This window comes from Ammospiza nelsoni, chromosome 10 (genome assembly GCF_027579445.1).
Source record: "Ammospiza nelsoni isolate bAmmNel1 chromosome 10, bAmmNel1.pri, whole genome shotgun sequence".
Classification (NCBI taxonomy): domain Eukaryota; kingdom Metazoa; phylum Chordata; class Aves; order Passeriformes; family Passerellidae; genus Ammospiza; species Ammospiza nelsoni.
In genome coordinates this window covers 7,286,109-7,358,197 of record NC_080642.1, presented here as the reverse complement: position 1 = coordinate 7,358,197, position 72,089 = coordinate 7,286,109, and the positions used below count along the sequence as shown (strand labels likewise).

General features: G+C 41.1%; 2 protein-coding genes across 3 annotated transcripts; one reads left to right on the top strand and one right to left on the bottom strand.

Annotated features, from left to right (window-relative positions):
* The first annotated feature begins 22,860 nt into the window (after positions 1–22,860).
* Positions 22,861–26,843, top strand: DNAJC19 (DnaJ heat shock protein family (Hsp40) member C19). Its single transcript, XM_059479663.1, has 6 exons — positions 22,861–22,973; positions 23,358–23,409; positions 23,676–23,749; positions 24,071–24,150; positions 24,840–24,910; positions 26,138–26,843. Exons 1-6 carry the CDS (start codon positions 22,971–22,973, stop codon positions 26,206–26,208), a joined length of 351 nt encoding a protein of 116 aa, XP_059335646.1. The 5' UTR covers positions 22,861–22,970; the 3' UTR covers positions 26,209–26,843.
* Positions 26,844–28,084: 1,241 nt separating this feature from the next.
* FXR1 (FMR1 autosomal homolog 1) lies at positions 28,085–60,580 on the bottom strand. 2 transcript variants are annotated; one of them, XM_059478954.1, is made up of 17 exons: positions 60,403–60,580; positions 51,078–51,130; positions 46,937–47,030; positions 46,657–46,728; positions 44,344–44,492; positions 43,811–43,904; positions 42,243–42,359; positions 41,972–42,142; positions 38,729–38,807; positions 37,490–37,599; positions 36,765–36,851; positions 35,861–36,068; positions 34,074–34,277; positions 33,192–33,392; positions 32,364–32,444; positions 29,955–30,046; positions 28,085–29,104 (listed from the first exon to the last, which is right to left on the bottom strand). In XM_059478954.1, the coding sequence occupies exons 1-17, from the start codon at positions 60,451–60,453 to the stop codon at positions 28,934–28,936; spliced, it is 2,034 nt and encodes a 677-aa protein (XP_059334937.1). In that variant the 5' UTR covers positions 60,454–60,580; the 3' UTR covers positions 28,085–28,933. The 2 variants fall into 2 exon arrangements, with proteins under 2 accessions (XP_059334937.1, XP_059334938.1); XM_059478955.1 differs by lacking the exon at positions 32,364–32,444.
* Positions 60,581–72,089: the final 11,509 nt, after the last annotated feature.

Below are 72,089 nucleotides of genomic sequence, written 5' to 3'. Positions count from 1 at the left end.
AATAATTCTAATTTCAATCTGTGTACCCATTTAGTGCTATTTTTTTATCCCTGTGGTGTTATCAACAAATATTGCAGTTATCAGCTATTATCAGCTGTGGTGACTTCTGATGTAATAAAAGATACCTTTGGAGGGCTGAAGTCACCAAACTAATTAAACAGGACACTGAAGTTGGCAGCTAAGCTGGGCATTAGTTCCAGCTCTTGAGCAGGGAGCAGAGTTTATTACTACACTTCTGAGAAATCAGCCCAATTCATCACCTTATATCAGTGCAGTGCTCCTCACTGACACAGTGTTTTGCAATGCAGGAAAAAAAAATTTTTGCTGTGAAATGTCAAAGTGAAATGGAGTTATGGCTTCAGGAGGATAGGACTGGGCACTGACTGTTTTCCATTGAACAAGCACACACCTTTTCCCAGGGCACGGAGCCTTTCACTTTAACAAGCTCTGGATTGTCAGCACACGGAATTTGGCCACTTCTCCCAAAATCAGACCAGAATGTTTTTGGTGACATTGAAAGCTCACCAGTGCGTAGCAGCAGCTTTGGCATTCCTGCTTTCCCAAACTGTTGTCCCAAAGGAGCTGGAGCAGGTAACAAACCTGAACCAGAAACAGGAAATAGCACTCTCCTCACTGATTTCAAAGAGCAGCACTGACTTTATTAAATGGATAAGAGTATTCATATGCCTTACTTGTTCAGATGAATAGAATGAAGGTGTTTGAATGCCCTTCAGAAAATGATACAGAAAAGAAAATCTCACACAGGTATGAAAACATTAAACACACACTTCCACTGGGGGAGAAAAGAAGACAGGACATTCTGAGTTCATTTAAATGAATGACAATACTCTCCTGGACCTTTAATGGGAGCAAGATTTTATCAGAGATAAGAACCAAAGAGGCAGACTGAGCTAGGGTAAGAAAGAGGGAAGTTATTTCTGAGAGTAATGACTTAAAATAGACTTCATCCAGTCTTGCTGAGACTAAACAAGTGTCTTTCATGATACAAGAGAGAGCAGAGAGGGAATTCACTGAGAGTGCCTCTGGGACAGTGCATGTCACCACAGACTGTTTAACCCACTCTAAGCCCACACAATTCCCCAGAACCCAGTAGGAGATTCTGTGGAAGATCTTCAAGGTGATCCCTCCAAGCCTCCCAAAACCTGAAACCAATTCCTTCACCACCAAGGCAGGGGGTCTCTCAACATGTAGCCTTGGAGCACAAGAAAGATGTGCAGACTCTGGGAACAAAGTGCATTTTTCCTTCATGTGGTAAGCAGGAACAGAAGTATTTCTGTTCTAACTTGGCTGTATAAACCCAAACATCTCAATATTAAGATGCCATATTCACCAAATTTGGTAGGTAACACCATTTGACCAGGCAAAATATCCAGATCACAAATCAAGTTGTTAAAGGACTAAGAAAAAAGGGAGCATTAAAAAAAGTTTGCAAATGCCAAAACAGAACCAGTAGATTTGCAAGCAAAGAAGCAAGGTAATTATCAAATATTTTAAACAAAATAAACAAATTAGCATTCCAAAAGCTGTAATATTGTTCAAACCTTCTGATAAAGTTAAGTAGAGGTGAAATAATAGACAACAAGGTCTCAGTCTTACATGTTTCTGCCATGGGTAAGGCTAAGATAATTATCAAGCAGTTTTAATACAACGTACTTAAAGCTTTAGGTTTTTTCACCTGTATGTAATGGCTAACATGGGTAATTGTAAACAGGAATTCTTAGTTTTAAAATTCCCAAAGTTAATTTAGCTAAAGGGTGTATTTCTTGGGAAGTATGATGAAAATAACATTTAAAATCTTTCTGTAACTATAGGTTTAACAGTTTACAGATCCTTTGGAAATTTCTTAGATTACCAAAGCAAACATAATCCTTATGAAGAAAAAAGAAAACAGAACAAACAAATAAACAAAACAAAACCCAAAACAAAGAAAAACCCACAAAAGAATTCCATTAAGCTTGCAGAATCCTTCCAGTGTTGTCCTACATCACACATGAAAACACTTTTTTTCCTTCCTACTGGCACCAGCCAAAGAATGGCAAGAGGGTCTGCAAAAGAAATTGCAAGGTTTGCTTTCCTTTTCTTTTATAGTGTTTTTTATTTATTAATATTTTAAAAAATAAATTCAGAACAGAACTTCTATCCTTAGTATTCCTGTGGATCTTCAGCATCTTCCAAACATTTTCACAGCATGTATTAAAGAAATAACACATATTGGGATGGTTGTATTTATAGCAGAGTTTCAGTCATTATCATTCAGCTCTAATTCCTCCACAAAGATATTTCTTTGAACAATTTCATCATTAATGAACATTAATGAATTCAAAAGATTTTGCTTTTTTATAAGTTGTGACTGGAGCAGCAGTTTGACATCAGAATAATGAATTTAACCATCTTTCTGATTACCATGCCAAATTTTACATCCCCTGGGCACCTGAGGTAATGTCTGTTCTTATCCCATAATCTATAAAGCTTCAGCTATTTCTCTTATTATCTTTTCAAGAGAAAGGTTTTGATCTCCAGTAGATTTGTGCACTATAAAAGAGGCCTGTTTCCCTTGCATGAAGAATTCAAGGGTTAAGAACAGGCAAAGAAATGTTTGATCTGAAGATCTTACACACAAGTTTGTTTTAAATTTTTTCAAGTATTTAAAACTTTTAAGGTATTTGGGAGTAGCATGCCTATTTATAATTATAGGCATGGTGTCTCTATCTCAAGCATAGAGACAGAGAAAATAAAATCATAGGTGATAGAATATGCTGAGTGGGAAGGGACCCACAAGGATCAGTGACTCCAATTCCTGGCCCTGCACAGACACCCGAAAAATCAGAACCTGTGCTCCTTGAGCCCTGTCAGGCTCAGGGCTGTGACCACTCCCCTGGGGATACTGTTCCAATGCCCACCACTGGGTGGGCAGGAATCAAATCCAATGCCCACTCTCTGGGTGAAGAGCATTTTAAGAACCTTTTCCTTGTGTCCAACCTAAACCTCCCCTTAACTTAACTCCATGCCATTTCCACAAGTCCTGACACCAGAGAGGAGACTGGTACCTGCCCCTCCACTCCCCTTGTGAGGAAGCTGCAGAGCCTGGTGAGATCTGAGCTCAGTCTCTTCTCCAGGTTGAACAGACCAAGTGCACTCAGCCACTCCTCATGCAGCTTCAGCTCTTTCAAAGACATTGGGATTTTTTTTTTTTTTCCTGGCCTCCTTTCAGTATCACCATGATGATACCTCCTGCCATCATCAGCTATAATCATAATTCCAAGGCCATACCTCATTCCTCTGTATCCCAGTTTTCAAAATAAGCATTACATTAGAGAAACAATTCCTTTTCAGTTTAGGGAAGGAGAGAGCAGCACCACCTGTACAGAGTTTGGGTGGTGAGAATAGCAGGGGCTGCCTGGGCACTGCTGGTTCCCACCAGCAACAACCAGTCCCAAAAATGCATTGAAGAACAGGCAGAACACTGCCTGGAGAGGTTTTCCTCCCACCACTGAGGGAGAAAAGGTAGAGAAACAGCCCTGTCAGTGGACATGTCAGTGATAACTGAGGAGGAAGCAGTGCTGTGGGACTCCTTTGCCACCCTGGGGACACAGGGTTGTCCCCTTGCAGATGGCATGGGATCAGACACCCACATATAGTGCCTAAACAGCATTCCCAGGCAGGGTCAGGCTGTACCTTTGGACAGTTTTAATAGGATAATAAATTCAAAGGTTTTTGCCATTTTCTGTCAGTGACAAAACCACCAGATAGCTTGATGTCACAACAGATAATTTAGCCAGCTCCCGATCAATCATTTGTAAGAGTTGATATTCACTGGGAATTACAATGTGCTTGTCAGAGACCTCTGGTAATTTTACTGTGCTGTCAAAAAGGTGTCTTGGATGGGAAACTACTCAGGTAAAATTGCATTTGGCAAATGTATTAAATCAGGGTTGCCAAGAAAACTTGGCACCATTGGATTCCTGGTGGGGAAGGGGGGCTGTGGTCCCTTCCTGACAGCTCCACTCTGCTGCTCCTTCCCTCCCCACAGCTCTCCCTGCCCCAGCCTGGGTCCTTCCCCACACTGCAGCCCTCCCAGGACAGCTCTTCATGGGGGCTGCAGTTCTCCAGGATAAATTAGGTCCAGAACACACCCTCCATGGGCCACACAGCCCACTCAGAACACCAGACTGCTGGATATTCCCTGGATGTACCTCAGAAGCCTTGAACAGAAAAATTTAATATCTATCTTTAGCTGCTGCTAAAAAGCAAGGTCCTTTATTTTCTGCCATCCTTCTCCACTACTCTGAGACAAGATTTTACAACATAGAGAGCTAGTAGATTATGGTCTGAAGTAAATCCCACAAAAGAACAGTGTGGAAGAGTACAAAGACAGCTTGCCAGGGCATTTATCTCTTCTACTTAAGCCTAGAAACACAGAATAAGTATATATATATATATATATATATATATATATATATATAGCCTCCCAAAAGGCTGATAATAGCAATAGGCAATCCCAGTGGCTTGGGATGCTGCCTGTAGAGAGTGTGCTCCTGTTCTGAAATCACAGAGGGAAGGGAAAGGTCCTTTTGCTCACTGTGTTGGGAGTCACTTGAGATTCTTTAAAAAGGAACACAGCAACAGAACCTGGCAGTCTCACATGCACCAGGTACAGGAATTGATGGATGAACCCTCAGCACACAGCATTGCCTTAAAAAACAGATCTCAGAATGGTTCAGCACAGCAAGTGAGGACAGGTCAGGAAAAATAGCAGGACCATTGCTGAAAAATGGGAAGAAATCAGAAAAATGTATGTCCCCACTCAAGCATGGCTCCCTTTAATGTGTAGATATAGTTGGGGCAATTAGTATTTGGACAAAACTATGTTATAAATGGCATTACACACCTTGCATAATAAATGATCACAGCAAATATGGGGTTTTTTATCTATGCAAAAACATAACCTCAAGAATATGTATTTCATTATCTAGCTAGAAGTTTAGGCACTGTACTTTGGAGATATACTAGGAACAAATCGGATTTAATAGGAAAAAATATTCAAATGTTATTTGTTGAACACACGGGAAGCTTCAATAAATCATTTGAACTGCTTTTAATTATAAAATTTAAGAAGATGCCAGTACACTTAATCAGCAGGGTCCAGTGAATACACAGAATTCCTTGGCCTGAGCCCTATCCACACTTCTCTCCATAAATCCCTTCTTGCCTCAGATAAGAATAATATAGATCCACAAAATTATTTTAGGTACACAACTCTTTGGTTATCATATCTGGGATTTGAAATGAGATTTGAATCCCAAGTTTCTGAAATATAGAGAGATAGAGGGATTAATCTTTTATCTAAATATATTCCTAAAAAAGAAATAAGCATTTGTTACCATTATGAGGTATGATTATGGCCTGCATCTTATTTTCTAGTTCAGCATGTCACTAAAAATAAAGGGCCAAAAGTTCTGCCTTCTGAATTTGGAAACAGTTTGTTGTATGTGATTTATACCAGCCCCCTCATTACAGAAAACCTTTTCACCATGTGATTGTGTGTATAAAAACAATTATGGAAATCTGAATTCTCAGTGTTTTCTTTAGATGGGCTGATGGGCTGTGAAAGGTGCTGGAGTGACAGCTCTTCTGAGAGAGCAGCAATGGAGTTTTTGTTTGCACCTTGCCAGGTGTGTAATTTATCCCTGACCCTGAGAAGTGCCCATTTCATCCCTGGGCTTGCGTGGGAAGAGTTCCTGTGTGGGGCTGACCCTCCCTGTCCCCCAGCACTGTCAGCAAGGCAACATTTGCTACAGCTGCAGGCTCACCTTTTCTCTTATTGGACAGAAAGCAAAAACCTCTAAAAGTTAAGGTAATTAAAGAACTTTCTGCAAGAAATTCCTGATCATTCAAGCGTGCTGTACTTTCGCACTGTTTGCATAAGAGGCAATGAGATATGTTCTTCACAGATGAAATTTTTTTCTTGTTATTTTTAAGGTATGGGACATTTGGATTTGTTTTCCCTTTCAGAAATAATATAAGGTACCATTCTGGTGTTTGATACAATATTTGGAGGAAAAGATCTCTACCCCAAGTCACCTTTGTTTTGCTGCCCAATTAAAAAAGTATTAATTATGGAAGGAGAAAAACAGGCTGGAGCAGATACAAACAAATTACATATACATTTGATGAAAAGATTACTCTTGTTCAACAACAATGCACAGTTCTTACCTTAGAAAAACAATTTCAGTATTAAGAACAACAGAATCTGTATTTACCATAAGGGAGGTTTATCAAGACAAAACAATTGGGATCCAGTCTTAAAATTCTCATCTGATGGTAACCGTGACACAAGAAATAAGCATGAAATATTTCTGCATATCTTCAATCTTCTAATTCTCAAGAGATAAGGGTGAAGAAGGCAAATAATTTCACACATGAGTGATAAAATTAGGAGATGAAAGGGAAACAAGAAGCAAGACAAAAGGAGGCAGAAAAGTTTGATTTTTTAAAACCCTAAGTTAAATTTAAATGATATGTATAATCTGGAAGACACAAACACTGTGATTCTAAATTTATCATGTGAAGTGCCTACACACCCTTTAAAAACCTGTACTTAAAGACTTTTGAAGTGACATTTTTTAATATAGATGGGCATGGCCAAAACCCAAGTAAAGGTTTTCTAGGTGCCATTTCTTAGCTGTAGGTGAAATTCATACTCTGTGACTGCAAAACAAAGAGCAGGCAAAGCTGGTTCTAGGAAATCTCAATGGGAATTTTAGTCAGTTCTGTTGTGGAAAATGTACTGAATAATGGTATTTGATATTCAGTGTCTCCTGCAAACTGACAGTGTTGGAATTTCCCTTCCTTGAAGCATGTATTTGATATCTGGCCTTCTTTTTGTCCCCTTGCTCATTTATATGTGTGTGGTTTTCCTTTTAACCCCCCACCCTTTTTTAATTTAAATAAAACTCTGGGGGAAAAAGAAGCAACAGAAGATCACAGGATGTGAAGATGCCATTCTGGGAACTAGCAAGCAGCCTCAACAGTGAAAGAAGCCAAGTGATCTTTCAAGTGGGCTATTACTGTAGTTGTGGAAGCAGAATAATGAAACTGAACAGAATAATTGGCCTAAATATCTGGTTAGAGGGCTGATACAGAGAAAAGAGCATGAAAGGCTCCACTAAAACCACAGAAAGGTGGGTGTTCCTGCAATCAGCACAGGAAAAAAGCATTGAAGAAGTCTGTAAACTAAAGAAGAGGGGGAGGGGAACCACTGGAAAGAAATCCAAGCAGAGGAGGGGGAAGGGGGGGAAAATGCCCACTAAATCTGAAAGTCTAGAGGAAAAGAAAGCAGTTGATTGTATGTGCTGACATTCCAAGGATGGCAGTTGGGAAACAGCAATCAGAGCAGCAGTGTCAGAGGTACACACTGTAAGAGCAATATGGGTGACTCCTGAGATGTACATGGGAACAATTTTATGTATTATTTTAAACAAAGACACAACCTATAAATATATATATATACATACACACACATATATATAGGAACTTCAACTATTACTTCAAAGAGAAAAGAGACAAGCATCCTCTCTTAACTAGTCATTTCCATCAGCTGAAGGTTTATCATATAACTTCTGAATAGTCAGTAAAATCAGATATTATGGTCATCCACATCAACACTTACATCAGAAAACATCTGAGGATGTAACCATGCTCTATATCTGTATATCAGAGATTCTTGCAGTGATAGAGGTGAAAGATTAGGGTACCAGCACTTTCCACACTCTTCCTCTGAGCTCCTGACAGTCACTCTGTAAGTGACCATTAACAGCCCAACCCCAAATGTTCAATTCTGATCACAGAAACACAAAATGCAGCTGATATTCTTGTTAATGAATGATTATTAAAATGACAGCACCAATAGATGAGAATTACATCTCATTTTCAAAGCTCTTCATTTACTTTTTTCCACTCACATAATCAGCTGACCCCAAATTATCCCTCCCACTTTTACAGAATCTTTAAGTCTTCTATGACTCAGATGCCTTCTTTGCACCTTCTTCCTTTTCAAGCTACTTGCTTGTACCTCTGCTTCACTGGCTCCATAATTACAAATCTGATCAAATATTTCTTATACTTTCTAATATTTTTCTCAGCTTTTCTAGCGAGAAGATTATTTTGCTGACCATTCTGCACAGCTCTCTTTCCTGTTTTACTTATACTATGTTTGGAAACCCAGTATGTTAAAAAAGGCTGTGAAGACCAATGTGTGCTGTGTATGCACAAATGGGATGTGTAAATTATGGGGATTGCTGACAAAAGAGCAAGATTACAGGGGAATCACTGGGAGTTGTAGGGAAGCATTAAGGTACTTAAGACCACAAGTCTCCACTAGACCTCAACAGGGTTTGTATTCCTAAAACTGTTTGGTTTTAAATACTACAGCTAGTAATAAACAAATAGCACTTCATTATACTACAGCCTTACTCAAAATTCATCATTAAGGTTCAAGAACTTGGAGTAAAATAGAATCACAAGAAAATATTCACAACAGAAATGTGGGTAAGTTACACTAAAAAATAAACAGAAGTAACTGAGGCTTCTGAATATACTGATGTTCATAATTAATTAAAGACAAACCCAAACAATTCTCTCTGACCATATAGTAACACTGTTGTCCTATTTTCCCTTTTATCTTCTTTTCATAACATAGTTGTGGTGTTGCTTTTACATAAAGACAATTATGGTTTGTAGCTTTGTTTTGTTTTGCTTTTAAGACTGCTCTAAGAAGTTTGAAGACATGAAATAGACATGAGTGGTATTTTAGACTTAAAAAAAACCCATAAAGCAGAATTGCATAACTCTCTATAATCACAGTGAACAATTAGTCACTAAGTAAAAGGATATATACAGTACTATATTCAATAATATTATCTCTTATAAATACACAAGATGATCAAAAATCTACATGAGTTTCCTAGTAAACAATTTAAGTATATTTTACTGGGCTTTTCCCTGTTCATGTTACTCTAAAACATTTCACTAACTTCTATTCATTTTCAGCTAAGACTTCAGTGCAATGCTTTCACATAACAGAAATTTTTTCTTTTCAAAGCCTCTATGGGAAACCTTAACCCTGACTGCACCTATGTTTCCATCTGGAGTGTGCCAAGTTTCAGGGATTTGGCAGACTTGCATACACAAGAGTTGACTAGCTCTGTAATTAATTTTATGTGCATGAAAGCATAAATGCATATTGGGTACACATTTCATCATCTGGTTCTTTCCTTTAATGAAGAGAGAGGAAGTGTCGGAAGGAAGTGTCGGAAGGAAGTGTCGGAAGGAAGTGTCGGAAGGAAGGAAGGAAGGAAGTGTCGGAAGGAAGTGTCGGAAGGAAGTGTCGGAAGGAAGTGTCGGAAGGAAGGAAGGAAGGAAGGAAGGAAGTGTCGGAAGGAAGGAAGGAAGGAAGGAAGGAAGGAAGGAAGGAAGGAAGGAAGGAAGGAAGGAAGGAAGGAAGGAAGGAAGGAAGGAAGGAAGTGTCGGAAGGAAGTGTCGGAAGGAAGGAAGGAAGGAAGTGTCGGAAGGAAGTGTCGGAAGGAAGTGTCGGAAGGAAGGAAGGAAGGAAGGAAGGAAGGAAGGAAGGAAGGAAGGAAGGAAGGAAGGAAGTGTCGGAAGGAAGTGTCGGAAGGAAGGAAGGAAGTGTTGGAAGGAAGGAAGTGTCGGAAGGAAGTGTCGGAAGGAAGTGTCGGAAGGAAGGAAGGAAGGAAGTGTCGGAAGGAAGTGTCGGAAGGAAGTGTCGGAAGGAAGGAAGGAAGTGTCGGAAGGAAGGAAGTGTCGGAAGGAAGGAAGTGTCGGAAGGAAGTGTCGGAAGGAAGGAAGGAAGGAAGGAAGGAAGGAAGGAAGGAAGGAAGGAAGGAAGGAAGTGTCGGAAGGAAGTGTCGGAAGGAAGTGTCGGAAGGAAGTGTCGGAAGGAAGGAAGGAAGGAAGGAAGGAAGGAAGGAAGGAAGGAAGGAAGGAAGGAAGGAAGGAAGGAAGGAAGGAAGGAAGGAAGGAAGGAAGGAAGGAAGGAAGGAAGGAAGGAAGGAAGTGTCGGAAGGAAGGAAGGAAGTGTCGGAAGGAAGGAAGTGTCGGAAGGAAGTGTCGGAAGGAAGTGTCGGAAGGAAGGAAGGAAGTGTCGGAAGGAAGTGTCGGAAGGAAGTGTCGGAAGGAAGTGTCGGAAGGAAGGAAGGAAGGAAGGAAGGAAGGAAGGAAGGAAGGAAGGAAGGAAGGAAGTGTCGGAAGGAAGTGTCGGAAGGAAGGAAGGAAGTGTTGGAAGGAAGGAAGTGTCGGAAGGAAGTGTCGGAAGGAAGTGTCGGAAGGAAGGAAGGAAGGAAGTGTCGGAAGGAAGTGTCGGAAGGAAGTGTCGGAAGGAAGGAAGGAAGTGTCGGAAGGAAGGAAGGAAGTGTCGGAAGGAAGGAAGTGTCGGAAGGAAGGAAGTGTCGGAAGGAAGTGTCGGAAGGAAGTGTCGGAAGGAAGTGTCGGAAGGAAGTGTCGGAAGGAAGGAAGGAAGGAAGGAAGGAAGGAAGGAAGGAAGGAAGGAAGTGTCGGAAGGAAGGAAGGAAGGAAGGAAGGAAGGAAGGAAGGAAGTGTCGGAAGGAAGGAAGGAAGTGTCGGAAGGAAGGAAGTGTCGGAAGGAAGTGTCGGAAGGAAGTGTCGGAAGGAAGGAAGGAAGTGTCGGAAGGAAGTGTCGGAAGGAAGTGTCGGAAGGAAGTGTCGGAAGGAAGTGTCGGAAGGAAGTGTCGGAAGGAAGTGTCGGAAGGAAGGAAGTGTCGGAAGGAAGGAAGGAAGGAAGTGTCGGAAGGAAGTGTCGGAAGGAAGTGTCGGAAGGAAGTGTCGGAAGGAAGTGTCGGAAGGAAGTGTCGGAAGGAAGGAAGGAAGGAAGGAAGGAAGGAAGGAAGGAAGGAAGGAAGGAAGGAAGGAAGGAAGTGTCGGAAGGAAGGAAGGAAGGAAGGAAGGAAGGAAGGAAGGAAGGAAGGAAGGAAGGAAGGAAGGAAGGAAGGAAGGAAGTGTCGGAAGGAAGGAAGTGTCGGAAGGAAGGAAGTGTCGGAAGGAAGGAAGGAAGGAAGGAAGTGTCGGAAGGAAGGAAGTGTCGGAAGGAAGGAAGGAAGGAAGTGTCGGAAGGAAGGAAGGAAGTGTCGGAAGGAAGTGTCGGAAGGAAGTGTCGGAAGGAAGTGTCGGAAGGAAGGAAGGAAGGAAGGAAGGAAGGAAGGAAGGAAGGAAGGAAGGAAGGAAGGAAGGAAGGAAGGAAGGAAGGAAGGAAGGAAGGAAGGAAGGAAGGAAGGAAGTGTCGGAAGGAAGGAAGGAAGTGTCGGAAGGAAGGAAGTGTCGGAAGGAAGGAAGTGTCGGAAGGAAGGAAGGAAGGAAGGAAGGAAGGAAGGAAGTGTCGGAAGGAAGGAAGTGTCGGAAGGAAGGAAGTGTCGGAAGGAAGGAAGTGTCGGAAGGAAGTGTCGGAAGGAAGGAAGTGTCGGAAGGAAGGAAGGAAGGAAGGAAGTGTCGGAAGGAAGGAAGGAAGTGTCGGAAGGAAGTGTCGGAAGGAAGTGTCGGAAGGAAGTGTCGGAAGGAAGTGTCGGAAGGAAGGAAGGAAGTGTCGGAAGGAAGGAAGGAAGTGTCGGAAGGAAGTGTCGGAAGGAAGTGTCGGAAGGAAGTGTCGGAAGGAAGTGTCGGAAGGAAGGAAGGAAGGAAGGAAGGAAGGAAGGAAGGAAGGAAGGAAGGAAGGAAGGAAGGAAGGAAGGAAGGAAGGAAGGAAGGAAGGAAGGAAGGAAGGAAGGAAGGAAGGAAGGAAGGAAGGAAGGAAGGAAGGAAGGAAGGGAGGAAGGAATTGTCAAGTTCCCATGAGTTCATTTGAAGCACAGTCCCTTGTTTTATTTTATACTGCATCCAGTTATATCCCCACAAGGTTTTTTTAGTCCATGGCATCTAATGATGCTGCCTCTTCTCTGAGCTTCTAATATACTGGGGAGTTGCATTCTAAGTCATTACAATATTAGGAAACACACTGAAGATAAAAATGCATTTATATTTCCCAAATCAATTGCATCTGAAAATAGTAAGAATTTGGCAATGAATACAATTCCTTCAGTGATCTAATCTAGAAATTTCAACACCTGCTAGTCCTGAACAAAATTTTGCAAAGCACTTTTTGTTCATTTGCCCATCTCCCATTTTGCACTCTGGTATTCAGTCAGATTGTTGTGCGACATCTGTAAAAATTATCTGCAGTGCCTCTATTGCCATAATGCAGACAATCCAGCAGGTTTCCTCATGAACTGCAGAAGCAAAAGCAAGCACCTCTCCCTGCTGCACACCAGTGTGCATTTTTGCATGTTTGATAAGGCTTTCAGTAGAGTTGCAGTGAGAGGAATTTCTAGCTGCCATTTGATGGACAGTCTGATCCTGGTTGGTTACTGTAAAACATCATCTGAAATAGAAGCATGGCGTGTTTTTAACTTCCTGACATCCACAGCACAGTCTGCTGCTGAGGAATTTTCCTGTCCCCAAAGTGATGAGCAGACAAGGCACCACTGATGCTGCTCACGCTTTGCTCAGTGGGAGGTAATGCAAAAAGCAGCTCAACAACAAATATTATGAGTGTGCTGCTCCTTCTCTCCCTCTCCCATCTCAGGTTCAGAGTTGGAAAGTGATAACAGACAGGACAGACTGCAATCTTCTTCAAGCAAAAGGAGGGAAAAGAAGAAAAATAATTTGGTAAGTGATAGGAGAACAGAATTTACTGAAAATGCACTGGGCTGAAGGTAAATAAATAACTGACCTCTGTATTCAGCGTGGTGCTGAGCAGCTACAGCCAGGGATAGAATGTGTCAGAGCAACAAATTATTTTCTCAGTTGTACTGATGTCACTGAGGGTCCTCTAAATTTACAGCTGGTGTTTCTCCAGCTCTGCAGTGATGATATCAACCTGTTGGTTCATTGATGCTGCACTTACTATGATGCACTTATTAAGTGTGGGTGTATTGAGCATCAAATACTGACAACAAAACGTATTCCATACTTACTGACATATGAAACACAGAAAATTATTTCCCCAATTACAATGGCCAAAAGTTTAAAGCACCTGTTTCTTTGAATACACTACATAAAACAATGTTAGGAAGGACACACACGTTTTAATTCCTCAAAAACATAAAAATGAAGTGTTACAGAGATAGATTATGTAGGTCTAAGAATTTAATTACTCAAGATAGCTTCAAAATCTTTCATTTGTGATGTTTCTTCATTTTCAAACAAAAAAAATTCCTACCACATCCTACCTCTATGTCTGTATCCAACATAGACTGGTTTGGACTATAAAGATGGTATTGATGGCACAGCATAGATTAAAAGCAAATATTGAGAAGTATACAGAGCCTCAGAGTTTCCAGTCAATCGTGCTTATTTTTGGACTGCAAACCCTTAACAGACCAGTCCAAACCCCAGCACACCATTAATAGGCTGTTACAGTTCATACAGAATTATCTGTCTGACAAACAATCCCTTTAGCATGCTATGAACTGGCTCCTCTGTTGAACACGAGTGCTGGTGATGCACATAACGTTGGTGCTTCTCCTGAAAATGCAGAGCCAGAAAGTTTGAATGCAAAAATATGCTAAATTAATTTTTTTGGTATATGATTTACAGAAATTAATATGTAAGAGGGGGGTTACTCATTCCTGAAACAGCAACATGCAATCAGTGTATGTCCAGCTCTGTAAAGGACAATGGGAAATACAGACCTGGAGATCACACTCTCTAAACCCAACTCAGCCAGCACATTTAATGTTTTCTATCTCATATTATTTGCATGTACTTTCTTTCACTAACTTCTATTAAAATGCCTGCCCAGTTAGCCTACCAGTAGCTGAATCAGCTCTTACTTTCCTTGGTTTTTGCACTTTAAATGAAGAAAAAATTCGGTTGCACAACAATTTAAAAGAAAAAAAGAAAGAAGAAAAAAGAGAAAAAAGAAAAAAAGCCATCTGTACACCTGCATATTCCCATCATGTTTATAACAAACAGAAATTTAAAAAAATGCAAGAAGCAACAGAGTATCAGAGTATAATTCTAGCCAGAGGAGAAAACAGGTCGTTCCTATTGTTTAACCTAATAAAGAGTATACTTCTGCCCTCCTCAATCAATAAACAAAACAAGCAAAATTATCCTACAGTTATTCTAGCTTTAGTGTGATTGCAAAAATATTTGTGGCCCCCAAATATGCCTACGTGTGTGTACTCCTATGTGCACTGACAAAAAACTATTTTATCACCTCTAAGCTTGAGAGGTTTACAGCAATGTTGGTGGAGTACCTGGAATAAATTGTGATATGCTAAGAGGTAGAGGTAGAGCATTAAAAAATAATATCATTTCAATATCCTCCAAAACTATGACTCTGTTTTAATGTCCATAATTCTAATAAAAAAGGAGAAGTTCTGGTTTTATCAGTCTAAAGATACCAGAACTTCAATGTGCATTTTTCCTCTGTGAGGAAATAGAGCAATTAAAATACAATGATGACTCGGTGACATGTCATCTGTGGATGCACATGTCTATTAAAATTCTGCTTCTGATCATAAACCTTTCATTTTCATTTTCCCTAACTTTCTAATTCATGTAAAAATCAGCACTTTTATTAGTTTAATTAGTGTTAATAGAGATGCATTTAAAATATTTCTAAAGTGAAATCAGAATGTGGAATTAAAATATGGACGTATTCTATACAACTCTGAAACAATACAAATGTTTGTTGCATTCTTGTACCTCAGTGATCTGTTTTCATCCATCTGTATAGCTGGACAAAAGCAGGTGTTTTCTCCCCACATTAAAAAACTTTCCTTTTTTATTAATCAGTGCAAAGCTAACTGCGATATGCTAAAAGCTACATTTTTAAACAAAGAACCAAAGTTATTATAGTGTAAATTTAAACTCCACACTGACATCAACAGATACATTTTTCATTTTTCTTTTCTTTCTTTAAGTATTCAAAAATGCTATTTCTAAATATTACTATTTAACTTACAAAAAAATGAATCTAGATACAGATTACTGTCGTAGTGGCAAGATTCCAAACAAAATATTCCACTAGAAATATGCATAAGAGAACATAAGCAGGTTCAAACATTGCTAATTACCAACTAAAGCCCAGCAAAGCTTTTATTTCTTCCAAATATTAATTTTTAATTCACAGTACATTAATCCTCCCTGCAAATGAGAAAAGTTTAGACTGAGACAGAAGACCCCAAAACAAAGTTATGAAAAGTACTTTGAATGATTTCAATAAACATTAGAATCTGAAACAGCAAGGTAGAGTTTATAACTAAAGAAATTTCTCTTCCTATTATTTTCTAACATTTTCAGTGTAAGCAGCAAACCATAAGAGGATCAACCATATTTTATGTCATCAGCATTTTATAAGTGCCACATTTAAGTACTTCACTGAAAATACCATGAGTATGTATAAAGATGAAAGGCTTATGAATATAAATAAAGCTAAGACTCCAACTGCAAACCTTATCATTTTCTAAAATACATTTTATTAGAAATGGCTAAAGATTCTCGAATTTTACCTTCTGAGTTCTCAGTTTATAATGTATAAATAAAAAATATGCATTAAAGAATTACACAAAATGAAGCAGGACAGAAAAAAAAAAAATCAGTAAATATCTCAATGACAAACCGTGGCAATAACAGATAAAGGTCACTAAAATCGTGACACAAGACCCCCATATCACCACCCCAGCCATCAAAATGTTAAAAACCCCCTATTTGGTATTAACAGCCCTTATGGAATAAAAAGAACTATTAAAGTCAGATTAGTCTACAAACAAGGAAGCCCAAACTTTCAAGATTGTTGCCTTACTGCCCTCGAGGGTTCACCTCTATCTCCCATGAAAAACGCCCATACAAAAAATTCTAAAATACCTCCATAAGCCCAGAGGAAAGGCTGTGGACAGACAGATGATGTGATATATTTCTTCCTTTCCATTCTTGGGCAGCTTCTTCTCTCTGCGGCTGAGAGCGAATGCTTTGAGACTCAGTCGCATATTTAATTAGAAGCAAGCTGCTTGCACTATCACCGTGCGAATCTACCTCTCCAATCTCTCGTGAGTCAATCTTTCCCATCTCTGATTTTCTTTTATATTTATGCTAGAATATTTAATTGTAGACAAAAGGTTACTCTGGCTGTATTCACTGCACAGAGGCAGAATAATCTGCTTTAAAAGGCTTGACATTTCAGGCTTTTCAAAAAGGCTGAAAAAATTATATCCCTGCTTTTGTTAATCAATGAAGTAGAACTCTCCTGAACAAAAGAATTAAATTGCTTGGTTGGTTTAATAAAACCAACAGAAATAGCTGCTTCCTCTGGGCTTTATTGTGTAGGCATGGCACACGCATCCAGCACTGTAATTCCATATGATTCAGGGGCAAAACTCTAATTTCTGCACACAGTTGGGTTTTTAAATCCTATTCAAACTCTATCCATTCTGGCTGGTTCTCTAAGGCCAGATTTATCATTAAACTTGACTTTTTCCTAGGTGCAGGAGCCATACAGCAATTTTGGGTTTTGTTATTCTGCTTTAGGAAAAAATGTTCATTAAAAATGTATTAATGTAACTATTACTTTTACGTAGTTTTATTTAGCTAATAGCTAATAGTTTTACACTTTTGTCAGCAGCTATTTAATAACTGCACAAATAGTTGAGGGTGTGAACAAGTGCCAGCTAGTTTGATAGGAGCATATAAACAGTAGTTAGGAAAACCATATGCATCCACCAAGAAAATATTATTTTGTTAGTGTTATATTTTCAGACGTGACTTGGTATTAATTGGACATTTTAGGTGAAGAAGTATCATTATTTCTGAAAGACTCACAAGCAGCTACACAGTTGCTGTGCTCTCTTATCCTGTGGCTCATTATTTGCCATAATTTAATGAAGAGATTCTGCCCCTTCAGTGGTTGAATGGTCACACCAATGAGCAGGAACTCAGCCTTTCTGGGGAAAGCACACTTCAGCACCAGCTGGCTTAAAATAAAAGACTCTACAATATAATTTAGAGGCTGAGCTTTGGTTTACCCATCCCAGGTTTGTTTTCCTGAAATGAAGCACTCCTAAGTGCAGTGGAACTTAAGCAACTGGGATTCCTGCTCATGGGAATCACTACCTCTGGTACCAGAGCCCTTCTGGGTAAGCTGCTGACTGAATCCCACCACCCTTTTCATGTGAAGAGCATTGGCAGCAATGGTGATCTCCTGGAGGGATCAGGCCATGATGACATGAACCATTACTACACAGCTGATCCCATTTCCACAACCCAACTGATACAAATTTCACAGTGGTATTCCTTATTTGAAAGAACACCATCACAGAACACTATTTGAGAAGCTCATAAAATATTTCAATTAGCACCAGGAATGGAATGGGGCCTCAGACACAAGAATGGACATTTAGGAGTATGTGAATTGGGGGAAAACATCCTGGCTTGATGGTATTTCCTCTCACACTTTATGTCTTTGGAGAAGTGTTGGCCTGGTATTACAAAGCAGGACAAATGACCCTAATCATCCTCATGCAGGGGAATATTAGACTTTATTTTTTTCCATGGTTCTGTATAATGGAAAGGTTTTGTGCATATGATATTAAATTTATTGTAAATAAGCAATTTATATATACAATGAAAAGATCTCTGAATTAAGAAGCAGAACAAGGACTTACAGAAAAATCAGGGTTGTACATTTAAGCTAGACTTAAAGCAAATGACACTGCAAATTTAATTGACAATGTGTTTAAGTTGTTCACACTTGTCAGTGCACTTTCTACACAAGTGCATTGATGCATATGGAGATTTCAGGCATGTATTGCATGAGTTTAACAATATAGACTGAACAAGAACACATCTCCTAGCAGATGAACAGCATAATTAGCAGGAAAATCCATCAAATTGCTCTAGGAATTCAAAGGAGCAAGTCATGGAAGTTTTTGAGGTTTCTTTTTTCTGTGGGGGCAACAACGCTGCACATTCTGCACATTTCACAGTCTGTTAATGCATCCAAGAGAGATGCATCAACAGCAAACTAGGGGTTGTGTACCAATCAAAAAGGTGTGCAGAGTGGACAGAATTGGAAAGCTGGAGAACCCTGAATTTAGGACATGCAATACCATCAGTGATACCTGTGCCCCCTTCCTCCATCCCATTTTCCTAAAGAGAAGGGAGACCAGAACTTACAAACACGCTCTATAATAAAATATTCCTGTAATTTATGCCAAACTACACCTTGCCTTTCACAGTGTGAGGGCAGCAAACACTGGTTTAGAGGAGCAAAAAGGAGGACAAAGGTTCTTCTACTGTAGCTGCAAATGTTCAAAGTGCATGTGCCTGCCTCAGATGGAAACTGGGGGATTCTCAGAAGGGATGCCACAGTCATGATCTGAAGAAACACTTCAGGGTGCAACAGAAGCCAAGTCTAGGTAAATCCAAAACTTTTGTGGCTTCTTTGTTTCACAAACAGGTCCCTGGTAAAAGCCACTGAAACTAGAGGGGCTGCATGTCAGTGCCCTGTGCCAGCTCAGTGTCACTCCAGCAGGAACTGCAATTTTCCAGACCACTTGTTATGCACAATTTCAGTGTTGTAGTCATTAGAAAGATTCCCTGTTAATCTCAAGCTCTCTCATGGTCCTCACTGGGCCCTCAATATGAAGAAAACCCAGAACAATACAGGTAAAAAAGTAAATATCAAACTTGACTTTAAAAGTTCTTGCAAGAAAACATATTCACACCTAGATTCTGTATTCCTCAGCTCAGCTTCAGGGAGTTTTGTTACTGATTTACTCACAATAACAAACCTTGCCCCTCCACCACTTTCCAGCAATCTTACCTGTTTTATAGCTCAGCCAGGGAGTCAAATAATGCCCCCTGTAAGTCAGATTCTCTGGTGTCAGTTCTTGTTTGAGTACCATGAACATGGATATGCTACCTGCCAGTCACACACACTTCACACCTGCTGTCAAGGTACACTGAAAGCTTGCTTTGTTTGATTAGAAAATCCACAACCATTCTTACCAAGTGAGAGAATCTCACTTTATAATTAGTGTCATCCACACTATGCTCTAATAGTTATGATTACCAGTGTAATGACAGAGTGATGCTGTATATACCAAGGTCATTTAGCCACAGGTAAGAGAGTGTGGCATTGTACTCTGGTACAGATGCTGGGCACACAAAAAGAGAGCAGAATTTAAAAGGGATGAATAAAAAGAAAAAGAAAAGAGATAAGAAAATTATAAATGGCAGACTGGCATAGCCAAAGGTGAAGTAGGGGAAGAACCAGGAACAAATTTCACAGGGAAAAAGAAATCCCCAAGACATTCTACCTAAATTAAATTTTTATTATAGGTATCTTAAAATATATTTTAAAATGTGTTAAAAATTGGTTCCCCAAGTAGAAGTTCTGCAAGCCTTTAACAGCTTGGTAGTCCAGTCACTGCACATAGAGGAGCAAGCAGTGTAAGCTCTGGCCAGTTGTCCATTTGCCAACACAGAACTCGGATTTTGACTTAAACAAATGTTTAACAGCCTTGAAGGCATTTGACAGCTACACCACAAACCTTCTGATATCTATTTCACCTTCTGTTCAGTTTGTGGAAGACACAGCTAAGAGGAAGTTCAGCCAGATTTCTGCAGAAGGAGTCTGTTAAACAGTAAAGTTTCTCTATATATCATGTACCAGCTGCTTTGGATCATCCTATAAGATAAAGCTTCCAATAACAATCTTCTGCCATGAGGCATTTTAGCCCCAGAGTGAAAACTGAAGAAAGCAGTACAGTAAAACACTTAACAGAAGAAACTGCAAAAGCTTCAGGGTTTCTCTGGCTAATAGAAAGGGAACAGTTTAGGAACACAGGCAAAATAAAAGGCTGTATACTCCAACTGAGAGTGTGTTTCTCAAACACTGAATAATTCTGCCTCCCTCCTGATTTCAAATACAGACATTCTTCAGAGTGGATAAGAACTGTAGTGCGCCTGCTTCACTTGAGCCCATTAGAACTTATTAATTTTCCCCTGGGAATGACCTTCCCCACCCCACCACAAGGCTGAGCAATAGAAGATGCAGAGGAATAAAGTGCTGTAAAATGAACTCACCAGGCAAAGCAAACAGAACTTTGATTTCACTCTCCATGATGTCCAAGCTGGGACACATCTAGTTCTCCTTTAGCTCTGAGAGGGAGGCACAACTGAGGGAAGAAACAAAGCTTCAGTTGTCTAAGTGTAAAAATAAATACAGCATGCTTTAAAGGAATTATGGCATTTCATCTTGATACCTTATATTGTTTCACCTAATAATAAATCTCAAATTATTCCACCCCTAGGCTCAGTCTTGTCCAGTTGCTGGTATATTACATATACCAATAATGCAAATTCCTCCATCCCACCTCCACTCTTGCCAGCTCTTCCCACTAATTTTCCTTTCTCCTTAATAAAGATGAAATCTCTTAAGCAAGCACAGGCTTGCTGAATATCCCAAGATCTCCCTTTCTGGATTTTTTAAAGGGCTTTTACAGGAGAAGAAATAAGGTACATTATCAACCCCATTCCCAGCCCAGTTTGCACATTTCATTACATTTGTCCTTTCCCTCTAAAAATGAGAAATTTCACTACAGAAAGAACATCTAAGTATAAATTTGCAAAAGCCCCTTTACCAGTAAAGCTACCAGTTCCTCTAAGCAGGGACTGGGAAAAGAGAGAAAGGAAATAAAATTCCCTTTCAGATAATTTTCTCCTGAAGGTCATCAAGATTTGGATCTAGAAGGTTCTTTCAAGATAAAAGAATTAAACCTCATGCAAAAACCTTATTTGTTCAGAAGATATGAAAAATTAAATCCTAGCCATACCCTAGTAAACTCATTACTCTCTTTTTTCATTCTGGTGGTTTTGGGGTTTTTTGAATGGCCTTTTTTGTTAGAAAAGGCACAAAGAAGAAACCATCTTAAAACCAAATCCTCTTCTATATATTAGACCTGTACACCTTTACTTTAATGGAAGGAACTTTTTTTTTCCCCAGTAAATCATCTAGTTGTTTTCTTCTTCCTGGCTCCCCTTTCCATATTTGAACATGTCTTACAGGCTGTCATGGCCCTAGTGCTCTGCCATGAATGAATTCAAATAAGTTTTCAAATATAAAAGTTTCCTTTTACTTCCACCTCAGGAAACACTTGTACAACAGGACAAGTATCTTGACCAAAACCTTTCTTCCATCAGTTTTAAAGCAGGTTATTTCCTTGCAGTGTTACTAGAATGACTGGGAAGGAAAGAGGCAGGAGGCACCTGCAAACATTACCTTAGGAGATATAAAATCAGGCACTTGAAGTTTTAGTGAGAAAAACAATTCAAGCGCAAAGTAAAATTAGGACACGTTCAAAGCGAACTCATTACTCACAGAAAAATAAACACCAAGGAAGGAAAATTCTGCCTTCCTGTTCAAGAGCCAGCAAAATTACAAGTTTCTTAGCCAATGGTCAGCTGTGACACCAAACTGCTTATGTGAGGGCTTGTGAATCCTGGACCTAAAGCAGCCAAAAGGCAGCTGGCTTTGGCCACTGGGTCCTCTGGCAGTCCCCAAGGTCAGTGACAAGTTCTACAAACACAGGGGATGGCAGAAAAGCTTTCACTAAGGGTCAGGGGCCGGAGGCTGGCATGGTCTCTCTGCTGAGTTACTCAGTTCCCAAAACCTTCAAACCAGAGCCAGGGACAGACACACGGACACTCGACTGCTGTGCCGTGTGTGACACTGTGCTATTAACAGACGACGCTATGTTATTAATAACATTCAAACACCAGTGCCATGCCTGCAATCGCTGCTCGTTCCACAGCAATCCTCAGCAATCCCAGCCCCGTGCCTGCCCATGAGGAGCCGAGCAGGCCAGGCCGGGCACCGCGGGCAGCGCAGCGGGGAGGAACGGGGACATGGGGTGGTCATCCCTGGTGTAAAAAACGCGGAAAAATGAGAGAATCACAGAATTGCCTCTGGAGATAATCCAGTCCAACCCCTCCAACAAGGCAGGGTCACCTGGAGCAGGTGGTACGGGAACATGTCCAGGTGAGAGGGTGCCCATGACCTCCCAGGGCAGCCCGTGCCAGCGCTCTGCCACCCGCAGTGTGTGCCAGCTTTACCTCATGTTGAGGTGAAACTCCTTGTGTTTGAGCTTATGGCCATTTCTGGGAAACACCAAAAAGGGCCTGGCACCATCCTCTTGGAAAAATTTAATGAATTTATGAGATCCCCTGTCAGTCTTCTCCAAACTGACCAGGCCCAGCTCCCTCAGTCTCTCCTCACAAGAGATGCTCCAGACCCCAAACCACCTTTGTGCCTCCACTGGACCCTCTCCAATAACTCCTTTTCTTTCTTGTACCAAGGAGCCCAGAACTGGACACCCATATTCACCTCAGGAGGGACTGAAAAACTACTTTTGGTTCAAGAAAAAGCAAAAAAGCGAATTTGGCATGCGAGAAGTCCCTGGATTAGGATCGAAATCGCTTGATTTCATTAACAGTAAGGTCTGTACTATCACTTTTACAACGCTGTAACTCTGAGCTCTGTGCAGACCTGTCCCCACCCTGTCCCCATCCTCTGTCGTTGTCCCTGTCCTGCCCGTGCGCGCTTGTCCCCATCCTCAGTCCCTGTCCCCGCCCCTCAGGCCTTTTCCCCGCCCTCAGGCTGTGCCCCCGCCCCTCAGGCTCTGTCCCCGCCCCTCAGCCCGTGTCCCCGCCCCTCTGTCAGTGTCCCCGCCCCTCAGCCCGTGTCCCCGCCCCGTTCCGTCAGGCCCCTCCCCTTACCGGGGCGGTTCCCGGCGCCGTTCCCGCCCCGCGCTTTACGGCAGCGGCCGCGGTTTGCGGCGGGCGGTCAGTGCGGGCCGGGCCGGGCCGCGCTCGGGGCGGACATGGTGAGTGAGGGCTGTCCGTGCCCGGCCCGGCGGCTCCCGGGGATCCCGCGGGCTCGGCTCGGCTCGGCTCGGCTCGGCTCGGCTCGGCTCGGCCGCGGAGCGAGGGCCCCGCAGAGCCCGCTGGCTCCGCTGTCGGCCCCGCGGTGACCGCGGCGCCGCCGGGCCGGGATCCCCTCATCCCGCACAGCTCGGGGGTTTCGCCCCGCTGCCCTCGCCGTGTCCCTGAGGGCGCCGTGCCCGCAGCTGGGCGTGTCCCGCCCGCCGGGCCGTGCCGGGCTGGCGGCGGCGTGTCCGCCCCGCTGTGCCGGTGGCTGCTGCCCTGCCCTCCGGTAAACAAACGCTCTGTGTGTGTGTGTGTGTGTGTTTGTGTTCGTTCCCATGCAGGCCAGCACGATGGTGGCGGTCGGCCTGGCCATAGCGGCAGCCGGATTCGCAGGTGTGTGGGGCACGGGCGGGCACCGAGCACCCAGCGCGGGGTACCCAGCCGGGCCCCAGGGCTGGTATCGAGGTGGTTTAATAGCTGTTCCTTTGGGAGAGCCTGTGTTAATGGCTGTAATGGAACAAAAGATCAAAGTTCTTAGTATTGCATGTCCCAAAAATGTTTATTCCACCCTCCACTCCACTAATTACCAGTTGCACTGAATTGGTGAATGTTTGTTCAAGGAGCTGTATTTAACCTCAGTCAATGCTGGTGTCTTTAAGGTCGCTACGCAGTAAAAGCTTTGAAGCACATGGAGCCACAAGTAAAACAAGCCCTTCACAACCTACCCAAGGGTGTAAGTTCTTTTGTTTAAAACTTTACTTGATGAAATAACTAGACTGTTGTCTCTGTATAGCATTGCTGTATTTTCTCCTGTGTTTTGTCAGTAACAACAATTAAGTGCAGCAATTAATGTGGTGACTGGCTAATAGAGAACTTGTTTGGGCAAGGTTAAGTAATTTAAATAGTGATGCTCTACTTCAACTGAATTTCCTATGACAAGTGAAGTTTTGCCATTTTTACAGACTAGAAGCTCAGCAGCGACTAAAGCAATAATGAGTTGTTTTAACTCATACTTAAAAATTAGCGTGTTTTAAACTAATGTTTTCTCTTTCAGGCCTTCAGTGGTGGTTATTACAGAGGTGGATTTGAACCCAAAATGACTAAACGAGAAGCAGCTTTAATACTAGGAGTGAGGTAAAGGAAATTGATGAGAAGTGAAAGGTGAACAGCATACCAAAGCCACACATGGTCCAAATAAGCCATTTCAGGGAGCCTTGGGGTTCACTTGGTGTGAGGATCATAATTCTGATGTGGCCTTGTGGTTCTTGTCAGCGCTGAGGAGTTCCAGGTGAATGCAGTGTGAAGGTGCTGCAAACCCAAATTCTTGGGTCTGGAATAAATTCATCACTTCTGGAACATTGTAGATCTGACCATGGTGGCAATCCCTGCCAAAGCACTTAAGGCCAAATACACAAATTAATCAAATAAGAACTTACAACTGTAATTTTTTGGGGGGTTCTGAAGGTTTTTTTACCTTAATAAATCTAGCAATTTTTTTTTGTCTTACAGCCTTTAAGAAGCTTTCAAAAAAAAAAAAAAAAAAAAGTTACAGCATAATTCTGTTTCTTTTTATCTGTGTGGATGACCCCCACCCCATTAGATTGCTGTAGCATGTCTTTGTCAGCAAACAGTGTTTTGGAGAAGCCCTAGAAAGCCTCTCCAGGATTTAGACACTACAGATCAGTAGTAGGAAAAGATAAACATACATGTTAGCTAGAGAATTTATGGGTAAGACAGAGTGCTCACTTGTTCTCAGACACCTTTTGATGCTCTGGGGAATTTCATGAGGATCCCTTAAGTCAGTTTTTCTCTCTCTTTCAAAGCCCTACAGCCAACAGAAATAAAATTAGAGAGGCTCATAGACGGATCATGCTTCTGAATCATCCAGATAAAGGTAAGGAAATTAAGCCACTTTGAGTTAATACATGTTTTTAACACAGATGAATAGAACTGTGTAGGGAGGAAGTCAGTGATACATAACCACCTCAGCTACTAAAAAACTCACAGAAAACTGAGTGAAAACAAATCTTAGGGTGCATTAATCCACATGAGTCTAGAGCATGTGTGTGGATGTTCTAAAGCCAAGCAGGCAGGTTGAGCTGGTCAGTTTGTCAGCTGCTCTATCTTCTGTGAATACCACAGTAGAATATTGTTTGTTAAAATGAGACTTAAAATCACCTTAATTTAGATAAAACTCAAGAGTACCCTTGTGTGTTTTATATGCCACTTGAAAGTTTGAGTTCATGGGAATGCCTCAGGAGTTCTCCATAAATGGCAAATACTGAGCCTTCCACAGCTGCTGGAGACATTAAATTATGAAATATTCCTGTTAGTGGTACTCTGAAGGCTCAGAATCTAGCTATGCTTAAAGTTAGTAACTCAGGGCATCTATACCTATTCTAAATTCTGTTCAGTGAGTCAGAATCATGTGTTGGTGTTTGACATTTAACTTCTTAATCATTGCTTAAAATGTAAAATGGCTTCCTTTAAAGTAACTGATGAATTCCTTATTTCTGTGGACCAAAATAATCCATGGGGATATGCCTTTCATAGGTATTATCAAGTGAAAGTTACCTCAGAAATTAACCTTACTGAACATATGCAGGAGGTAACAATAGCATTTTGTATTGTACCTAAACATGTTAAATTAATCTTGAAGTAAAACATTACAGTGCAATTAATGGTATATATGCTACCAACACAGTCATTGTCCCTCATGGCTTTACAGTGTTGGATTTCACTGTGGGTTCTGTCTCAGACTCCCTGAGTAATTTTTTGCCTTGTTTGAAAACTGAACTGGTCCCTTGGTACAGCAGCACTTTGGCTGGGCAGGGTTATCTGCAGATCTGTTCTGTGCCTCTGTACTCACAGCTGTGCCAAGTCAGTGGTGACCAATTCATTTATGACTGATAAAACCAGAGGGGAAAAACACTCCAGGAAAATAAAAGCAGCCTAACAGGAGTGAGTGGTGTGACACTGAACTCAGGTGCCTTCAGTCATCTCCAGCTTGTTCTACAACTGGCAGAAAGACCACACTCTTTCTTCCTGTATCCTATGGCATTATTATCAACATAGGAGACAAATGCTGGAGTTTTTTAATCTGAGGTTCTTTTTCTTCTAGGTGGATCTCCATATGTAGCAGCCAAAATCAATGAAGCTAAGGATCTACTAGAAGACCAAGCTAAAAAATGAATGAGAAACAAAATCACTCATTCAGAGGGTTTGTCCCTGCAAATTATTATTTTTGATAAATGGCTTAAGAAAGGTTCTAATGTCAATCTTTGACTTAATATACATGAAGCTGGAAATACAAATCCAGGGAGGTACTCCCCACTTGGTCACTTTTCCTTGGAAATATGTGAGGGGAGCGAAGTTTAAAGATTTTTTTCATAGCTGTTCTTTATTAAACAGCAAAAATCTGCCACTCAAATGTTGTCAGTGCTTGAGAGCAGTAACTTGGTGTGGCCAGTGTGTGTTACCAGGCACAGGTAGACTCATGTGCTGTCAGCTAATTTCTGTTGAACTGGCCCTGCTTAAAGTTCACGCTGCTGCTCTTCCATCTGCTAAAATTAGCACACTGAACCTGTTTGGGAAGGGGGTGGAAAAACCAAGAGCATTTATTGGACAGGAGGAACTGGGAGAGATCTGTGGTTGTCTCTGCCTGAGAAATAAAGTGCAGGAAACAATGTACTCCCTTGTCCTTGCCTTGTGAAAAACAAGGTTGGTTAAGTGTTACTGATGGATCTGGAACACCCCAGATTTTTTTAGTAGCTTTTAGTTTTGACAGGTTTTAATAGCATTTAATAAATTCCATATTTGTAATAGGAGTCCTGTAGTTTTATACATTATTGTACACTACAATAGAGCTCACATGGAGGTTTGTAATTTATGATGATTAGGAAACAGGAACTCTTTACATCAGTTGCTGATACCTGAGCTGGATTTGTGCTCTGGAGCTTTTCACACCCAGCAGCTCGTGAGGACCTCAGCTGGGGCCAGGGAGCTCTGTCATACTCCAAGAATCTTCTCAGTGCTTCTGCCACTACAGCAAAACTCTGCACAGCAGCTCTGGGAGTTAATGCCCAGCTGGGCATAAATACAGTGGGCTGGAAGTTTCCATGCCAGAACCTGGACTAGGGAGTGCTGCTGGAAGTATCTCATCCTGAGTGCTGCCTGCTGTGCCACAGCATTGCTGTGGAGGAGTTCTGGGCTGTTCAGGAAGGATTACCACAGTAATCCTTAACATTACAACCTCCCCAGAAAGGCAGTGATTTTGCTCTGTTACACCATTTAAAGCAGGGTGAAGGACAGCTGGATCTCTGGAACCAGCACAGGCCAAGCCATATGCAGAATGTTCCTGTACTTAAGTATATTCCAGCCAAACACTACTGATTTATAACTCTGTTTTTTTCATTTTCTCCACTCCTGTGCCTGCCCCATCAGCTGAGATACTTGTGCACACTTCAGTTACAGCTTTTAACAGGGTCTGTTGGCCCAGAGGGAATGCTGTTGCTGAGTGTCCAACCCTGGAGTCCTATGACAAAGTGCACACACAGGTCACTGCTTGGGACAGCTTGCCTGTAGCTCTGTCAGGTACAGCAGCTGGTTTAGAACTCTTTGTTTTGTCCTTTTGACAAAATCAGGCAAGACAATTTTTTCATTGAGTCAGTACAACTTAAACACTGCCCTTTGCTCTCACTTCTTACTCCTCCTTGCTACCCAGATGCTTTTCCACAGCTGTTGCTGTTTTGTGCTTCCTTGCTCTGGCTCATGTACCTAAAAGATGTGGGGGTGTGCATGCTTCAACTGATCAAACTACATCTGCATTAACAGCTATATATGTTAGTCAGGTTATGCAATTCTCCAAGGTAAGGAGTCTGATTTTAGGCTTGTTAATTGGTGTTTGACACCACTGCCTTAACAAAAGGAAGATCAGCATGTTAGAAACTCTTATGAAAAAGAGTTCAAGGTTCAAGCTGCCTCACAGGTAGGTTTCTATTGTTAGTTAACAGCTTGAAAACCTTCAAGTCAATAGTAATTTAAATTTCTGATAAAAACAGTCAACAGATGGAAGATCAAAGTTTATTTTCTTTTACTACCAGCATACAAAAAAAACATATTGCACATCAAACAACCAAAAACAAAAATAAAAATACTCTACTAAGGACTAACATATGTAGTTTATACAGAATAAACTTTCTGGAAATTGATCTTTTCAGTAGTTCAGGTTATGTCTTAATGGACATGACTAATTCAGCTTAGTGTTAACTAAAGCTATGTTTGATTTTTAAATACTGTACAGTTTAATAAATAAACCAAACAAAGCCTCAATGTAGAACAGTCACTGCCAATGTCACCCAGTATCCCTGCAGATTATGAGAATTTAACAAATGCATTCCAGTGGTCTGCAGATTTTTCCTCTACATACAGCATTTAAAAAACATGTATTAAAACAGACCAGTTTCCAGACTAAACTAATGGAGAAATTACATTTCAGTGCAAAATATTTTAGACTGCATTTCTTTCTAGTATTCCTCAGGTGAAGAAGTGGTTGCATATTATTAAAAATGTAACAAAAGCAGCTAATGCTTTCATAAAGAGTATTATGTTAGGGATCCCCCTCACATCTTTGCCGTATTTTGAAAACAAAATAACATTTCCTATAGCCAGCAATTTTGTTTATTTAAATGTTACATATACTATCTCAAGGCACATCTGATGATATATTTATAACACAGTAGGTGTCAAAGTATGTTTAACATATGATTTCTCCAGGATCCCTCCCCTTTCTGTATTCCAAAATGGAGGAACTGAAAGTGCGGTGTCAAGACTGGCGATCCATATTCTATCTTTGGCAAGCTTATACAAGCACTATTTTAAATGTAATGTAAAAGAACTGTAAACTAGGAACTTCAGTTTATGAAACACCATTCAGCACTGCTTCTTCCTGATTATTTCCATCCTCCTGAACAGTGACTTTCTTTTCATCAGGGCTGTGCTGTAGTTTAGAAGGCTCATCCCCAGAGGTGGTGGCAGGACCATTCACTGCCTTTTCAGAAGGGCTGTTCTCGTCAATCGCATCTTTTGCCTTGCAAAAACAACAAGAGGGGAGTATTAAAAACATAACAATACAGAGTGAAAGCTCAGTTTCCCTCTGGCTCACACAGCAGCTTTGCAAGAGGGAACATCTCTTGTCTGTGCCTGTATCCTGTCACTTAAAGCATCTGATCACTTACCTCGTAGTTTATGGTGTATTTCTGTATCTGCCACTTTGAGGGAAACATGACAATGTAACCCCAGCACTGCACACCCAGAATGCTTATTTATTTCTATTTGTCTAAGCCCATGAAGGAGTTTACTGAAAAGCTGAGCTTTACACCCCTTTTGAAATCTACTGTAGCAAGATGACATTTTGCTAATGGATCTTTCGTACATAACTTGTGGCAATACACTGGCACTTCAGAAGTAAAGAAATTCTGTTTTATTAAATTCCGATTACTTTTCAGGATAATGTAATGCCACTCTGATCCTTTAAGGAAAAAGGATCAAAACCATACAATCTTTGTGAAATTAATTCCTTCTAAAATAGTTTATACAAGTCACTTAAAATGCCACATAGTGTCCTCTTTCCCTAAAGTGTTTTAAGGAATAGTTCTCAAGACTTACCATGGGCAATTTTCACATTTTATTACATAATGCAACATTACTAAATATAATATTTTAAAAATGTGTACAGACTTAATTTGGTCCCTAAAATCTGCAAAAACAGACAACAAACCATTGTCATTTCCTCTGGGCCCTTTCTGCTTTTAATGATTTGTTCTTAAAATCAAACGCACTTGTAGTCAAATGAGGGTGAGCTAACTGAAGCCTTCATGCCTTTACTGTTTTGCTGAAAGGCAGGAGAAAAGAGGAAATGCACATTAAAAAAATCTTACCGTTTCTTTCTTGGTTTTGGCTACTGTCTCCTTTGGAGGGTTTCTCTGTCTACTTTGAGATTCAGCTCGTGATATATAATCAGCTACTGTTACTGTTCAAGGAAAAAAATCACAGTGATGCTCACATCAGCAGTCAATTCAGCATGAACCTTCATGTCTTTTCTGTACAAGTTATGCTCTAACTGGGAGACATCTCACAAAAGGCCTTCACACTTACAGGTTATCAACCATACAGCAAGGATCAATTTGTTTCTGTTGTTAAAAACAATTTTCACTAAAATCGGTGGTAACAATGATCTGAAGGTGGACTCTTAATAAAACCAATTTTGGTCCAATTGCAGATTTTTTTGGAGAAGGGCTTTCTGTACTAAGTTTGAAGAGATTTGGCTGCAGCTCTTTGAACTACAGACTGTGTGTGTGTCACTGGGGTTTTATTAGCTGAGTAGTGAAAAATTTCACTAATGAAATGAAATGAAGACACTTAAACAGTGCCCAGAACTGGGGTGGGTCAGAGCCTGGAATCACTTAGGATGATGTGGCATCAAATCTTTGGTACATCACAAAGTGACTGAGGAGGGAACTTGCCCTCCTTGAGGTACTGACAGTGCCACCAGCACTGTGCCCTGGCTCAGGGTGGACACAGGCAGTGCTGCCAGAGCCAGCCCAGCCCAGGGGCAGCACAGCTGTGTCTGTGCCAGTACAGCTGCACTCACTGGGGACAGCCAGGGCTTCTCTGACCTCTCCTCACCACCTCAACACGTGTTCTGTAGCCTGGCTTTGTCTGATCCCTCCTGCAACTACATCAAGACTCAGTTCTACCCTTAGAATGCAGAGTACTGCAACTTTAAATTAACAATTGTATCTCTGACAGCTACAGCACTTTAGGGTTGGCAAGCATTACCTATTGAACTGCACAGTCATTTGTATTTAATGTATAAGGTATTTGGGTGAGCTATTTTCCTGGATTTAGGAATGACTGTGCATGAAATCCAAATCAGACTGGGAACTACAACAGATGAATTTTCTGTTACAGTAACTGGACTTACAACTGGGTCCTTCCTCAACTGTGAAGGCCAAAGGAGTTTCTGCACAAGTAATTTTTCTTTAAAATGAGGTTTTGAACCCAATGCCTCTAATATTAGTAAACAGGAAGCATGTTTCATGCACAAAGTGCATTCTTAATATTCCTCTGAATAAGGCACCATAACATACTGCAATGTAAATTAAATGATGCAGCTAAGTGACTGAAATACAGTAGCTGGCATTGTGGGGGGGGAAGGGAAAAGTTCCTTCTGTCTTAATTTCACTCACACTTACTAGGTATTCATGAAAACTTTAAATCATTACAGTATTTTGCCAAAGATAATTGTAAGTTTTGTTATGTTCTTAGAATACTTAAGATTTAAAAGAATTCCTATGGTTTTCTAGAAATGACTAACATTCCTTTACATTGCTGGCTAAGTTTCCTGGAAGTAAAAGCTGAAATCCTTTTCACTTTTTCTGCCCCTTTACAAATCACTGCTATGAAAACTGGAATGTTGAAAAGAAATGTGTGGGTTTGAGGTTTTTAGGAGGGTGGGGTGTTTGATTTTTTCCTTCCCCCAAATTTTAGCACAATAAACCACTTTTTTCTTCTTAATCAAATGTTGCATGAGCGCCACAGATACAAGGAAAACAAATATGGGTGAAATTTTGAACCTGTCAATCTAGAAGACCTTCTGTTATTACCCTGTGCCGTGTATGTACAAGCATTTTCTAAACAGGGCATTGTATTGATAATTAGCCAGTTCACCTTTAACATTTCAGGTGTTAGTACACACAAAAGAAATGCAACAAGCCACAACAACAAAAAATTGGAAACATGCAATTTCACTTAAATTCCTCCTCCTTCCCACCCTCAATTTGCAGATGACTTAAACTATTCCCAACAGCCAAGGACTGAGAGCAGCAGTGTGATGCAGGTGTGGGGCTGGCAAAGCCCACTTGAGTTCCCTCACTGAGCTCTGCCAGGACCCACATCCTGCCCCTCCATCACTGCTGCTCAGCCAGTGCTGAAAAGGTTGTGTCCCAGTCAGTGCAAGCGCACAGATGCAGTGAGTGCAGACCATGAACCTTCATGTTTGTCGTGATCCTGCACCACAGAACTCAACAGCCCTTTGGCCATTGACTTCAGTGAGAACGGGATCAGAAGCATAACTTGTATGTCCAAGCAAAAAGTTAGACATCAATTAGTGTCATTAGACAGATTTTAGAAGTTTTCCTAGTAGAAGAAATGTCTTTCATCTTTATCTAGTAGTCTTATTAGTTATTGAGTAACCTTTTGATATTATGCAGCTCTATGTAAAACAGCAGACACAACATTCTCTCATGCTTTTGACCTGAGATTACCCACAGCTCCACTCGAATTACCTGGCTGTCTATCTTCTGCCTGACCCCTGAAGCGACGCCTGCGGCTACGATTGCGTCGCTGGGGTTTTTTGTCACTATCATCTGCAATTGCAAAGTTTATAATGAACTATTTCTGATCATCAAATAAATAAATTCTTCAGCAGTTTCAGCATGGGGCAATTAAAATGGCTTCTGTTAAAGACAGAGACTAAGTAAGAAGAAAAGCTAAAAGAAAATTTTATACTGAAAGCATACACAGTAACACAAAAGCTAGATTTTACTTTTTGTTCTTGGTTCATTAAAACATTTAGGCACGTGCTTAATGACCTCAGATTTCATTTATTAAGTAACCATACGTCAAATTTTAGCAACATAACCCAGATTTTTTTTTTTCTACATTAAGCAACAATTGTATTCTCATCCCAGTGAGTATCGAGAGAATTTACTGAAGGAAAGTTCTTAAGTAGAAGCTGGGTAGGAACAAATTAACAGCTACTTAAGGAGCTTTCCCACACCAAGACTGAGGTTACCAAGGACAAAACAGAACGTTGATCTGACAGTACTGTTTCTATCAAAGCAGCAGTGCAATGGGAAACAACAAGTCAAGTCTTTGGCGTCTCCATCAGACAATTTTTACAAAAAAAGGCACATGAAAAGGCTAGAGGAGTTCAGTAAACAGAAGATTCCATGGCACTGCCACGGAGGGAGTCTTTCTTTAATCAGACAGCAACCTTGAACAGAACATCGACTTGTCACTTACAAAAACAAACAAGGGCTTCACTACACTTACAGGGACAACACATTTATTTCTTAGCTTGCTCTGGGACTACCATCCAACCATTTACATACCTAAACCATTCTCATTAACAGAAGCTGTATCAGACTCTGTCATCCCATCCATAAGAACAGCATCTTCATCAGTCCTTCGCCGGCGGGACCTCCTGCGGCGGTTGCTGCTGTGGTGGGACTCGCTGGCGTCCGTGTCCACGGTCTGGTCTGACTCCGTGTTATCCAGCAGGCTGTAGGGGTTGCTGTCCGGGTCCTTAAGCACTAAACAAACAGAAAGTGTCCACCTAAGATACTGTAGAGATTTGTAACCATTTCCAGGCTGAATTACAGCTGTGGCTGAAAGTTTCAAACTACAAAGCAATCTTAAGGCAAGGTGTAACACACAGAGCTGAAGTATTTGATCTCCAACTGGATCCTCTGACTCTAACCCAGCAGTAACAGTTTGGGGCACCACAACAGCCCAATCTGCCCTTGCACTGTTTAACCACAAAGATTTCCAAGGTGACATTTAGAGACCTTTCACTCAAAACTACTAAGTGTATAAAACACACCTTACACTTTGTGGTTGTGTGGTACTTCTGACACTTACAGTGTTGTATCAGCACAGATTCTGATAAAACCTAACTTCTAATCAATGATTTCTTCTTTCATTCTGTATCTAAACGTGAGCTTACCTCAGAAGGCAGCATTAGGCAACATGCCAAAGATTTACCAAGTTTGCTAATAACATTATTATGTGTGAGCAGTAAAGGAAGGAAATGAGGATCACTGTGAACAGAACCTAAACAAAAATCTAAAACACTCTGTATGATACAGCTACCACACAAGTGCATTGAAATCCCAAGGTATTAAGATCATAATGTAAGAATGGAGTATTTTAAAAGGGTATGACGTTATACAGAAAACTGCCAGGAAGAAAATCTCCATTTTGGAACACAGTACCAGAGCTAATGGATGACTTTCCACCACGAGGTCCCCCACGCCCACGACCTCCAGACATGCTACGGCCTCGTCCCCCAGGACGTCGCCTGTTGTCACGCTGGTGCCTGCTCTCCCTGTCATCCTCTCCTGCCAAGGACCAGTCACTAAGTTCATCTTTTCTCTCAGATTCTGTTTCAGAGGGATTAGAGAGCTCAGAGTTTGTACCTTGTATGAGAAGGAAAAGAAAACAGGAAATTAATATGAATTTGGGGATTATATTCTGGTTTTATATCCACAGAGTTATTCCAAGCCAGCATGGCTGGTTATATATGTATGTTATTTTAACAAAGAATATCATGCATAAATACATATATATATTAAAATATGAATACAGACATAGGCATACAATCATAGATATATTTTAGTATTTATATATACACACATTTATAAAAATATATGAACACATAAAATATAGATCAGAAGTTACTTAAGTGAGATTCTCAATTTAAGTTTGCTTGTACTAACATGTGAAATAATGGCTGAAAGATCACCAAATCTGTAATTTCTGTACACAGATAAACCAAGGATTTAGCAGTGTTTCCTCTCTTTCTCTACACACTGCAGGCATTTGGTGCAGTTTCTAGGCAACTTCTCTGAAATTCCCAAGGACAACTTTGCCACCTTATAGCTGATGGCTGTTGCTAAGCAACCCCTTCTGGATGCTGTAATGCTGCTTGAACAATTTTGCTGTTTATATCAAACAGCATCTGTAAGACCCGGCCATCTCCAAGTACCCAAACACAACCAGATTTTTACTACCTGAAAACCCAACACTTACTCTTCATTTTAGGTATCCAGAAACCCCCCCCCTACTACCCAGTCTGGAATATAAAGTTTTAGACCCATGTGGCTTAAATGTGATTCTTGCCATTTTGGGAGAAAAAAAAAATACTTTTAAGTTTTCTAAATCACAGTGTGTGTATATATAAGCAAAGTGAACAAGTTTTCTTATAGTTCAGTCAGCTCACTGGGAAATAATAAAAAATGAAGTTACAAACATCATCATCAGAATCAACACAACTAACACCTGGCATGGTCCAGGAAGCTATAGCCAGGGAAAGACTGTAAAACCCAAAAGGTGTCTGATTTTTTAACAGAAACGAGCTACATGCAGATACCCGGAGTAATTTACTGCATTGAAAAAATAACATTGTTCTTTGTGAAAGATGTCTATATAGAAATGCAGTGTCTCACTTGGACAAGCTGGGGATGTGCACACCTGTCAGGAACTGAACAGTGCTTTTTAATTGAGAAATGCATCAGAATACCTCACCTTAAAAGAAATCCAGTTAGTTCCTGACCATATTATAAAACCCACAGGATTTTGTCCTGTCTCCATTTTACATCATTTTGGTTCACTTTGCTCTGTGTAAGTGAACCATATGCAATATGCTGCTAAGGTGGCCATGCAATTTTTCTCCTTCTCAATCAAAACAGATTAATGCTCATTTCAGATTTTTAAAAATTTGTGTCTCCTGAAAAACATCTCTAGCTCTCTTCCCAGCTTTTGTGATGTCACTTACTAAGTAACTAGCACAGAAGGACAAGATGTTTCCAGTGCTCAGTTTGTTAATTTCTTCAGTTTTAAACTTAACTTCAAGACTGCAAATCTAAGGATGTGTTTTGAGCTATGAACAAAAAATTCTGCATTTCCAACCCTATCTTCACCCAAGTACACTGAACACAAAGAAATCCAGAGACAGCTCTGGGTTCCAAGGTATCCTGAGGCACTGCCCAAGGGCACTCACCATAGCCAGAGGTGTAGTTGGGGCCCCGGCGGCCCCGGCCCCGGCCGCTGTAGGACCTGGAGCCCTGCACAGAGGACAGGGTGCTCTCGTCAGTGGTGTAGCCCTTCTCCTTCTCGGGAACTCGGGTAGAGGAGGGCCTGAAGCCCATCCCGATCTGCCGCAGCTGCTCATCGATCTGGAGCCTTTCCAGTCTTAGTTGTTCTACCTCCTACGTACAACAAAACAGAAACCATGGAAAAGAGTGCTGACAAATGTCCCTCACAAAACATCATCCCCACCCAGTCATACTGAAAACAATCATTCCTGCAGGAGAATCAATACCACCTGGGAGGTGACTACAAATAATGAAACTGAAGATGAGTTATTTCTGAGTTTTGCAAACTTTCACCACTATGCAAAACTTGGCTTTAAGACTATTACTACCTTTCTTAATTACAGTTCAGCAAATTTTTCCAGTAAAATTTAGGAAAAAATAAGCAAACTGATGAGGAAACACAATTTAAATTCAAACTCTGTTAACATCACAAAGCAACCCAATCTAAACAGGTAATTGTTCTAATACCATACTGTATTACTGTGTTCTATTAGAAATTCCATCCTTCCCCAAAGGAACATTAACCTGAGAACAGCAGAACACAGACAAAAACTTTTGTGTTCCCCAATGTCCCTTAAAGCCCAGCTCTTTACAGTCTGATTCTTTGAACCCCAACAGCACTAAGTAACCATGACAAGGTATTAACAGGCCCATGATACCCATGGGCAAGGGTGGGCTCAAGGCACCAAGTTTTAAATCCTGATATACAGAGGAACAGTTTAACAACTGCAAATCCCACCCAAGTTGCTCATAAGTACTTCAACCCAAGTTTCCTCTACAGATTGTCTCTCCCAAAACACACTCACTCACCTTTAGATATGCGATGTGATATTCCAACAGAACTTGGACATTCCCAATGCTTTCTTTAGTACCAACAAATACAAATGGTACCATTCCCTACAGGAACAAAGCATCAAAGCTTTTTATCAGGGAGAACATTATCAATGAAATCACTGAAATAATTTCTGCTTAAATTATATAAAGAAATCTGGTTTAAATTACCAAAGTGAGCTAAACAAAGGCAACAACTGAGCCTTTGGTTGCAAAGACATCTAGAAATAGCTCAGGCTGGGGTGACAGCAATGGCTTCAGACTGTCAAACTTTCCCAAGAACCTGTTCTGGAGCTGAGGTAACCTCACATCCCATGTTCATATTCATGCAACACATGCTGGTGTGTTTGGCACAACAGGGGTATAGACACATCCAGTTTGCCAAGAAGATGGTTCATTAAACTGACTTTATAAGACCAAGCACCTTTACAACCTTTTCCCTTTTGTTCTTGTCTATTTAAAGTATGTAACACTTTTAACACTAGCAATCCCAAATTAGCCATATAGCCCAAGTACATGTAGGAGAAAGAGCAAAAAAACCCACAACCTCTTACTTCAGCAGCAAAAACCTTCCTTGAATTACTTTATATACAATCTACTACAAGATGCCAGTTTAGAACTAATGCTCTCTATATCCACAGGTTTTGAATAAAACTGGGTTTGAAAATAAACCTAGTCACAGCAGGAAAGAATGAAGTACTTACATCTTCACGGGGCAGCTTATTTTCATTGTCTCCTTCAATTCTCACCCTGACGACTCCAGACTTGTCTACGATCTCCTGAATCACTTTTCCATTTTTTCCAATAACTTTTCCTTCAGAGGGCAAGAATAGTTAATTTTGCACTCAAAGTATTTTAACATGTTTATTGGTATTTTATAGATAAAATCCCCAAAGAATATCCCACGCTATGTCAGAAAAACAGGTGAAAACTTTTAAAATTTAACTCTCCCTATATGCAGAACGACAAGCAGTGATGAAGATCACCACTGCACACAGGCTTCCAATAGAACCAAACCAAGAGTAAAATGGCACAAGAGTTTCTGGTCAAGTTCTAAAACCTTGAAAGTCTAAGTTACAAGAGTTTGCACATGAATTATTTAAATGACATTATTTATAATTTGCAGGCTCCAAGCCCCAAACCACAGCAGGTTCAAGCCTGGGTTTTAACTTCTCCTCTGGATAATCCAAGCTGTTCAATCAGGTACAACACCTCCAACTTTAACACTGCCTCCATGCCCACACTGCCCACAAGCTGGGCATGGAGAGCAGGGAGCTGCCAGACTTGAGTAAAAAGGAGGAGGGAAGAGGAAAAAAGTTCCCTGTGAAGACCAGACTAGGGGAAGATGTTTGTGACTTCAAGTGGAACACAATTAACCTCACACCTTCAGGTGGTTTTCAGTACAGAACCTACCAGACTCTGTTACACCCTCATAAAGCTGCAACATGGAAAAATGTCTATTTTGAGACTGAGGCTGAGACCTATCAGCACTGCTGATTTATACAGGAGCTCACCAGCATCCAACCACCACCTGAGAAAAACCCCAACCCAGGAGGGAGCAGTACAGAGAACTGTCTTGTGTCATTCTTGCAACTCAGCTGAGTATTCCCAGATTGAACTTTGGAACTTAGCTTCAGCACTTTTAAGAAGCCAATTTAGTAGAGTGTGTTTTTTCACTAGAATCTGAACTTCAAATATTACCATTAAATAAGGTGGTACAAGTCTGTAATCAAGTCAGTTTAAGTACTAAAACCCTGAGAAAGTATTATGCAGCATAAATATATCCAATTTCATAATAATTCATATACATACAGTTTTAAAAGATTAATCACTTTCTACTTAAATGGAGAAATCAAATATTGTACTGGCACCTCAATCCTCTCTGCCAAGTTATGATTAGGCTCCCTTTTCCCAACTTTTCAAGTTTCAGCAGTATTACATACCCACAAGATTTCTGGGAACTTGAATAAAATCCTCCACAAATTCCAAGTAACTTCTGGCCTTTTTTACTGCATCAGCAGTCTGGAAATAAATTTAAAACAATGGAATTTATTTGTGAATACAGACTGTTAAGAACAAAACCTTGCAGCAACAGCTGCCAGTCTTCCAAACAAACTTATTTGCAGAAAGAAAAGAATGAAGACATAATTAATCTAGTTTTGAGCTAAATAATAAAGGAATAATTGAGTGAAATGCCCTGAGACAAAATTCAGTAGAAAAGCAAAGCATCAGTAAGGAATAAAACTTTTTTTTTCCATGTTATTTCAAGACATTTTTAGATATCAAAATGGATCCCCCATCCTTGGAAGAGTTCAAAGGCCAGGCTGGATGGGGCTTTGAGCAAACACTGCAAGTGATTTTACAACCAGGGCACTCTCTTTCCAGAATGCTGGTTTCTGGCCACAGTTCATCCACAATGCTTCCCAAGATAGGACAGTGGCTCTGGTTACTGGGGAGAACTCCTGTAAATGCTCTCTGGCAGCTTTATTATTAAATGATGAAAATCATTTAATTGAGAGTTAATTGAGATGCTGAAACAAGAAACAAGGCTTCAAATTAGCAACAGCAGAAGTGTAGAATTAAGGAAAGAATATCAGCATCTAGCCAGAAACAACAGCTTAAGAGCACAATTTCCATTTTACACTAATGCCTCAGCCCTTTCATCTGTCATTTTTAGGCAACATGTGAAATGAGAGTACCACCAGCTCCTGCACCTTTTAATCAAATCAGGAAAATCCTAGAAGATGTATAAACCTCGACTTCTGGCAGAGGTCAAAATGATGGCAAAAGAAACATGGCCAAATAGGATTTCAAGATAATTAAAGCATTGATAAAGCACAAGAAACAGATGAACAGGAAGCCACTGTGAGGAGCAGAGGTTATGCTGCATTTGCAGGGCAACTGCTCAAATGGGACAAACTTAACACACAATGGCCAATTCTTCATCCTCAATGAATTCTGCAAAAAGTTCCTGCCTCAGGTATGTTTATCAATTCTTTCCCCAAAAAAGACAAAGGAATCATGAATGCATTTACAGAAGCAGAGTCAGGACAAGAAAATACACAACTGCCAGAGCTGCAGCTCTCCAGTGCACCCATAAGGCTCTCTACACTTGTCATGGGCACTCAGGACTTTTACACGAGTACAACCTGTGTAACTCACATCCCAACATGAGTGAGCACATAAAGCTGACTCAGACAAGATATTCTCAGTTCCTTGTAGGAGAACATGGATTAAAGACCTCACAGGATTCCAGTCACTAGCAACTACCTTTGCTAACTCTGATTTACAGCCTACACAACCACTGATGCTCTCAGTACTTCACACAGCAGCCCAAACAACCAATACATGTCCATGCTACCGAAGAGTGTAACAGAAAAATTAAATGCAGGATATTCTAAATACAGCATTATCCCTACCAGTGTTAAGAATTGCAAGAATTGACTGCAATTTCATTTTGACAGTAATAAAGGTCTAAGAGGAACTTTTCTACTTCTGACACAGCTCTCCCTCTCTGGGAAGCACAAGCTTCCATAAATAGTCCAAGCTGCACTGTCCAAACAAGTTCACAGGCCTGTAATCTGTAAAGGCATCACAATCAGAAGTTCAGGCAACCAGGAAAGGCTCTTGAAACCAAAATGGCCTTGACCAGACAGGAACAAATGCACAAACAGCATGCCATACAGTTTAGATTCCTTCTATCCACAAAGGTTTCCAATAGTCTTTAAAACTTATCTTCACGTTTCTTCCCTCAGATAGCCTGGCCCAGAGCACTGAACTTTTATTTGTATGCAAAACATCAGCCACGGGAAACCTTCAGACCATGACTGCTATGTCAACAACACTGGCTCACTACACCCACACATCTCAGCCTGAAATTGTCTGCCTGTGCATTCAGCCATCAGGGCCTGGCTGGTTGCCCACTGCAGCTGAGAGAGGCAAAAAGAATAGGCAAGTGTAGCCAGATGCTGAAAACCTTATCAAGTGGAATAGTTAAGCTGCCTGGCATTTTTAGAAGCACTTATCACTTCCATGAAGGACAAGGCTGGATGTGCTTAAAGGCATTTTTATTTAGGGGGCATCTGGTATTTATAATCATTGCTGTGACCCTCTGTAAGAGGCTGGTGACAGTCATAACCTTTGCACAAGTTCCAGCATCACATCATTCACATGCAGGAGATCAAAACTGGAATACACTGGACATTCCACTGCATTTAAACTTGTCCCATTCTTCCTCAGGAATTGAGATGCAATTTACTGGCAGTAGTAGATGAAAGAAGGATCTGCTGCCAACCTGATACCCTGGAAGCATTTAAGGTTTCCAAAAAAAGGACAATTTCAGAGATACTGCAAAGTACAAAAGTTTGACCTCCTCTCCACAGGATCAACTTCAGCTGAACCTTTGATCACAACCAGGTGCTACTCCTGACATAGATGGAGCAGAATTCAAGACCTCAGATTCCTGAAACAGGAGACAACCACAGATTTTCAGAACTGTTAACATAAAAAACTCAGTCACACCTGTAGAGTTAGGGACAAGGGATAAAAACCCTCAACATATTTTCTGACAGAGCCCTGGTGACAGTGGCATTTTTGTCACTAGCCTCCTGCTTCTTGAATGGATCCTTGTTTTGGCCCAAGGACCAACTATATTTCAAGGCAGTTGTGAGATTCAGAAGAGTAACACAAATGGAATGAACCTGAAGCAAATCATTATTCTGCCAAAGCCAGCATTAAATTGCCAAAATGTAAGAGTTAGAAGCAACAGATAGAGCTTTTAACACACCTGGATAGGTGAGAGAAGCAGACACCACACAATAAAACACACATGAAGTTGGGGTGGGTGGGAAAGGAGGAGGAGAAGAACCAATAAGGTTCTGAGGGAGAAGAGAAACCCAACTAAACCCAGGATCAAGTAAAATAGCAGGAAATGATACCTTTCTCAGGTTAACCCAGGATATACAGCAAAATTGAGTGATTAGGGCAGAACACACCTTATGGTTGCAACAAAGGCTTGTACTTCAAATAAATGCAGCAGAAGCTGCCACAGAGTCAACACACACAACAACATGCACTAAAAACCTCAGGAGGTGTTTTCTGTTCTTAATTGTGGGTACAGTCCTCACCACTCTAAAAGCAGATACAGAGTGAAATGCTCCAAGGATTCACACAAAGTTCCCCCTTACCTCTCCATAGATTCTGAAAGTACCGGTGTCCTCCTCAAGCTCAATGGTTGTAACTCCTGGAACCTTTCTGGCCTGTTGGATGTTACTGCCATGCGTTCCAATAGCAAGTCCCATTAAATCTTCTCTGACTACAAACTCCTCATGAAATGCTGCAGCAAGCTGCTTTGTGCACTGAAGGGAAAACAAAGGCAGACTCATCCACGTGCACTCACTGCAATGCACTGCTCTGAGCTCAGTTTCAAGCAACAAGAGCCACAAGCTGTGGCTTTACCTCCAAGTGTTTTGTAGCTTCCTCATTTCTCGACATCAGCATGAGCTTGGTGCGAATGCTGCGCAGGTGCATGTCACTGAGGATGTTCACTCTCTTCACTGTGGCTTCACTGGCAGACTACAGGAGAGAGGGAAGCTAAGTTTTGGCTTTGTAAGCAAATATACATTCTAAGGATAAATCAGGAACCTATTGAAACTAAGTCGTAAACATGATCTCAATTTCCAGAAGTTGCATGAACATTGTTTTTCCTCAAAACAAAGCATGAGAAATTCATCACCACCAACAACTATTGGTTCTCACTCACAGCATGTTTTATATTAAAGACACTGCTGCTGAATTACACAGTAACCTATTGGAATAAGATCCCAATATTACCAGGTAGATTGTGCCTGGGCTCGTCTGACCCTTGCTGCAAGGCCAAAGGCGGCAACTGTGGTATTTCACCCCAGAGACACTTTTGGCTGGCTGGATGTGGCAGCAGGCACTGGAACAAGTCCAGGCAAGGTTAGAAACTCAGTTTACCTCTGGTGGAAAGGCTTCAGGCGATGGGTGAGGAGGAAAAGGAGATGGATTCTGCCGGAGGGTTTATATCCAGAGTTTATTCCATGGTCACAGAGGTCTGAATCTTAGTAACAGCTCCAACACAATCCCGACCGCATGGCCCGAGTGGCTTTTTAAGCTCCGGGGGGAGGGGGAGGGAAGGGACAGGTGAGCCACCAACCAGGTGGGAGGGGCAGGGTCTCAGGGGACAATGACACCCAGATAGGCCAATGACCCCCAGGCCTGAAGAGCATCCTTTGAACTTGACCAACCACATGAGGCCTTGCTGGAATGTTAAGCCTGATTGACAGAACTCACTCAGCAAGGGGGCGAGGGGGAAGGGAGAGGAGTATTGCCACACCTGGGCAGGGACTGGGAAGTAAAACAGGAAATTGCAACACACTGCAACAGTAACCCTTTCCCCTTGAGGGTGCCCAAACAAATCTTTCTACCATATACATACTTGTCATTGTGTGTGTGTGAATAAGAGAGCTAAGGAAATAATCAAGGACAACACAATCCTGCAGAGTGAGGTTAAAGTGAATAATACTGAGTAAATGGAGTAAGGCAGAAAAACTAAAGCTAGGACAACCCTATGCAGTAAGAAAGCCATCACAGAGGCATCTAAATGAACAATTCCTTAATGGCTACACTGAGCTGGTGCAGTTCTCCGCAGGGAAATGCAGCTGTGGGTCAAACTGCACAGTGTAATACAGGCATGAGGGGAAAGCTACTGCTCCAGAGTGGAGGGAGATGACTGACCTCTGAGCCACCGGCTAAAATCAGTGAAACAGAACTCAGCTGAGAATGACAAACAATGAGACTCAAAGCTCCTCCTAAATTTAGGCTGTATGCATTGGAGGCCTTGCCCCCAAAGATTAAATGCATCTACTTATAATAAATCTCTCACAATTTACATAGCTTGACAAGTTAAACCATTTTCCATATACACACACAGCTGGCTATGTATTTCCTATAAATAATATACTGGGAATTCACAGAACATTTACACAGAAGCAATTACTTACCAGTATTATTAGTTGAGCAGTTTCAGCATGATAAAAAATTCGACATGCTCCAACAGCTTTCTTGAAATCTTTATGTGCATTTTCATTAGCACACCTAAGGAGACACAATGATTGTTATTTCAACAAGCTGCAGCAAAACCAAACACGTAATAAGATGATCAGACCCAAGAACATTCAGTAGTTTACGGCAGGGACTGTTCAGAAACAGGAAAGTTTCCATTCTCCTCCACATGGTTCCAGTTTCCCTGTGGATTCTATGGCACCAAGGTTATCTGGAAAGCCTCAGCAACAGGCCCACTGTGAAGTGAATCACCTGTACAGACACTAAGTCCCCAGCTGAGACCTGGCCTTCTGTCCCACCCCTGGCAGCTCAGCAGGCGTCCCAGTCAGCAGTTTCTAAATGAGCTTGTGCAGCCCTAACCACCCTTAAGACTCCTCATGGCCCTGTCAATCAGCCTCTAAAACAGAAGCCAGGTGGGCTCTTCTCCCCTTTCCACACAGCAAAAGCCTCTTGAGTTGTCAGAGCTACTCACGCATCTCTCAGGTCCTCAGGAACATCCACGGTGCACTTGAAGAAGGTGTTCTTTTTGACAGTTTTGTTCTGGTTCACAGGTCGCAGCCGCTCGTAAGTGACAATTTCATTGTAAGTGGCATCACAAGCAGCGTATTCAATGACGTAAAACTGGGAGAGTTTTTTTAAAATAACAACTTCAGTAAGGAACAACAAAGACATAGTAACATTACCAGCACCAGCAAGGAACCACAAAATATGAATATATACAAAAACCTAAAACAATGAGACATTTCTAAACAAATGAGCCTGGATATATTTCAGCATCCCTGTGCTCCCTCACTGAAATCAGGGCATTGTAATCAGCATAGTCTCAGTCCCCCACAACAGCATCTTGGATTGATTTTTCTCATGCCCATCTCTTTCAAACATTTTCATTAGTTCAGTTCAAGTTCCAAAACCCAAAATGTTTACTGGGGCTTTAATTCTAAAATGTATCAAACAGAGAACACTTCTTCCCAGAAATATCTACTCTGCAACACCAAAACAAACAAGGTGAATCCACTGATTCAATGGGCAAACTACCTGGGAATCATGCAAGACCAATATCAATACAGAAACTCCAGCTTTTTGACACACACTGCCAAATTTAGGAGGGCAAGAGAACTAAGAAGATTTAAGTTACCAATAATCTACTCCTACGCTTCCACCCAACAGATGCAAGTTTAAAGGAGCTTGTGTGCACAGCATCCCTGCAGCCTGGCTCTGTGCTCGGGATGCAGCCTGCTCCTCTCCTCCCTTCCACCTAGCTGCAATTTAGGGGTGCAGCAGTTCATTCACCTCTTCCTCCTTCAAAACTGTTTATCTCAACACAATTTGCTTAATATCCATAAAAAGGATATTAAGCAAAATCACTCTTGTAATGACACACTTTTTTCTAATTACAAGTTTTAAGTATCATCCAAATTATACAAAGCTGCTTTGAAATGTATCAACGTGTCATTATTACCTCAAGTAATAGTAAAGAACAATAAACACTAAAATACAACTAAATTTAAGAGATCTACCACTACATGCTCTAAAAACTTAACTTCTATAGTTAAAGGTAACTCTGGATATCAGAACAATCACAAAGCAACAAATTCTTGGACAGATGGGTTGTTTGTGAATTCAATATTAATTCTACAGAAAAAAATCTCAATATAGAACCGCATTAATGACTGTACAAAGAAGCCAACATGAACTGCGAGGTGCTTTCCAGGAACAATTCCCTAAAATAACTGATTTGACAATCCTACACTGTACACAGAGGGTGAAAAGCTTATTTTGCTTGTAAAAACTAGGAAATTAAAAATCGGAATAAGAAATTGGACATTAAAAATTGGAATAAAAAATTTTACTTCCATGACTTTTTATGAAAATAAGCAGCACAGCAAGCTAACTAATACCAAAATTTCAAATTTCTACGGCATTTAAGAAAAGCCTATTAGCTACAAATGACAAACTATCATTCAAACCAGTTTGCCTCCTTTTATCTTGATTTCTTAATGAGCTGTTTATTCACATGGGTCAATACACAGATTGTTCCTCTGGTAGGTCTTTACTACCACCTCGCCCTTACAGAGCTCAACAAAATTGGTATTTGTTGACCGTTTTAAACAATACTAGAAACTGGACAACTATTTTTTTTTAATACTGTTTCCTTTGTTTTTAGGAATCTGATACAGCAAAGCATCAAAACACAGGACTCTTTCCCCTAGAAGTTAAATTTTCTTGCTGTCATTCCACAAAATAAAGCTTTAATGAGACTGGGTCAAACACTGCCACACCTCTACACACTCAAGTGTCTGAATCTGCAAGTTAATTGGCAGCTGCAAACAACCATTTATTTATGGTAAAATAAAAACTTGACACATGTAAAAACAAAACAAGCAGTCCTTCCACTACACTCAGTAAAAACTTACACACAAAAACCAACCCACAGTAATAGCTTGGCCTAATTTACAGATGACAAACAGCTTTTAACCACAGGTGCTTCACGTCATTTTCAGCACCAAGTTCAATCCACAAAACAGGTTTGTCAGAAATCCTGTCCTTGTGCATGCCTTCAGTCCTTCAAGCAATTAAACTGCAGATAATGGAAGTCACTTGCTCAGCTCAGAGGGCATGACCTCTGCTGTGCAATGCAGCAAAGGCCAATCCAAAATGGTCACAACTTATAAGTCACTTTTGTCATGTTTGTAGTACTTTATTCAGAGCTTTTTCATGACAAAGAACTTCTATTTACTGTATATAACATGTAAGCATGAAATCAGTAAGTTTTAAAATCATTTACCTCTCCTTTCATCATTCGAACTTTTGCCAGCCACCAGCCACAAGGTTCTTGGTCATTTGCCCTAGAGTAAACCTGGAAATGAAAGTAGAAAGAACCACTGAAAGCACATACAAGCATAATTCACTTATGTGCATGTATAATGAAGAAAGAAGCACACAACTTTTCTATGGAGATATGCCCCATTTCAAACCTCTACCTTGGGAATGCCCTTACACCCCTCACCACTGCCTGGAATGGACAATGAGTTCCAGACCAGCCCAACTCATGAGCATTCACTCACCTCCACCTCATCTCCTTCACCAATTTCTTTCTTGATATCAGGGGGTGGTGGTAATCTGACTTCATTGAAGGGCACCTGGCGCTCTGGTTGCCAACTGCAAGTTGAAGAAGCATTACACATTAATTCTCAAATTTTCCTACTGTTTTCTTTAATTTAGTATTCTATTTCATTAAAATTCTTTCTTTCCATATAATGAGGTCTGTTTTCTTATTGCTGGAAAGCAAATCTTGTAAGCAGAGTAGCAACATAATCACGGCAAAGCAAAATTAGTAGCTGGGAAGATATTTATATAAAACAAAATTTTTAAATTAACTGAAAAAATTAACTAATGGATTTTATTACTGAAAGATATTCTATGATGTAGTTAACATTCCTACTGCTCAAGTCATAGAGCTGCTACACAGATTTAAGTTCAACTTTGCAGTCCACCATGGGGTTCATCCATTTCTCCACCTCATATTTAACACTTCAACTGCTTACCCAAGTTTTATGCATTTCAGGAAAGTGTGACTCCCATATCTAACAAACCTTTCCACCTGAAAACTTCCTGATGTTCCCCAGTATCAGATTCAGATCAAAATGTATCTTTATATCTGCTTCTCAATACCGACTATTTCTAGGCATACAAAATTAAGGTTTACTTCCTTATACACCGAGACTATTTGTTTACTATAGTTGGCTGTACAAAAGTATTTTATTTGTAGAAATGTATGTTTCCAGTGCATTTTATGAAGATTACTGGAGCAATCAAATCCACTGTGTTCTCCTGAAATTCTCCTTCTAGTCTGTGAAGGATATGTCACAGAATGCCATCAGCTGTTCCTCACTCTTAATCAGAAATGCAACCAAAGACTCTACAAAGGTTGAAATAAAACCGGGGAAAGACCCTTCCAAAAACCCACATTAGTTTAGAATATCTGAGGGACTTTTAATGGTATCTGTCAAAGCACTGCAACATCCATCCCTTCCGCCCATCTGATTCACATTAAACACCAAGAGAATCAGAACAAACCCTTGTAACAGTCAGGATTACTGCAAGCCATTTGCTTTGCTGACTTTTAATATCCTGCAGAAAGAGCAGCCTGGGTTAGCAGAACAAGGCTGAGCATAAGGAGCAAAGGGCACTTCTGCAACTTCCCAGATGAGAAGATGGATACATTTCCAATTTCCATACATTTCCATGTTTGCTCTGAAACCACAGCTTACACTCAAGTACCTCACTTAATAAAGATGTTATGTATCATATAGTTTTAATCTGGACATTATAATAAACTTTTTCTTTTAATTATAGTTTGAAAAACAACAAAGATGCATGAAGATTATTGCTGAGGTGCTGGAACACATTCAGAGAAGGACAAGGTGAAGAGTCTGGAGCACAGATCTTACGAGGAGTTGCTGAGGGAGCTGGGGGGAACTTGGCCTGGAGAAAAGGACGCTCCGCTCCGAGGGAGCTGAGAAGAAACAGTGTCAAGCTGTCCTAGGGAGGTTTAGACTGATAGTAAAAAATAGAAAAAATTCTTCACTAAAAGGGCGGTTAGACATCAGCATGGGCTGCCCAGGGAAGTGGTGGAATCTCCATTCCCAGAGGTGTTCCAAGGGCACATGGATGTGGCATTTCCATAGTGGTGAACACCGTGGTGCAGGGCCAACAGCTGGACTTGATCTCAGAGGATCAAGTGTCAGCATTTCCAGCCTTGAGGATTCTAGAACATGGATAGCTTTTGTTTAGGTTGGAAGGTATTTCGGCCACAAAATGTTAATTAAATCACATTCTATTTCTGAGAAATGGTGAAGGGGGCTGGAAAAAAAATTCAGTTGCAATTAAAATGTCCTTGTTGCAAATATAACAGTTACTAATCTCATGGTTTGGTTTTTTCCTTCCCCTCCCTGCCAGTGGAGGAAGCACACAGTGGAAAGTGCACAGAAGGCTCCACTCTCAGAATATGAGTCCAAGTTTTGGTGGCAAAACTTTCTAAGTCGAGAATTGGAGCACCTCACTGGTGAAATGCAAACCAAGGTGTTTTAAGAAATTACTTGGGATACAAAGTACCTAAAAAGACAATCAGACAGAATTGATGCCTAAGCTACAGAGCACAAATCACAAGAAAAGGAGGCTCTTGCTTATAACACAGAAGCCTCTCCTGCAATACAGCTGCTTCAAGCTGCAATGAGCCTCCATGAAACTGCACCTCAAGATCCCATTTTCCATCTAACAGTAATAAAAGTTTCCAGGTCCTGAAGCTTCTGCATTCATTCCTTGCCTCCTTACCCTCAGAAAATGTCTCTTAGAAGAGTTAAGGCTACCTGCCCAGAGACTGAGTGTTGCTATGGCCACAAAATCATCACTAGCAGTCTGTGCTGGTACACTTAACTTTGGGAACCTTACAATAGCTGCAGATAAAGATTGGCTAACAATAGCAGAAAATGCAAAGTGACAGCTTAGACTGCCTATTGTGGGGTAGATGTGTGTATTTGTTAGTGATTATCACTATCACAACACTGATGCTCTCAGCACAGGACACTCTTGCCAATTTTGGTTCCACTAAAGCCCTCATGAATTTAACTCTGTAAAAAGCATCCCAATTGATCAGATTTACGTCACAGAACAATCTGACTGTGTACACACTTCCTGATCAGATCTATTTTTAGTCAACAGAACACTCTACATATGCTGCAGCCCATCCTTTTTTGAAACATGGCTGCTGCTGCCAGACTTTCTGTAGAACACATGGATGATATGGATACTAAACACTAGAAATGATTTGCCAACAATCCAACTCCTGCTGTGAGCCCCTGGCACTTCTTTAGCTTATTTAGCTTCTGACATCAAAGCACGTCTTTTAAATGCAAAGAGAAGCAATTACTTTTCTTTAGAAAGTAATATAGATGCTGAAGATGAGACTCATGATTTGTCACATGCTCTTAGACCATGGACAGAATGAAGGATTTTAATTTTTTTTGGTGTTTGTTGGGTTTTGGGGTGAGGATATGAAAACCTAGGAGACAGTAACAGGTTCCATAACCACCTCAGTGTTACTATAAATTATGGTTGCCACCTCATCTTCTAACTGTCTTCATAAAAGAAGGACTAGAAAGCATAGGTCAGAAAGAAACAAACACTGGGTTTTGCAGGTAAACCCCAGGATTACTTATGCTCCCCTCTAAGGATTTCTTTTCACACACACATGTATATACGTACACACACATACACACCTGGGATTATGTCACAGGATTATAAATTCTGTTTATGAAGACACTTCCACACTCCCTAGCATTACCTTCATTACCCAGCAATCTCTCTTCAAGAAAGGCTCAAAGACTAATCTACAGGTTAGGGCTGGCAAAGGTAATAACAATTTTCACATCAAAGGTGACACATTTTATAGGATCTCCACCTAGTAACTGGGAGAGAAACAGGAAAGAGGATGCAGCTCACAGAGTATTTGGAATTAGCACTGAAATCTCCCAGGTAATCCACAGTGTTATCAGTCAGACACTGAACAACAGGTACTCATTTGTACTTTACCAGCTCATGGATTATCCTTGGCTTGCCACTACAAGTTCCCAGCAGCACTGCTGTGCTTATACATTAAATGAAATTAACCTCATGGATAATTCTTTTTCAAGATTTGCTAACAGATTTGCACTCTTTTCCTCTCAAAAACAACAGGTCTTTTGACTGGATATATATGTATATTAATCGTCCTAATAGTTAAAAGAAAAAAAACATCAGGATATTTTTACTTTTCTCTGGTTGAGAATACTGTCAGCATTCCAGACAGCAGACACAGAATTGCTCATTTGTGTACTTTGGTATTCTCCATAATTTCTTGTTTTTCTGTAAGAGAATCAAGCCTGTGCCACTGATTCCTATGTTAATTAAATTTGGTTGTCACACCTATGGGCATCACTAAAGACACCAAAGAATGTACAGGACTGTGTAACTGAAGAACTGAAGTCTGATGCAGATTCAAGAAGGCAGTTCATGGAAGCTGAACACAATAGTGAGCCTGTACTTCTAGAACTGTATCTAATGAAATCTGCTTCATCCTAAAGGCAAAAGAAAAAAAAAAAACAGCAAAAGCTCTAAACTGAAATAACCTAATATTAAAATAATTATTTTTAACAATAAAATACTTACTTGTTTTCAAATGCAACTGTGAGGGAGTCCTCATGAACATCTTTGATAAATCCCTAGAACAAAAATATTTTTGTTACAGGAATGCATGTGAAATCAAAAAGGCAGCAATTTCAATACAGCCTGAACCTGAGCTAAGACTATCACTAACACCAAGGTTCCATTTTCAGAAAGCTCCCAAACACACTCCCACTCTTTGCAGGAGGTTGCTGATATTCTTAGCTGGCTATTCCAAGACATGCAGAGCACAGGGACTGCTCCCATCTGACCAGCTCATTTACAACTGAACTCACTACCAAGAGTTTCTACTCGACCCACAGGTGTGCACAGGTGATTTACAGGAACAGAATGAGAGAGATCCAGGCAAGGACAGTTATTCCAATAGCTGTGCACAGCACTGTGTGCTTCGCTGCTGTTCCTCCCAACACAAACTGAATCCCAAACAACTGCCCCCCCCCAGCAGTCAGTTTGAATCACATTTGGCAGCAGAGGCTGCCACACAGCCAGTTATGGTATCATCTTTCAGGTACTAAATTGGGGACTGGATGAGGCCAAAAGCCTGCTGGACCTCCCAGGAAAACAAAGAGAATACAGTATTTCATGGATTTTTCTGTGCTTACATTTAGGGGGCATTCATTATACCAAAAACTTAAAAACAAAGATCAATCTCACAGAGTTATACCCAAGTATCCATGCAGAAATTAAGCTGCTAAATTTCTTGATTAAGGAGGACAGATATGCTGAAGTAAAAAATTAAAATATAAACCCACTATTCCTGCCTTTGCTCCAGCCTGGTGTTTTCCCAAGCAGAGGTGGTCAAGGAGGACCCTGCAGCTCTAAAGGAGTAAGAAAGCTGCACAGCTATGTCCAGAGAAAGAAGTTCCAGGAAATCTGCTGAATGGATTATATCCATTTAAGAAACTGACAACTGAGGAGGACGAAGAACACGGCAGCTGTGCAAGCACCACTGAGGTATTATGTGTCAGCTCAGGGAAAGATAAATTTTGACACAGTCGATCCCTCCATGTCATGACAGACAGTAAAGGAGCCCACTCTGACAGCTGCCTGCAAAGGGCCTACAAAAACCAATCTCCGTTTACCTGAGCTCATACTCAGCCAATGCTCTGAAAGAATTTGCTCCAAACCTGCTTTTCTGCTCCCTGAGCTCCCCTCAAACCCATCTGTCAGCAACACAAAAGACTGGTTCTAGCAGAAAGCACCCTGGTAGCCCTCAACAAAGCAGGTCACCAGAAATCACCTTGTTGAACCACCTAGTGTGCTCCTAATAAAATAAACCCTCTCAGAGGCCATCCTGCCACTGCAAGGGAAGGCAGGCAAATCTCCTCCTTTGAAAGATAAGCAAGTGAAACAGTTGAAAGTAAAATACATCCAGAATCAGGGACTTGCAGTTTCAAGGAAACTGGATGGGAGTATAAAGTAATATCGATTTAAAGATGCAAAGAGCATATAAAATCTTACTGCCTAAAGCATGTGTAAGCCAGCAAGAGAGATAAAGCAGAACTTCTACCAAATTTATGCTACCAGCAGTTCCCTTCAAATGTACCCCACCCAGCACAGGGACAAATGAACATGGCACACAGTGCAGGAAATAGCAGTTTCTCTACTACAATTTATCCAAATTCTACACAGGAACAAAACACTGAAGTCATAGCACTTAGAACCAGCTTCATGCAGTCCAGCTTTCTGCTACATGACAACTTATCAACAGACAGGAGTATTTACAGGGAGAGATGAACTCCCTACTAGAGACAGCCATTTATCTGCATTCCCAGAGTCTGTGATCCAATACCAGTCTCTGCCTCCTTATGCTACTTTATTTCATAGATGAACCTGGTCTTCTATTCCTGTTGTGCTCTCACAGTACTCAATGTGTTTTTAAGATAAGTCTATGGTAGCTAAAAATTTATTCTGCAGAACTAAATTCAGTTCTTTCCTTTGCTGAAAGAAAGAACTGAAGTTCTTCAGAATCAAGAGAGATTCCAATTCAGGTATCCTAAAACATTTGATTAACATTCAGAACTCAATGCTCTGTAGAGTTAAGAAAGTCATGAATCCACTGACTAGAATTTCATTAATAGAACAAAAGAAGAACAAAAAAGGAATCCAACTGCACTGCCTTTTGAGGATTTAAGACAATTAGCCCATGAGCAGGTGAAGTGAGGGTTTCTGTGCAAGGTACAGTTAGTTTAACAGTCACAACCAATTGTCAAGCTCAGGCCCACTGAAGAATGCCAAAGCTGAAGTGGAGCAGTACTGCAGAGCTACAGCTCTCAGCAGACCAACAGCTGACACTGCACAGACATCAGCTGCACAGGGACAATTTTTAATAAAATCCAAAGTACAAATTCCAACAAAGAGCCTGTACATTTTACAACACCATGTGGGTTTCAGGAACTCCTTCATGGAAGGAAGTCTTTCAGTTCAAAGTGTGCACACTGCAGTTCCCTCCCACAGCAGAATGTGATGCAGACTCGCTGCTGGCAGACACGTAGGCAGCAACTGCCTCGGAATCACCTGCACAGCTTTCTCTCCTGCTATTCCCAAACTTTCACTCCCTACTATAATCAAGCACAATACCTATCCAGTATGCACTTTGGGTCACAAAGGCACATATGTAAAATATCAAATGAAATTATGTTAGTATTAAATAATTTTATTGTTGTGAGGCCCGAAAAAAATTCCAATTAGAGTCTCACTGTATACATTTACTTCTGATTATTATCAATTTCTCTACAGCTGTGGGATGAGATCACATTTACAGCAACTGAAGTACAGCAGTCTATGAGGTATTATGGACTGTACGGTCCATTTGTAATAAAACCAGAAATAATGAGAATTCAGTATGGCTTTCAAATAGTTTTCTAAGAAATCATTTCATTACCATCAAGAAGGATGTCAAAAGTACCATTAGAACATTTTCTAAAAGCAAAACTTCCCGAGCACAGCTCTGGTATGGCATTCAACCCTGCCTATACATATCATCAGCTGTCACTTACAACTTCCAGATAAAACAGAAAGAGATTTCATGCATGTCAGGATGAGATTTAGTGTAGCTTTTAAAGAAGTCTTCATAGTGCCTATGATAATTAAATTTAAAAATAAAGGTTTTACAACAAAACTTGCGGCATTAGGGTATTTTGGTATGTCACAATTCAAAAAGGACTTTATAGTAAATGCTATAAATTCAAAAGGATTTTTCCAGAGGAGGCGTGATGAACATAAACCAGAAAACTAAATAGCCTGGTTTTCAATTAGGGAGTTTTGAAGGAGCTCTTTGTGAGGTAACCTATATAAATAGATTTGCACTAGTCATGCCTGATACTGTGTCAAAAACATTCTCTACTAAATTAAGTAATGATCCATCACCTTAACTTTTGCTCTCATGAACAATGTACCCTGTTACTGAAATTTAATTTAGAAGTGTTGCCTAAGACACATAATGCCAGTTTCTAAGTTTGAAGAGTTTTAAGTTCCCAACATATCACTGCATGTACCTTGGGTGACAAGGCAGAGCTAACAGGAGACCACCAAACACATCATCAATAAACACAGTGGCATCAAAAAGAGGGAGGAATTGCAGTATCAGCAAGTGAGCTTACACATAACCTTTATGTGTGTTTTATACCACACACAAATCACAGAGGGCAAGAGGGGAAGCAAAATTGTCATGACTTCATCTTGCCTGAGCCTGATTCAGGCAGAGCAGAGCCGAGTGTCAGTCACTCACTGAGGATCCCGGGCAGGCCATGTATGCCCTGGCTGGAGCAGCCCTGCCCTGTACTGTACTACAGCCTATTCCTGTCCTGTGCTGCACGGGGCTCAGACCTGGCTCTGCCACTCGCTCGGCTCCAGCACCTGCACAGGGGATCCAGCCTGGGGCTGGGCAGGGGCTGCAGGGTGAACGACGGGGCAGGAAACTCTCAACCGATCATCTGCACCAAAATCACCGCAGCTGAGACCTCCTCATTTCATAACAGACACCCACACACACTCTCTCCCTTTTACCTGCGTTTTGCTCATGGATTTAGGATTAGGATCTGCTGATAACATAAACGGATCAAGACTTACTGAAGTGTCCTTACAGTGAACTGTATGTCTGTGTGTATATGCACACACACTTTTTAAAATCCAATTCCAGGCAAAGTCACAAAATCTGGAAAACAGGTAGACGCAATCCAAGTTCCCTCCATATCCTACTTTCAGTAAGTTTATCTGACCTCCAAGTAGGGTGATCCAAGGTAAAAATGAGGCGCTGCAAACTTTGTTTCCAGGGACAGCCACTGTGTTGGCCTTTGGGTCACACATACCTGCACACCAAAACTGCATTAATATCACCTTACCCACTGCTGAGCCAACTCCTAACAGCAAACACTTCGGCATCTGGTACCACAAACTGCTCCTGAAGCACTGACAGAAAGGTCAAGCAGCCCATATCCAATTACCAAGCCTTTCACTCCTTTTCAGATGCTAGAACCCTTGGTATTTCTAACTAACACTGAAACACAACTGCTTCATGTAACAAACACATGAAATAATTATTGCTAAAGATGTCTCTCATGCTGAGCCCCCGCCCCCCCCAAAAAAGAAAGAAGATAAAGCAAACAAAAGAAACTTGTAAATACACACACCACTTGACAAGAAAGACTGAACTTGGTATTACTTTCATTATAAGTGATCAGCTGCACCTGTTTATACAAGGAACTGATAGAAGCAAGCAGCTGTGGCTCACTGCAAAACACAAACACTAAAGCAGGTATCAGGAAAGAGAAGCATCCTGAACTATCACATCAGTTTTAGCAAGCACAGTTTAATTTATGACATTACTGCTTATTTCCATCCACAATCACAATTACATGTAAATTCAAGGGTTGTTCTGACAGTTGTACAAGAGCCTCAGCACTGAGTTAGTCTCAATGACTCATTTCTTACACTGGGTTCTTCATATGCATCCTCCAAAAGGGCAAAACTTCTGGAAGACACCCTCCACTGACCAGGTACCTCAAAAATCAATAACCACTCCCTCTGGCTTCTCCCTCCCATCAGCCTAAAAGGCTCAAGCAAACAGCTCACCAACAGCTACTTCTTGCAGGACTTCACAACCTTCAACTCATCAGGAACAACTTTAGAATGTCTAAAATTCCCCACCCATACAGATGTAGGGCTAGATGTAATAAAAAAATGCTGACAATCACAACACAGTTAAGATCTTTAAAGAAAAAAAAACAAAGGTCATTCCAGTTAGTTTCCTGGAGTAGTAATTGGGTATGAACAGTGTGTAAGCTACACTCCTAATGACAATTTCCTACTTTAATAACCATCAAGCTGAAAACCACTCAAAGCAACTCAAGTTGTTTCCAAAGCCACTAATTAAAAATTTTAAGAAAAATTTTAAAAATAATTGTATTTTCATTGGTGCATAAACCTTCACTCCCACAGAGTTGCTCATCAAGCTTTGGCTCTACAAGTGAAGAAATGGTGTGTACTTGTCATTCATCATTTTTTCCCCTCAGTAATATTTTGGCTTGTGCCTGCCTTGAGGCCAATGCCAACTCCTGCTACCAGCATTTTGCTTAGCCCTGTGAGCAGAACAACTGCACCTCTTGAAAGAGGAACAGAACAAGGAAACACTCCAGAACCTGCAAATTAAGGGCTGAGCTCCATTTTAATATACAGGGTTTTTTCACCATTGCATAAACAGCAAAGAACACAAGGGCCTGCAGCACACCAGAGCCCATTTTCCAGCACAGCCAAAGCCCTACAAGGAAGAACACAATGGATCTTCAGAGTTCTTCAAATGCCACTGAAAGGCTCAGTCAGGGGAATTGATCTGGCATTCAATTTATGCACCTTGGTCTTACTGTAAGGCCCAATCTATTTCAGGGAAGCTGCCATGGGAAATCATGAATAATGTGCATCAGCAGGGCTCTCAATCTGCATACAAGTGAGCACATACAAGTGAGCTGATGGAGATACTGAGTGAAACCGAAGGGTTTGTCTTGTTCTTCCAGGACCCTCCACAACTGCCAGGTGCAGAGGAAATGGCACAATGGAAATATGGAAATTCCTCTATGAATGTCAGAAATGTTTTTTTCTACTGTGAGAGTGACTAAGCAGAAGCACAGGCTGTTTGGGAGGCTGTGGAGTTTCCACCCTCAGAGATACTCAAAAGCCATCTGGACATGGGCACCTGGCTCTAGGCAGCCCCACCTGAGCCAGGTGTGGAGCAGGTGAACCCCCAGAGTCTCTGCCAGCCTCAGGCACCTGGGATTCTGTCAATGACTTCATCATCTGAATGACAGTGAACCCTCATCCTGAAAACACTGCAGGCAGGCCAAGACAAGGCTGAGAGCACACAGCTTTCACTCTCTTCGACACATTCAGAAACCAAAGAAATCCAGGTATTTTTTACCATCCCATATATTAAAAAAAGTCTATTCTAATGTCCCAAAGACAAAAACCTTCCTGCCACCTAGTCCTCACCTAGAAAGCTTTAACTTTTCTACTCTCAGGCAGCCCTCACAGCACACTTAATATATGCAAACCCATAACCAGTGGTCTTCAGCAAGCCTGTCTGTTCTCCCCTGTTCCACAGCACAACCCTTCCCATTTTTCAGAAGCCCACAACCATTTCAAGTCCCATCAGTGCCATCTCTTCTCCAAAGACAATGCGTGCTCAAAATTATGATCTATGCAAAGTGTCCTCAGCTGCAGGAAGTGGCTAAACACTGGCTCTGCTGTGTAATGGTTGAGAACCTTGCATAAAATATACAGTAAATGCTGTCCTGTTCTCCAGATTATATTACTTCTTTAAAGCAAATGGGAAAAAAAAGAAACCACAAATTAGTTTGGTGACTCAGGTACACAAGTTTAAAATTAGATTATAATATGCTCTTATAATTTTTTTAAATTACCTTGGGATTTACCATAACTGCTCACTGCTACAGGAAAACTCAAAATGCTTTTCATGATGCAAGAGTTGTAATAGAGAATATTAATTTTCCATACTAATTTATTGCAACCACAGTGTATATATATATCATGTATGGTCTTCCTGCACTTAGGAAGAATTCTTTGTTAAAACTGAAGAGGAACTAAAGAAACTTTACAATAAAGAGTTTCATTTACCATGGTCATACCTCTAGAAAGCCCACTAGAATGCTCCAACACATTGAACCACTACATTTGTTCTACTGCAGTTAAGTTGCAGATCATAGTAACAACTCCTGGAAAGAAAATCTCTCATGCTTCTGTTTACATAATTATTTTGGTTTTTCTCTCTGTTGACATAGCAGGATCTTTCTGATCTCATTTACCTGGGGTTATGCTCTGCTAATTAATCCAAATTCAGACTCTTCTAAAGGCAAACCTCAAATCTTACTCCCTCTTAGAAATTCGGCTTTTTCTCTTCTGAAAACTTTTGTCACCTTAAATGGAGTGTCACACAGGTTAGAAAAGATGAGCCTCTTGTCATTATCTTGCAATGATCAATGCTACTGGTGCCCAAAACAGGACATTTCCTAAAAGAGACTGACACACCTCTTTGCTTTAGGTCACTTTAAACAGCAAGTGACCTAGGAGTGTTACCTAGTTCCAAAATAAATGCAAAACCTCTGCCTTCCTCAAGAGTAAGACTCACAAAATGGAGTCACTGACACACACACTTCACTGCATTTAGCTCACAAGAATAATCTTTGAAGTTGTGTTTGTTTGAATGATTTGGTTTGGGTCCTTATTTAAGGGGGTTGTGTGGTTTTTTTCCCCTCCACATTAACAGTGGATTACTCCGAGTTGGGGCTTTGATCATTGGGCATCCAATCATTCTAACCTGCCTTCATCCACCTCTTCATCACTGGACATAATCCCCACTTCAATGATCTCAAAGCCATTATGCCATTGTTAATTAAAACTTTTGCCTTTTTAAGTCACTGTTCACAGGGCTAAAACACATGATGGTGCTAATCCAAGGCTGATAATTCTCACTGATTTAGGAGATGTCATCCCTGCAGATTTTAAATCAGGCTCATTGTACCAAATTCTGTGCAGACAGATCCCTTCAGTCCAAAAATTCATCACACCTCATACTCCCATGTGTCTGACATTCCCCTAAAGCAGAAGAGCAACTGATTCATCATTTGGAAAGTTGTCCAAGATCACAAGGTATAAAACGGAAAGCTAAGAAAAGTGTTTCCAAATTCTGGGTTTCTTAATGCTCAGGGGGAAAGAAAATCAATTCTATTTAGGAGCATCCTGTTCTGGACGCAAATGATTCTGATGTGGGTTGCTGTGTGATACTTCAGGTTCAACAAAAAAATTATCCACTGCATAAAATTTATTATCTACTCCTTTTGGTAGAAATTTCAGAGAGTTCCCTACTAGGGATGCAGTTCATCCCCCAGCATTCTTTCCTCATAAGGGTATCTCCCATCTGTCTTGGCCAGCTGAAAGACCTAACTCCTGAAGTCAGCTGGTTACAATCCCTTACACCCAAATGCCTCTGCATACTGTACAGTCACCACATGATTGCCAAGCCAAATCCACAGCTGCACACAGGCAATTCTGAGGGGGGAGGCGGCATGGAAAGGGCCAGCCCCACACCAAGGGCAGCACTGCCTGTGCAATGCCACACCGTGCATGTGCTTTGGCACAATAGCTAAACAGAGTCCCGAGACTAAATCCTCCCAGAACACAGCCAGGCTGCGTGCTCACAATACTGGCTGGAATCAGCCCTTCTGGAGAGGAAGACAGGAGCCTACTGCCATAAAAAGAGCTGGGATTCTTAAACATCTGAAGCCAGGCTTAGGGGAAAATGACTGACAGGCAACAGCTGAGAGTATTCTGCATTGATCCTGTATCATCCTGACATTCCAGGGAGGGTGATGGTGAAGGAAGATTTCTGAAGGCATAAACTCGAAATCTTAAAAAAAATTATTTTAAATCTTTTAAAATCATTACCATCACCCCGGTTCACCCCATCCCACCCAAAAGCCCTGCATCTTCCAGCACCAATCCCCCCACACGCCCACCCACCCTTCCCGAAGCGAAGGCTCAGGGAATCCCCGCTCCGCGCATCGGCTGCCCCCGGCCCCGGGGCGCTCTGCCTTCCCCCCACACGAACCTCCCCTGCGCGCAGCCCTCAGCAGCCTCGTCAGCGCCGCCCCCCCGCCGCCGCCGCCCCGCTCCGCTCCATCCCCGCGGCCCCGGCCCCGCTCCCCCCGCACCTTCCCCGCTCACCGTCCCCTCCCCCGCCGCCCTTCGGCCCCAGCCCCGCCGGGAGCGGAGCCGCCCGCGCCGCCCCCGCCGCCGGTACCTTGTAGAAGGCCCCGTTGGAGCCGCGCACTTCCACCGTCAGCTCCTCCATGTTGGGGCCGCAAAGGACGCCGGGACGAGCTTCTAGAAACTGTCACCGCGGGGGGAGCGCAGCGCGCCCGCCTCCTCCGCCCCCCGCCCGCCGGGCCGCGCCTCCGGCCCCTCCTGCTCCTCCGGGCGGGCTGGCACCGCCGAGCGGAGCGGAGAGGAGCGGAGCGGGACGGGGCGGAGCGGGGCGGGGCGGGGCGGGCCCTGCGGGGAGGGCTCCCCGCCGCCGGCGGAGCGGGGCGGGCCCTGCGGAAAACGCTCCCGGGAAGGACTCCCCGCCGTTACCTCCCCGCCCGCCGGCGCGGGGCTGAGGGGGGAGCGCGGGGCGCGGGTGCGGCCGCGTGAGGAGGGCGGCGGGCGCTGAGTGCGGAGACAATGCGGTGCGGGCACGGTGCGGGGCGGGCCGCGCTGGGCGATGGACGCCGCTCAAAGGCCGCGCCCGAGGAGGCACCTTCGGCTCCCGAGCCGCCGCCCGGGGGGATAAAGATGGTGCCCGGCGCCCAGCGCCCGGAGCGCCGGCCCCGGGGCGGCCGCCCTGCCCCGCCCTGCTCACACCCCGCCGGGGCTGCCCTGCCCTGCCTCCCGTTCCCGTGTGCTGCTGCCGACAGAAACAGTAAAAAATAAAAACTGCCTGGGATGTGCTGGCGCTCACAACACACTGGGGAGCGAATTGTGCTGCGAGGTGGATGCTCACATAAGCTTAGTCACGCAGAGCCTGATGAACGGCCTGTACCTGTGCCAAATCCGTGTGTTTTTGCAATAGCTTTAAATACAGAGCCATTGAATCATTTGGGTTGGAAAAGACCTTTAAGATAATGAAATTCAACCATGAACCCAGCACTAGGATTGTGACCCCTAAACCACATCACCCAGTGCCAGATCCAAATACCTCTTTAACACCTCCAGGGATGGTGAGCATCACCTCCTTGGGCCACTACTCCAATGCCTGACTATCCTAACTGTGACATTTTTTTTTCTGATATCTAATCTGAATCTCTCGTCTCAGCCTAAGGCCGTTTCAATAGCAATGCTTTCAAATGCTGTTTCAGCTGATCTTTCCCATTGGGCATCAGACCCAAATGGCCAGGACTCCATGATGATATTTTACCAATCAGATATTTTCATTTTTAGTTTCTTCATGTTAATCTTGCTTTTCTGCCATGTCTGTCGGATGGGTGAGGATTTTGGACAATAAAGGCCAAAGACTGTTGAGAAATCTGGCTACTGGGTACAGAGGTGCAAATGCTCAAAATAGTCAAAGAATGCATGGCAGTGGCACTTGGGGACATGGTTTGGTGCTGAACAAGGCAGTGCTGGGTCGACGGCTGGACCTGATGATCTTGGAGGTCTTTTTCAAGCTCAGCATTTCTATGGTTCTGTTGTCCTGATGTGACATAACTGGAGGAAAGATATGAGTTCAACAGTTTATGAATGTTTTTACCCATGCTGTGTGCATGAATATTCCCAGTCTTGAATAATATTCCACATGAATTTTGGCGGGTACCTTTTATTCTAAATTTTGTTTTAACTTTTATAAATTACCCACAATTTATTCTGCTCATGGTGCCAAGACCACACATGGGCAAGAGAGCACTTCTTGAAGAAAGGTACCTCCTTTCCTGCTGGCAGAGTCCGCTCAGTATTTTCCAGGATAAAGGAACCAGATAATATAAAGCAAACAGTTGTGCTACAAAAATTCTAAAGTTTTCATCACTCCAAGATTGCATAGACAGGTTCATTTATTCGGCTTCCAAGACACAGAGACTCAATGTCAGCTGCTAAGAAATGGTGTCTGGGGTTAAAAAAACCAAACCACAAATAAACTGTGCATGAGGTGCTGACCTTAGAAATAAAAAAAACAGGATGTAGATTAAAAAAAATTACTCCAGAACTGTGTGAAGTGCCTGGGTGTCCACATTTGCAGAACTGGGGGGCAGTTCTGGGCTTTAGTGATAATGAGGACTGGCTTGAGCAAATGCAATCTGCAACTGAATTTGCCTGATAAAGTTTGTTTTTCTGGAAGTGTGAGGATGATAGTGGTTAAAGGGACAGGGTTGTTTACAGGTTAATTTTGAGGCAGACTGCTGTGCCTGGGTTAAATGCGGGTAGAAAAAGGCTTTAGCTGGTTGAGGGCCATAATAATTTGCAGCACATCAGCCAGATGATGAATCTGTTCTAAGTTTAGTTTTCACTGAATGTAAATTATGAATAACTACTAAATTAAATTGCTTTAAACATTTACTGAAACAAGAAAAGGTTGGATCCAGATTCAAGAACTCAGTAATTCCTCTGATAATAGCTACTTAATATTTTTGTTTCATGAGACTTTGTAAGGTTTCATTTTCGTTTCACTTTTTGGTTTCATTTTGCAACACCCGCAGTGAAACTGCCACTTCCATTTCCTAGAGCTGACGTGCTCCAGGACATACTTTGGGTAAATGAGGTTGAACCCTTCTCTGTCCTCTCTGAAACCTCCACAGCTCAGGAGGCAGAGCCAGCTGCACCATGCCAGAAGGACACTCAGGCAGAAGTTGCAGGATCCTTTATCGTGGGACCTTGGTTGGAAAGAGCAGAGAAAGGGTTCCCTAATTTGAGTGAGCAAAATGAAGGGTGAAGATTAAACACCAAAGGATTAGGATGTTGTCTTCAAATATGTCAAGGAACACAGAGGGGATAATGATCCATGAGAGACAGAGGCTGTAAAAGACAGAAACACCAAAAGGACTCCCCAAAATGTATAGACTGACCATTAATCAACTTAGTCTGGAAAGAAGTTTACAATGGGAGGTTGAAAAACTTCCAGGAACAGCCTTTCAGAATGAATTAATGAAAGTTAGTAACTCCTGCCTACTTTATTTAGGATGGAAAAAGCATTTGTGGTGGTGCTAGAGCATGAGCAATATAAACCAAATTTTCAAGAGAGAAAACTTTGCAAGCGTTGATTGCAACAAGTAAACAACCAACCCACACTCCTATCCTTCCAAATGCCATTTTTTAAAATTCAGGAAGTATGTGGAATATTAGAGAGGGTCCAGGAAAAAGCCATGAAACCACTGAAAATGTAACTCACAGTGAAACTATCATAGCAGAGTTTTCATATTTTGAAATAGTGACTTTTCGTCCAAAATCTGCTATTTCCAGCTAGGAAAGATATACAGGCCTTTTTAGATTCCTATCACTATCAATTTTTAAATCAATATTTACTATGCTCTAGCTCATTCATGAATTAACAGAATCATCTATGTAACTGAAGGTCACCCTGTCATTCAGGGACCTTCTGACATAAGACTGTTAATGTTTACCTCAGCCAAAAGCAGAAAAATTTTAGCTATTTTCAAATACTTGGACAAGAGTGAGACAACTGAAATCAACAATATAACTGTTTAGAATAGTGATCTCTTAAAGTAATTTTAGTTGTGAAAAAATGGACACATTGATATTCCTCTTATGATAATACTAGCCTGAAAATTAGTTTGAAAAAATTGTTGTAGTTTTAAGCTATCAGTTATTTTGCTGCCAGATAGCTTGAGTGCCTCTTCTGATATAGAACAAGGGTAATTTCTCTGTTTTTCTGAGCACATTTTCTACCTTTCAGTAAAATAAAAACCCAGACCCATCCTCTCTTAGCATATTTTGTTAAAATAAATAGGCAAAACTCAAGCTCAACTAAATTCAGACTTATGCTCTTACAATATAACAACCTGGGTCTTACATTCCATTCAGTGAAGGGAAGTGCTGACACTTAGCAACTCATGCCATAAAAATCAAAATAATGATAAAAAATTAATCTAGCTTCGCCTTTAAGTGGGTAAAAACCGTTTTGGTTCCATTGCTCATTCTGAAATTTTGGCAGAAGGCTGATGACTGTGAGAGGCATCCATCCACAGACTTCCAACCTTAGCAGAAGCTTAGGAAACAGGAAGCACACTCTGTAAATTATTATGCATCATTAATTCTTAGTGGTGACAAACAACATAGGTAGATATTTGAAATATATAAGGTCATATTGGCCTCATGACAATAACAAATGACAAAACCACATTCCAACTCAGCAAAATCGTGGAGGAGTTCTTTTGAAAAATTACCTGCTTCCAAGTTTGCTCATTTATGTGTATCTTTTCTTTGCTCTATGAATTGTACTTGGGTGGCAGAAAGAAGTAAAATTACTTCCAGTAAACCTGTGCAAGTAGAACAGAGGATCTGATATCTTGTGGTAGGACACTGGTATAAAGACATATGGCCTCGATACAGATCATCCTGTTGGGCTCAATAAAGGGCCTGCAGTTGTAGAAGACTCCTTTAGAAAAGCTTGTGGTTTGATTGGATTTGTTTTGTTTTATGTTTCACTGTGATTTTTGCCCCATTATAATATTGAGCTGAAGAAGAGTTGCTACCATTTCTCATCAGCCTTTCACAACTGCATTCCTGACCTTTTCCAGTGAATGAATGTTTGTCTGGAGGTTTGCTGAACCCCCCATCCATGTCCAGCCACATCTGCAAGTGCTGTAAGCAGACACCACTTCTGAAAATAGGACCCACAAAAGGTGTTGCTATGTGAATGTATGTAAAAACATTTTTGTGCAGTTCAGTTTTAAGCCCTCTGTCTGGTATGGAAATTGGAGAAAGAATAAATCATAGGTGTTTCTATTATTGTAAATGAACTTTTGCAGTCATTTACACCTCCCTTTAAAGGAAAAAACCTCTGAAGCCAATTTATTTTTGTGTATTATAGCTGATGGCACTCACATTTATCTGTGTGGACCAAATGAACTTAAAATTATTTGCATGTGTAGGGTTAAAAATCTGTGTTTAGAAGGACAAAAGGTGTTAAGAATCCACAGAATGCAGTAGGTATTTGCTATTGTAGTCTACTTCCTGTTACTGCAGTCTAAAACAGAAAAAGTCACTGAGCTAATTAAGTTATATAAAGAAGGGATCAGGAACCAATATTTAAAATGGTTTTGATTACAGTCTGTTTTTATGCTGAAGTAATGATGAGCAATATCATTCAGGTCCCATTTGTTCAAAGTCCAAAAGATAATGTGCATTTTCAGCAAAAGAAAAATATATACATCCAGGCAACAGACTATTATGTGAAAGTCATTTCACTCTGAATGACAACATATGAACCTTGTTTTTTCACACTGGTGAACTTCTGCCTTACCATTGCTTTACTGGTCCTCCCTTTTTTGTCAGTAGCAGCACAGGAAAGTAAGGAAAATAAAATTAAAGTTTGATGTCATTCTAAAAGCAACAAGAAGCACTAGACAATGCTTGCTGTAAACTCAATATTCATCCTGGCACCGTGCAAAGAAACTGCAGAATCATTTCACTGAAATTTTAATGAACTCCAGTGAGAACACTGCTCTTTAATGGACTTTGTGCAAGGAGTGGGAGCTCATCCACTCATAATCCAACTTTTCATAGGGTTGGCTTTGTTTGCTAATTTTCATTATCACTTTGCATCTGCCTCTTCTGGATGCTGGTGTGGATGCAGCTGGTCCAAACTAAACTTGTGCCTGATTTTGTTCCAAGCCGGGAAGTAAATGCAGAGAGCTCCAGAGGGACCTTGGTACTCCTCTGCAGTCGTGGTGATGTAATGGTGTGGGAAAACCTGCCATAGAATTAACTTCAGGTGTCCAAGCACAGAATTCTTGTCTAAAGTGTTAGGAGTTGTATCCTTCCTATCACTCCTACCACCCACAAAAACCCAAAGAATTTCTGTCTTCTGAATACTTTCAGTGGAAACCACGAGAGTAAAGCAATGTTTTTCTTTATAACTGATCCACTTTTGGTCATTGTTTAGTTCTCAGGCAAGTCCAGACTACCTTTGTTTTGACTTGACACCTGGGCCAAGTTTTAGTGTCAGTGTCATGTAAAGAGATATTTGGATTTCTAATGTGGGACTGGACCCAGAGCAGGGTTTCAGGTAATGTAGGTTTATGTGTTATGAGTTGCAATCACCAAAATGTGCATGTTTAACCCCTGGTTCTCAGTATTTGTATTTCATTTCTTAAATTCAGGGCCTGCTTTAAAAAAGAGGCAATGAAGCCCTGAGCAAAATTTGTGAGAGAGGGTGGACAGTGGGCATGTTGCTACCATAAATACATGATCTGAGGTACAGAAATTTAGTGCTGCAGGGCATGGAAACATGAAACATTAGCACTTAAACAAAGGTGTACCTGAAGCAGCAAGGGGACACATATCAATCCCAATGAAGAAATGCAGTTTTGGAAGAGAGAGAACTTAGAGGTAGGAAGAAGTTAGCAATGTAACTGTGTGAAACTCAGCAAACAAACTGAAAAACCTATGTATTTTCCTAGAGGATTACCTGATATAATCTAAAGCATAAAATTATTCATTTCAAAAGGAGATCAGTTGTTAGCTCAAGGCACTCTGCTGTTGAGAGTTCTGGAAGCAGGTTTCTGACTTGACACACTCTACTTTTTGAAGGCTTTGATACAGCAAAGTACTTACACAGGTGTTTATTTAGCATCTAAATGGAAGGGATATAAGAATGACTTAATAGTTGCCTTAATCTGTGCTCTTCTGGAAAGGAAGGAGTTGAGAAGAAAGTTTTCTTCAAATGTGTTGGCCCAACAATAATGTAAAGCATTCTGTGTATATGTATTTTCTGGTTTCTCTGAAAAGTCCCATCTGCAGAGCAACAGATATATATTATACATATACATATAAATGACATATGTATGTATTTGTTGTATGCTTGTCATTATGGGCATATGTTAAGAAACTTGGTAAATACAGAGCCTGGGTCCTCCAGGAGCAAAGATAAGCATTTTACAAACAAAGTACTAGAATGTGTTGGGATTCAGCATCAGTTTTTCTCCAATATGGATTGCATTCAGCTCCCTCAAAAAAATAGAGGAACTTTTTCTATTACTTTAGTCATAGGCACTGATTTAAGAAATTAAATACTAACACTCAGAGTAAGGGATTAAGCATGCACATTTTGTGATTGCAAGAAGTAGCTGGTAACTCACATCATACAAATCTAGGTTCCCTCAAGCCTATCTGTGCTGGCAGATAGACAGGGTGAGGCAGTGTGGAACAGAGAGCAGCTCAGTGAAGGGAGTTATCAAGAAGTTCAAATGTTTCCTGTGGCTTCTGTAAATGCTCTTTTAACTGAGGTGACCTTCCTCTGGTACGTGTGCTGCAGTTGTATCACAGATGCCATTGAAGAGGGTGGGATAAAATCTGGACTCTTGCCTTTTGCTTTTTTCCATCTTTCTAAAAATACCATTCTATTAATAGCATAGTGTTTTCCCAGATTGCCTGTCTGTTGAGATGAAAAAGGGAACTCGTTAAGCTTCTTTGGTGATAAAACAGACAGTTCTGATAAATACAGCCAAACTGACCATTGTTTTGATCTAATCAGTAAAATTATTGCATGGGTGCTCAGGATTTCATGCCTTTGGCATGCTTCCACATCCTTTTTTCAGTTGTTTGATCCCCTGATGCCAAATGCTGTTGGCTGTCTGGCGTATTAGACACTGCAGCACGTGATTTCACCAGTGATTTGTTGCCACTGGCTCATCAGCTGAGCCTGGAGAGCTGAGGTTGCTTTGACCTGCTCTTACCACAGCTGTATGTGCCTGCTTGTTCTGTTCTGTCTCAGTGGAGTGATGTGTCCAGCCCTGGATTTTCCTGTTGGATTTTGGAAGGGAATTCCTCTGTTCAACATTTAAAATGCTGCTTTAGACAATGGGAAAAAAGTGGCTTATTGCAACTACATTAGATCTGTCAAATGGAGGGGCTGAGGAGGATTAGTGCAAATGGATGAAGTATGCATGAAAAGAAACAAGGAGAAAAATTATTTAAAAAATCAAGAATAGAGGGAAAAGAACAACAGAAGAAAGAAAAGTTCAAACAGCAGTGGAAGCAAAGTTCCAAATTCAGGATTTCATGAAAAAGAGTTTGATGAATAAAAAACATGAGGTAAGAGAGGAGGCTAGTTAAAATGAGTGATAGATGAGGGAAATCAAGAAAAGGAACAATTCTGGGGAACACATGAAAATACACAATGGTCACTTGTGATATTCACATGCTTTTTCTCCCTAAAAATAATGGTAGAAGAGATGGTTGCAAACATCAACAATAGAGACCCATAAGATGAATTCATATCCATGGTAACTGGTATTTTGAACATCCAAGTTAAAATCTACTTTTTGCTGCCCTGGGGCAGGAATTGGCTTGCAGTTCTTTCACTCTCTGAACTGTGTGCCCGTGTCTGGAGCTCCCAGTCAACGCCACATCCCATCAAGGCACTGCAATAAACTGGAATGAAGTGGTGTTTGCATGGGAAGAAGCCCAGCCCCATAATATCATTTTTAAGGCTGTATTTTGAGTTTATTGTCTGTCTTTTTTATTTAGGTAAGATTCTCCACCTCCCATCTGGGTCTTTCACCCCTGAGGGGCACCTAAGCACAGACACAGTGTTTGGCATCCTTGTGTGTTACTGTGAAGTGTAATAACAGCTTTTGCTGTTGAACCTGTTTCACTTCCCAGAAATACTTTAGTGCTCACAAAGGTACAGAGCAGGTGACAAAACTATTTAGAAGTTGTTACATACTAATAATCACAAATCACAAATACAACATTTCTTCCAGTATAAAATAAAAGTATGCTAATCCAAATCAGTTTACTGGAATGGAAGCTTCAAAAAAATTTAAAAATATCCACTTCTTGAAACCATTTTGAGCAACTTTATATTCACGTGACAAGAGTTTTGAGAATGTAACATTTTCATCATTAAATTACATTTTATTTTAAATTAAAGTGACATATGTTATCTAAATGTGTGACAATAAAACCTGATGTCTTAACTACCCATACTTGTTCCTCTGAGAAAATAAAGTCTCAAATACCCTAAATTCCACACTCCAGAGCAATTTAGATCTCCTTAGAGATCACAGTTTGAACTACAAATGCAGTAAGGGCTGCATCCTGCTGTAACTGAAATCTTTCCTAAGTCTACTTCTGCTTTTCAATCTCTCTAATTTTTCATTAGATCAAGAGTCACACATTTTTGTTGGCAGTAAAGCAATTCCAATTTGAACTGCCTTCTGTCTTCAATAGGAATTTTCCCAAAGTACAGAAATAAAAATGTAAAACTTTGCTGTGTTTCATTACTTTCATTCTTTTGAACATTGCTGCTCTGAAAGCTCTGTGTGAAATTATTAGAAGACGGGTTTTGAAATGCTTGTGAAAGTAGATGCATATATGGGACTCAAAGGGCCTTATTTAAAAAAGAAATTTGCCAGTTACCCAGATCTCTGGTTGGTTATGCCCATTCAAGGATACAGAATCCATCATTCCTATGATTATTTTTACATCTGAACTTTTTTTTTTTATACTAGATAGACTTGAAACTTTCAGGGTCATTTGCCCAGCATGTAGTTGAATGTCCTGTGCTATAGATTCCAATTAGCAAGACCATGTTCAATGGTCCTACACCACCAATGCTGTCTAACTGCTTTCCACTTGGCTTTATATGTTTCTTCTTTGTTGCAGCTGCAACCAGGTCTATCTACCCTTTGATAGAAAAATTTCAATTACCCCAGGGAGAAGCTTTTAGCTTTATTAAGCATTGAAGTCTACACATTTGTTCTTCTGTTGAAGAGCGGTTCAAAAGGAGACTTTCTGAGGAAGTAATCTGATAAATTAGGATAAATCTTGTGGACTTTCACTGCTAATGTTTTTTCCTGTAGTCTGAGCCTAAGATTCTGACAACTCAATGTACAGTTAAGCATTTCTTTAACGCTTTTAGCCTCTGACAGATGTTTCTTATACATCACAAGTAAATGGCTCTTCAGTGTTTTTTGAGACTGCTGTGCTCTCAGCATAAAATTGATGTCACAGAAGGCTGGAGAGCTGTGCTCCAGCCTTGAGAGACAGTGACAGAAAACTGTTCCCATCTGGTGGCTTTGTGTTGGCCTCTGAGTAAACGAATGGTTTCCTTTCTGAGCTCATGGGTGTCAGCTGCCCCCTGCTCGTGTCCAGGAGTGCCCTGGGTTATCTCAGGAGGAGGCAGCCTGCACACACCAGGGCTCTCATCTGCCCCTGCTTTGCTGCCTTGGCCTCTCAGGGGACTGGGGCAGCCAGGTGATGTGGAGGAAAGCTGGAATAACACTGACGTAAGGCACATCTCTCTGGAGATGGAAAAAGGAGCTGCTCTTCCTAACACTGCTGATCTTGTGTTTTACCTCCTTGGTGGGCTCATTTACACAAGTAAATAAAGCTGTAATTTATGCTTTTTAGTGTTTGGGAATTCCACAAAATTTCACGTCTCTGGTTTGAAATCGAATCTCTTGTTATTGTCTCTATCTTGCAAACTAATTTATTATTGCATTTGAAGTCCTAAATGCCTCACAAGAGAGCTGAACATACAGTCTAACAATCTGCCCATAAAGGGCAAACATGAGTTACACATTTAAAGAAGATAATCTTTCAGTTGTATGAAAATCCTGTCACTCTTGCTTTTCTGTTTAAGCTTTATATAATAAAGCCTTTCTTGCTGTTTTCAGAAAAGTTTTGGTTCTTGCTCACTCATCCCTGTTCTGTGAGGCAGAAGAAAATGACACATTAAATCAAGACTGCATAACAGGACACACAACTAAATGAAATTTATACCATGAATTAGAAGACCAGAGTTCTTGGAGGAAATACATTTTTCTAAAAATCCTGAAGAGAGAATAGGGAGGAAACAAATAAACACTGAGAGACTTCTCCAAACACACAGTCCCACCTAAGCCTGAAGCTACAATGTGCTTTCTGGAGCACCATTAAATTGCAGCCACTATCAGTTTCAAACACAGGTAGCACAATTTACATAAGCAAATCTCATCTGGCTACCCCATAAATATACATATTATAATCTGCTATTAATACACAAAATTATATTGTCATAATACATCAAAATATTACAAGTGGGGATTTTGGGTGAATTATCACTCCTCAATTCTCTGCATCCATCATAAGGCCAAGATGCCACCTACATCTACATTCCAAGACACACACATCCTCTCCTGTCCCTCAGGACTTCTTTGTCAGCAACTCAACCAACACCAAATACTCCCTCTGAAACCAAAACAAAATTGAATAAGAAAGAAAAGAAAATCCCCAAACTGTTTGCTCTCTCCTAGAAAAACACAATTTCATGGTGCAATAAAGATATTAAGACTGGGGCAAAATCATTAAGATTACTGAAATTAATTCTATATCAAAGTCTACAGAAGGACTCCTGTTGACATCAAAGCTTTGTCTTCTCTTTGATAATGAGATTACACTTCATACTTGATTTTCTACATATTCTTCTGTATAGAGTAGATGTATTGCTGCTGTCTGTCAATGATTCTGCACAAAAAAAAAAGCAAAGAACATATTTTTTGTGCCACTGGGCTTGGAAAACCTGCAACCCAAGACCTGACACCATAACCTTGGAGCTGAAACTGTAGTTAGAACTTGTGTTTCCAGTGTTCCATCATGTGCATACATATTTTATGCATTTACTTCCAGTTAGTCAAGACTTCTCTGTTTCAAATTTCAGCTTGTATCATCTACCCAGTTTCATTAAATACATTTGTATACATGTATTGTATACATTAAATGCAGTATGTAGTT

Bases quoted from the DNA above. Each gene is read 5' to 3' on its own strand.
- DNAJC19 (XM_059479663.1), top strand. The intron at 23,750-24,070 runs GTAAGTTCTTTT...TTTCTCTTTCAG, and splicing joins TTCACAACCTACCCAAGGGT to GCCTTCAGTGGTGGTTATTA. The intron at 24,911-26,137 runs GTAAGGAAATTA...TTTTTCTTCTAG, and splicing joins TCTGAATCATCCAGATAAAG to GTGGATCTCCATATGTAGCA.
- FXR1 (XM_059478954.1), bottom strand. From the start codon at position 60,453: ATGGAGGAGCTGACGGTGGAAGTGCGCGGCTCCAACGGGGCCTTCTAC. The intron at 44,493-46,656 runs GTAAATGATTTT...AAACTCTCCCAG, and splicing joins TTCGAATGATGAAAGGAGAG to TTTTACGTCATTGAATACGC. The intron at 36,069-36,764 runs GTGAGTGAGTGT...TGTTGTACGTAG, and splicing joins ATCACATCGCATATCTAAAG to GAGGTAGAACAACTAAGACT.